The sequence below is a fragment of the Phyllostomus hastatus genome, unplaced genomic scaffold (assembly GCF_019186645.2).
Source record: "Phyllostomus hastatus isolate PE091 unplaced genomic scaffold, TTU_PhHast_1.1 phas_contig_209, whole genome shotgun sequence".
Lineage (NCBI taxonomy): Eukaryota > Metazoa > Chordata > Mammalia > Chiroptera > Phyllostomidae > Phyllostomus > Phyllostomus hastatus.
The window spans coordinates 2,035,605-2,107,693 of NW_025333735.1; the positions used below are offsets into that span (position 1 = coordinate 2,035,605).

Consider the following 72,089-nt stretch of genomic DNA (forward strand, 5'->3'; position numbering starts at 1 on the left):
CAGAAAAGTTCCTTTACCTCATAATCAGTCATTTGTTTTACTCTCACAAACCTGAAGCCTTCCTGTATAGCCTTCCTTATTTTTAACCCCTTTTAACTTTTTTACTACTCACTTTTTACTGGCTAAGTAGTTCCAAGCAATAATCAACAAACCTGATGCTGCTATAAACTTATCAGCATTCATCCAAATGTGAAAATGGGTTGGTATCTGGGGCTTTGTCTGCTATGATTACTTAGCTATTTACCCTGAACGTATATCTTTTGGATGTATTGCTGAGACAATTTTAGAATTCAGAATTTAGGACTACTTTTCTAAATAAACTTCTTTCATATGGACTAATCAATTCTGTTCTCTAGTTCTGGAGATGCTATTGGGACTTAGTTAATTACCGTCACCTTTATTGAGCTGAGCGCTGCGTGTCAGGAGATCACGACTGACACATCCCCCTCACCATTTTAGAGTAACGATTATCACTCTGACAGACTGCCCTTAGATCCCTGTCAGAGTTTTATCTTGTTTGGTTACTTGAATACTGGGGCATGGAAAGATGAGAACTAGTGGAGTGTGGAAATCTTTAAGAACTAGATTTTGTAGGTGCAGCAGGATGCATGAGGCAATGTCCATTTATTGTGACAGCTATCAAGGCAGAGTTCACTTGGCCAGGGCAGTGCTATTTACTCCACAGAGGTTCATAGCAACTGCTCCAACACACTCAGCTGGAAATCCTAGCAAGTTATTGTCTCCTAGGTACCAGGCACTTTGTCCATAAAATGACTAATCCTTTCAACCCTATCATATAGGCTTACAATATTGTTTCTAGAGAGAAGCCAACAAGCTCAAAGGAGTTGACAGACACAAAGCCAGGCAACCAAGTTGGAGAGCTAGTGTTCTGCCTGCCCTCCCACATTTCTGCTTTCCCTATTATGCTCCCTAAGACCAACGGTAAGCCTGCATCAAAATCACAAGATTCCAGTCTGCTTAAGATTGTGCTCTTACTATTTTAGCAAAAGACTGAATAAAAGCCGGCTAATAGTACAAACATTCCCAAAGTATGACAAAATACATAATAGAAGGTAGAACAGTAAACAATGCAATGTCAGAGTAATTTGACACTGGTCCGACTGATCGTGGTTTCAATTTTGCAGGGTCTTTTTATCTTCCTCTTACCTTTTATTTTTAAACTGAAGGTTCTAAAAACATTCCGTTGGAAGCCCTCCAAAAAGAAACAATTTCATGCACTGCTGATAAAGTGTGAATTGGTTAAGTTTTCTAGGGGTCAAAGTGGCAGTAACAAAGGCTTTTTAAAACTGGCCTACTCTCTCCACTAGCAATTCTACTTCCAAGTGTTCATTCTTAAGGAATTATTAAGAACACATAAAAGATTAGTAACGCAATGTTCTTTAAAGCAGTTTATTAGTGAAAAGTTACAAACAACCTAAAAATCAACAGTAGTTTAATAAAGTGTGGCACATATGATGGAATACCATGCAGCCACTAAAAAGATGTAGCAACACATTTGACACAAAAGGACAGTCAGGGTATTATCAAGTGAAAAAGTTACAAAACAGTATGCACAAGTTGATCCCATTTAAAAAAATCTATAAAAGCATGAGTCTGGGAGGCTACAGACCTAAATAACAGTTCTCCCTGGATGGTGGTATTATAGGTGATTTTTACCTTTTAAACTGAATTTTCACATTTTTTCTTTTTCATCAATCCATCTGACTTGTATTATTACAAAAGCACTAACAATTCTTAAAAAGTCTCCTCTGAAGTGGGAATGAGAGCAGAGCTCGGCAACCTGAGTCACAGTGATGTACAAGTTAATCTGATATCACCTTAGTGGCTGTCAGGGTGCTTACATGTCAAACTGTCACTATCCTGACTGGAATCATGGGTGGTAGTAGTGCTTACCATTCTTCAGACTGAGAAATCCATTTCTAGTAACTCCCCACAGCAACCAAGTACTGGTATTCCAAGCAATATTTCCCTTACTTAGCTAAGAAAGGGAATGGTACCTCTACCTTCATACCCACTTATAATATAGCCTAGCAAAGTTTCCTCTAAACTTAGGACAGCACTGTTTTTGGTGCAGGTGCAGAAGGCACTAATTTCTCAAGTGATGTCAGATAACAGGTCTGGAGGTGAGAGGTAAGTTTTCTTTGTTCTCTGCAGTGGAACAATCTCACCTGTGCCTTGTAAAAACAAATTGCTAGGTCCTACCCCCTGGGTTTGATTTGGTAGATCTTGGATAAAGGTCAGCAATTCTGTTTTTTTCTTTTGTTCAACATTTATTGAGTATGTAACTATATGCTAGGTCTTGTGCTAAAACTGTGACCAAAAGAATTATGGTCTCTTTCAGGGAGCCTACATTCTTAAGTGATAGATATGTACTAAACAAATAAATTATAAAACTAACTATAATTATAATTTTGACTAGTGCTAGAACACAGTCAAGACAGTTTTTATCTTAGAATTTTAAAAACGTACCCTGGCCGGTATGGCTAAGTGGGTTGGACCGTCGTCTCACACACCAAAAGGTCGGAGGTTCGATCCCCAGCTGGGGAGCTTGCGAGAGGCAACACGTTGATGTTTCTCTCTGGCCCTCCCTCCCTCTCTTTACAAAAAAGCAATGAAAAAATCATCCTTGGGTGAGGATTAAAAAAAATGTTGCACGAAGAACTAAGACTAGTTCTACAGCCCCTTGAAGACAAAAATATCAGTAAAATAAAGGCAGAAAAAGTACTTGGAAATAAGAATTACCAAGTTCCTAGGTGATGCTGACATTGCCTGTCTTGGGGTCTCACACTGAGAACCACTGTCCTACTAAGTAAACTTTCTAATCAGGACAATGTGGGGGAAATCATAGGTGTGCTCTCGAAAATACCTCCTCCCCTTTTGAGTCGCATGAGGTAAGAGCTACTACTCATCCGGAGAAGGGATTGAGACAAAGCTGGCTGTAGATCAAATTGCAAAGCCACCCATCTATTATGGCTCCTCACCCAGGCAACATGATTAAAAATTTCAGGCATTTGGGAGGCACAGTAGAGATTTTTGAGGAACCCTGTCAACAAAGCATGGAGTGAAGCTGAGCCTAAGTAAACAAAGTTGTTGTTTCTCATCCCGCACTCCATCGCCATCCCCAGTTTATCTCAGAAATGTCCTCTCATCACCAGCTCCTACATTCACATTCTGTTCGTTTGTTCTGGTGATAACTAACAGCAGACTATGAGGATGGATTCTAACCTACTGGATTCAGGTTTCTTATTTCTCATGTTACTCAGAATGAGGCACATTCTCATTTTTGAGACCTAATCTCCTACAATATGAATTCTAATTAGCACCATAAAAAAACTACTTAACACCATGGCCTTTTAGGTTAGACTACTTTGAGAACAAATGTAGAGACAATCCAATTACTTATTTTTTCGGTTTGTAAAAGAGCCTTCAATTAGTTCCAAGTTTATCTTATTCACATGTATAACTTTCAAATGCATATACTATACCCAAGCTCAGAGGCACAAAGTTTATTTAAATATTTCTAAATTGCACCATGAATAGGCTTCCCAAGCTTTTTTTTCATGCCTAAGAACAGTTTTGGGCCTTTACCTGAGTAAAAATTAAACCTATGACTTTATATAATAAGCCAAAACCAAAATAAAACCAACCAGCCCTCACAAACAATCACACACAATCCCATTAAAATAAAGAAAGCAATAAACAGAAGAACAAGTTCACATGTGGTAGATTTGTGATAGACAAAGGCACAAGAAGCCTCTGAGCCTTAATATTATTGAAGGCTAGTGTACATTACTGGGTTACTATAATCAATATTCACTTCCTGGGAAGCAGAAGTTTCTGGTAAAAACTTAACACTGACTGTGGTGAGGTTAAACTAGATCTGAGTCTGGTTTACAGGAGGGTGGAGGATGGAAGACATCAGACCACGTGTATATAAGAGGTATCTCTGGCACAGTCATAAACGAGGCCTAGTCTTGGAAGGCCAGGAAGCTACAAGGGCAAATAAAGGGAACACAGCATTTAGAGAATGTTTCTACAATGTGCCAAAACTCCCTAAAAATTGCCCAGCACACAAGATAATAATAACCTTAAGGTGGCATAATTATCTGCATTTTACTAAAAAGGAAACTAGTTTATATATGATTTGAACCAAAGTTTAATGAGCACAGTATGTAAGATGGGGTCTGAACCCAGGACCATTCCATTCCAGTGTCCATACTCCTTCCCCTCCATTACTCTACCTCCATTGAAACTGAGAGCTCCTGTTTAAGTTGACCTGAATTTTTTTGAATGATCTTTTTAAAGCCTACATTTGGACTTATACAGCGTAATAGATAACTAGGCTGTCTGTAGAACTTCCTTTCTGGGGGAAAAAAGCTTTGCTCACTTGGTTCAGTAGTTAATTAACCACCTTGAGCAGCTTTTGGGGTTAAGAATATGGCCATTCATGGTATGAATCAAAGTGTCTTGTACAACTATAAAATCGCAGAGAAATTTGTCTCATAGCACCGAAATAAAAGGGTAACAACTACTGTTGAAGTTTGGACTGTGAACTAAATTATCAACATGTTTACCAAGCTCTTATTAGGACCTGTTAAACACCATTTTCAAATATCCTTTGTGTTAAATATTTATCATTTTGCTACACTAACATTCCCTGAAGACATGAGCTACATCTTTGTACTTCACATGCAGTCTGAGAGAGTGAACTACTTTTAGCAGTCAGAATATGCTACACTCTTTTGGCTCTAGGCCTGGCACATCTTTTTCCCTCTGAAACACTTCCTCTCCAAATCATCTCCCACTCATCAAACCCAAATTAGGTGACTCCCTACAGTCCCAATCACAGTATTTCCTCTGTGATATCATCAACAGTGATTCTGCATCTTCTTCAGGGTAGTATCCCCAGTTGGTCAATATCGTACCTGGACCTCAACAAATATTTATGAATGAATGAATGACTGCAGAAGTGCTATCATGGAAATGATCTGTTGATTCATAGCAATGGTCCAAATAGCAGTTTTCTGATTCAAAGTGTGTCACTAATCATTTTACTAGTGTGTGTTTCATAATCAGGGATCCTGATCAAGATAACCTAAGTTCATTGATAAATTTTCAAAATTTTATTAATAGGCTCAGAGTAACCAAAAGTGGATTGTTTGTATACAATTTACTCTATGATGAATGGAGTTTCACTATTCTGTATTTTTATAAAGATCTGTTGTTCAGTAAGAACAATTCCTCTTTACTGCAGTATGTTCTTAATGAGTCCAGTTCTGGTCACGCATTAAATTGCGCCAACCGAACAACCTTAAAACATTGTTCAGTGAACTGTGTCCCAGATGTTTTAGAATCTTTACTGCAAATATACCACAGAAGTATGGTAATGCTTTTCAAAGAGTAGTTGTTCTTAAATCTAAAAGAAATCATTCAGTAGTGTTTAATAAAATAAACAAAAGCTCCCCCAAATAACCTATCAAAACAAGGTATATTGTTCTGTTGGAAAAATGATTTCCAACAGAAATCATTCAATTTCTGTTGGAAAACAAGGTAAACATGGCATAATTGCATTTCTGTTCATTGACACATTCAGAAACATATTCTTCATAAAAGAAGTTTATATCTTAGATGTCTTTTCAAACCAACAGTTAAAAACAAATTTTAATTTTATTCTTTGGCTATCCCTAATAAATGAGTCACTGATAGCAATTCACAATAAATTTATTTTACACAGAAGAAAAAGCTTGCCATTAATGAAAAATTCAGTAGAAAACAGTTCTGCTTTAAGTTGGGGCTCAAAAGTAGAAGCTGCTTATTAGTGAAACCTCAGTAGAAAGAGAACTTCGTAAGAAAACATTCTTGGCATGAAAGCTCTAACATAAATTCTGTAATGAAATAGTTACCATGCAAGTTTATTGGCAGAAAGCCGGTTTCTGATGGCTGGTATTTTTTCAGTCTCTTAAGACATTAACATGGAAGATACTAAACCTGTTTTATTTAGAGTTAATTGTATATAAATAGGGTGTCACGATGGATAACCTTTCCACAGTCCACCTACTTAATTGAGCAGCTCTAAGTAGGTAATTGGCACCCTGCCCTTCTGATTTCCCCTTTCCCCCATCAGCCAGTCTGAATCCATCCCGGCGACACTGAACACAGTGATCACCTACAAAATAAAAATGTTTCCAGTTACTATATTAAAAATAAACACATAGAAAACTCATCAGATTTGTATTTAATTCAAATATTCACTATCAAAGAAGTTTCAACATTTTGTCAATTTTGCTTAAAGGATTATTTTAGAGGCAGTTTTAGAAATTTCCAGTTATTTATCAGTTAAAAGCTTAAAATATTTGTGTTATTCTATTTTATTAAATAGTAGTTAAAGTCCCATCAAATGTTATTATAAACATCTGAAGTCTATGAAATCATTCATGATAAACTACTTCCAATAAATAGTAAGGAATTTGCATTTTGTTATAATACTAGAAGGTATGTCAATCTATGACACAATTTTCTTCTTATACCCACATTACTCACCTCATCTGCCAGAAGTGATAATTCACTGCTGTTTGCAGCATCATAATCATACAGCACCCTGGCCTTCCTGCTGCCACTGCCCTCCTTAAGATCAATAAGGTTAGAAGGAGAGGTCATTACTAGGCCACTTGTTGAAGTCAAGGCAGAAGACCCAATCACATTTGATGAAGCAGATGGTACAGGTGCCACAGAAGTCTGATTGTTGTTACAATGATAATTGGATGGAAAACTGTTGAAAAGGAAATGGCTAATTACTTATTTTCCAAGTGACCAAAGCTCCTGAATACCACCACTTGATGGCAGTATTTACTTTCTACCAACTTCCCCTGTGGATAAAGATTTCTGGATGTTAATATTTTAATGACAAAGTGTGCTGTCAGCTTACCCTTCTTGCAGTAATTCGTGACTCCTCCAAGCCTCACACACATGAACTCTGTCAACAAATCCTGCTGGCTCTACTTATTTTAAAATACACAAGCAGGGTTTGACCACTTCCATCAAAGTGACCACTATCACAGACCTGAGCCACAATCACCTCCTGAGTGACTAAATCATTCCACAGGTTCCAAACAGGCCTGCCAGCTTTTACCCTGCCCTCTAACATCTATCCTCAACGTGGCAGCAAGAATGATCCTGTAGGAGGCTAAAATCAAATCATGTCACTTCTGAGCTCAAAACTCTCCAAAGGATCCTCATCTCTGAGTAAAAGCCAAAGTCCAAACAGTGGCTTCCAAAGCCCTATGTGTTTCAGCTCCGTATTCCTGATTCATTTCTAACTGAGCCCTCCTTACTACTGCTTGGGCATACCAGCTATATTCCTGCTTCAGGGTCTGTGTACTTGCTGTACCCCTTTCCTGGAGCATCTTCTCTCAGATGTCTGTACACTTGGTTTTCTTACAGCTTCTTTGTATCTTCTCCAGCTCCTGCAAACCTCTACCTCTAACCAAGGTACCCTCTGTTGTATTTTTCTCTATAGCATTTATCACCTCCTAGTATTACTATTCACATATACACTGATTTTCTATTCCCCTCTACCCACAGATAAAATGTAGGTTCCACAAAGGCAGGGATTTGGTCTGTTTGGTTTACATTATATCCTTTATGCTTAGAATAATGCATTTTAAAAAATTAAAATGCATTAATTTTAATTTTTCTCAGCAAATGTTTCTCAGATGGAAAAAGAGTTCTAATGATAAAAAAAATTAAATTCTAATTCAGGTGTCACTCTAAAGAACACATTTCCCAGCATCCCTTCCTGAGTGAACTCAGTCCTCAGTGGTGATTAAATATACACATTTCTGAAGATGAAGAGCCTTCTCTCCCCACAAGAGGGGTTTTTAAAGTCTCTAACCAAATTTATTAGTATCTTTAGCCTTTGTTTAGCCCGTAAGGTCTACCTATGTCAATTTTGGGGAATTAATGGTAGAAACAAACAACAACCAACCAACCAACCAAAAAACCTGAAGGCCAATTTAACCTTCTAAAAACTTTTACTGAAACATTTAAAAAAACCATAGACTTCCTGGTGTAACTTGATATGTTAAAAACTCCCAATTATTTAAAGATAATATACATTTACTATTCTTTTGAGTCGTGTTTGTTTTCTCCTCTATATAATAATACCTACCTCCCTGGTATGAGAATGATAACATTATTCCATATGAGGTATCTAAGAAAAGCCCTTAGTGATTGCTGTTATTCACTTACTACTAACCCTGTTAATAGAGTCATTGGCATGACAACCTGGTTCTACTCTTCAGAAATAAGTGTGGATCTGGATGATTTTCCAGTTCTGCATTTGAATGTTTGTATATACTGTCTTAAAAAGCATAACCTGCAACAAATTAAAGACCTAAAATTTCACCCACCCTCTGTCATTGGCCATTACCAGGAATATTCTCCGAGGGCAAAAAGACAAGCTAGACATTATTTCCTAGAATAATAGCACTAGTTTCACTTTGTAATGTTTGTGCTTATCCTAAAGTGCAGCAGTAACTAGATTTTGTTTGAATGGCTGAGTTCCAAGCATTTGTGTGGCTTTAAGCACAGAAAGCGAGTGCAAATGGTAACAATAGCAACACCTCTGCCACACCCCCAGGCTATTAGGACAAAGTGAAAAGGAAGTGCTAAAGTGCCTTGGGCTTAAAATAATTGTAATGATGTGGGGAAGAAAGTGGTATCTGCTTTCAGATATTAATACCACTAATAAAACTTCAGATACAACACAAGTGTAAATCTTTCTCTAAATCCTATCAGAATAACTATTGGTATTACGCTGCAACTCATATTTAAGATCTAAAATGGATTTTGTAAATGTGCCTGATTTTGTTCTACGTCTAGTTTTGAAAGATTAATATGCAGAAAGGAACACCAAAGTTATAAGGGCATTTTTTTCCTAATTCCTTGAAATATGTTCTCTTGATATTCCTTCTTCAAATGTTATATATCATTCCCATGCTTTCATAGTTGCTCACTATATAAATCTTAAACTCATTACATTACCTAGTTTAAAGGGCATTCATGACATGGCCCTGCTTTCACTCATCACATTCTTAACTGGGATATTATGCTTCAACCAGAATAAACTCCTGTTTGTTCCCTGAACTTGCCACACTTTCCTCTGCCCCTTTTATACACGTACAGTTTTGAGTATATGGAAGTTTATTCTTGTATTATTAATTATTGTGTTATTTTTCCATATGAACAATTGTAAACCTACTTTTGCCCCACCTTGTATTCTTCCTTTGCCTGGAACATATGAAGGGGGACCCAAATAACCCTGGAATTATGTTCTGGAGGGCTGGTCCCTTGAGGTACAGGCTTACCCTGCTGGGTGAGTGTTGTAGGAACCCATCTGTTATCAGTGTACCACCTGGTGTTGTTCTGAGAAGCTGTCTGAAGACTCAATGTGTTTGCATATTTCATGATGGGTGATTTATGAGTGCACTGGCTCATACCATGATCAATATTTAGCAGTTTTTGACCACAAATGGTGTGACGCCCATACCCCATCCTCCATTTACCCAATCTCATCCTAAGTGACTTTTTTTTGTTTCCCTGGATGAAAAAGTCCTCGAAATGTTTTGCTGATGTGGAATAGGTGAAACAAAAAACCGTAGAAGTACTAAAAAGGCATCAAAATTGATGAGATCAAAACCTGTTTGGAGTTGTGGAAAAAAATGTCTTCATAGGAACATTGCATCAAATGGAGAGTCCATTGAAGGTGACTAAAGTTTAAACATGTAAGAGTAAATGTACAATTTTTAATACATAAATCCCAGGGTTTTGGGGTCCCCTCCTTGTACATCCCTGTCCCTGTCTTCATCTAGGTTATTCTTTTTTTTTTTAAGATTTTATTTATTTTTTAGAGAGGGAAGGGAGGGAGAAAAAGAGAGAGAGAGAGAGAAACATCAATGTGCGGTTGCTGGGGGCCGTGGCCTGCAACCCAGGCATGTGCCCTGACTGGGAATCGAACCTGCAATACCTTGGTTCGCAGCCCGTGCTAAATCCAGAGCCACGCCAGCCAGGGCCATCTAGGTTATTCTTATTAAAATAATTTCATCTGTAAAACTTTGCTCGAACCACCTGAGTCACAGTTAGATGTCCCTCACAGTACCCTGTACTTTTACCTTGCCAGTTATCACATGGTCTGCCCACCTATGTCCTGTGTTATGAGAGCAGAGACTATACTTGTCTTATACATCATTGTATTTCCAGTGTCAGCTTATAATATAAGGAGCTGCATAAGGGTAATAAGCAATAAGAAATTTTAACATTTCCCTGGCTGGCTTAGCTCAGTGGATTGAGCGCGGGCTGCGAACCAAAGTGTCGCAGGTTCGATTCCCAGCCAGGATACATGCCTGGGTGGGAATGCAGGCCATAACCCCCAGCAACTGCACATTGATGTTTCTCTCTCTCTCTCTCTCTATCTCCCTCTCTTCCCTCTCTAAAAATAAATAAATAAAATCTTAAAAAAAAAAAGAAATTTTAACATTTCTTTTTGCCAAGTTTTGATGATATAGAATAGTTCAATGATATTTGAACTTTAAATATGGAGTAAATATTTGACAAGTATTTAATAAATATTTGAATGAATGAATGAGCTGTATGCTTTACATTTTATCATCTTGTGCTAATGTGTATTATGATGCTCAAAGTAGTAACATCAATGGATTTGAAGTCTTACATTGTATTCCAATCCCCCTTTTCAAAAAACAATGAACAAGTGAGTAGTGAATAAGTACAAATTTATCTCTAGGGGCAGCTATGTGTTGATTTACTTTATCTTTCTCCACCAATGCAAAGATATTCAAGAGAAAAGTGAACTTCAAATACTTTTAAAGCTTTCTTTCTGTAACACTAAAAAGGTATTCACTTAAATTAACTTTTCATACCTGTTAACATTCTTCTGTGCCAGAAGAGCTCAAAATGTTTTTGTAACCTCAGAAGTCTGATACATACCTTCTTTTTAAAAATCTGATTTTAAGCAAGCTAATAAAAGCCTTTAAGCTTTCTAATCTTCACTTCTATTACTAGTTTATATGCAAAAATCCGAATTTCTTCTATCAGAAATTTCATGTGTGAAAGGAAATTACCACCTTCCCAGTTGTTTCTGGAGGTCTAGCATGTATTGGTAACACTGTGCATAGTAAGTCATCTGGGCTTCTACAAAGTCATTCAGACAGCGGAGGTGATGGGCCTGTAGAGGAAAGACAGTCACTTTTCAGCTTTATAATCTACTTAAAGTGGTAAATCATAAGAGGAAACAGAATACAACACTGCAGTCAAGGAGAATCACTACTATTTAGCAATTTACCACTAGACTTATTAAGATGAACCTTGGTCAACAGTGAAATAACAAACTCTTTAGAAAACAAAAACCAACAACTGGTTGATTATGGTGAGAGAACTAGGTGATGAGGTATAAGCAAAATTTTAAAACATTTCTTTATATATCATAAAAAGTATCAGTTTAAATTTCTCTGATAAATGACTAAAAAGGAAATTCAGGTTTTCTTCCCCAAAATGCCTTAGAATTATCAAAGTCTTTTGCTCCAAATGAATTTCCAATAAATGAACACTCACGTGCGTACTACTGATTCCCTCGAGCAGAAGCCTGGTAATCTCTGCCTGACGATCAAATTCACTTTGAGTTATTCTTAATTCCTGTTCAGACTTAAATCAGAACATAGTTTTAGAACCCCAATTAGAGGATTTAGTCCATTTTACTATACATTTGTGAAGACTGTTTAAAAAATAAAAATCCCCCAAACAAACCCCAAATGATACTCTGGCAATTCCCTGATTGTGCTTTGTATCTAAACTGGTCCCTGGTTTCTAGACCTTAGTTTTTCTGTATTACTCAACCTAGAGAGAACTGATTCCTTACTAGTACTTGACTCAAAAGACTCTATTAATGTCAAAGCTTAAAGACATACACATAAAAGCCTAGAAAAACTACTGTGGGACAATCAATGTATTTCCAAAAGTTCTCAATTAGTACTATAGTTACTTTACTTTGAAGTTAATGATAGCCTTTAATCTCAAAGAACTACTTCAGACTGAAATTACAGAATTTTAACTTTTTGAGTTTAGTTACCAAACATACATTTGTTTCTAGAAATATAGTTTTTAGGTTCCTTCAAAGCATTCTTTTTTCTCCATAAATGTCTTTCTTTTTAGTTTTTTGCCAAACTTTGCATGAAATATGTTTTAAGCAGAAATATTATCTGTAAGATACCCTAGGTGCCAAGTTTTAGGTGACCTTTAATAAGTGGTGTGCCGAAGTAAACTGGCTTTCTAGGAAAGAAAGGCACTAATGTGTTGGTTTTCATGGTAAAATATTCCTACCTAGATAAAGTCCCTAAACTCGAGCTGGAAAGAGGTGTGTGTATAATAGTACAACACTACTAGCTTCAACCATTAATGAAGGTTTAGTGCTGGGACAAAACAGTTCACTAAAAAATCAGCATGACATAAAGACAATAAATACTTGCAAAAACCATCTTCTCAGACCTTTAGCAAGAGTTGGTTGGTATAAGTGAGGAGGTCACTCAAAATAGTTAGCTTTCTTTACTTGGGAATCATCATTGCTAATGTCATTATAATGATATTTTCTACCTCTCCAGAAAAAATAGCTTCCCGCTCCCAACCAAGTAATTACAATACTTAAGTATAAAAACAAGGACTGAACTTTTTCCTTCATACCCCATCTCCCTTTCCTTCACCCTTGGTGACAATAATTAACTTAGTGAACCAGTCAACAGGAAGTAGCAGCAAATTAGATAACCAGTTGCTATAATTACTCATTTCATTGGCAACAGAGCTGGCAGAGGGGACTAAGAATTGACAACTAGATTGGATTTATAAACTTAAATTATTAAGTGTTAAACTTAAATTTACTAGACTGAAGCCAGAATTAATACATGATGCTTTGATAAGTGGGCTGAAGTAAGCTTCATCTGGAAGCTAGTCCGAAGTGGAAAAAAGCCCCAGAAGATGAAAAAAAATCAATGTTTTTCCTAAGGAAATGTTAAGGAAAACCAATCACTTCGGTGTTACATTTGTAGTATTTACTGTTCTGCTTGCTTGAATGCAAAAAAAGTTTTGATTAATAGAAGTAACCATAACAAATCCACAGGAAGTAAATGAGGTGAGTTCTGTGTAGATCTTTGTGCAAGTACAACTTGATTTTAATAGCCTTTAATAGTAAGGGCAGAAAAGCTTACTAAATGACAATATTTCTGTACAAGGTATAAGCAAGGATGCTGGGTAGCAGATTACAAGTGACCCAGAAGCTTGAGTCTGAGGTGGAAATAATGTTTTAAAGCCAAAACACTAAATATAAAATGATCTTAAGGACAAGAGATCAGTCTTCCATGTTTGAACAAAATTTAATTATTTAATTGTGAAGAAAGGCACTATGTTACAAAACCTAGGAAGTCATTCTTCAGTAGCATCTAGACTTTATATTTAGAAAATGAAAATGACAGCAAGGAAAAGAATCTCAATTCTTTTTTAAACAAGTTTCAGTATATGCAAACAGATGAAAGTCCCAAATCATTTCTACTTCAACACATAATTCGTCATAAATAATCTGAGAGGCTGAGGTTAACTGAAATTAGGTTTGGTGTAATCAATTTACCTAGAAAGAAAATGATCCATATTAGGTTAGACAGGTTAAAAAGGGTTAAAAGAAAGACAATAACTTTAAAGGGTTTTTATTCTGTCCTCCAGAAGATCTCATTCCCTATCTTAAATTCTACAATTTAGATGTAGAGTTCTAGGGAAAAGACCTAATGCTTTGAATTACTGCTACAGGGCTAACTGATCTAGAGCATATGATACTGTAACTTGGGTTAAAAAAGCAAGAAGAGTTCTTTTCCAAAGCAAATTGGAAAAAGGGCAAGAATTTGTTGGTCTGTGATATCAGCTAGAAATTTAGGTCATACACTTGCAGTGACAAACTTGGTCAGTGTTACTTACTTTTTTCTATGGGCTTAAGACTTGAAATATTCCAGAAATATACATTTTTAAAATTAAACATTTTAAAAGTATAACAAAAGTGAGATTTATAGGAGAAAACTGCCCAAATCAATTTTGATATATTTTTAAGTTCCTTTCATACTTATATACGCAAGTAATATAAATATTTGTTTTATGAATTTCTTCCCATTACATCAAATATTTCCCAAAATTGTGGAGACTGCAGAATCAAATCAGAATTTTTTTGGTATACCTGCATGCTAACCAAAGTGGAAGAGACCCTGGTTTTCTTGTTAACTTGTTTTCTCATCCCTGTTACTACTCTGCCATCTTTTCATGCTAGATGTTCAGGAAGAAATCAGAGGCCCGGTGAAACTATAAGTAATTGATGAATGGATTCTATGAAGGGGGATGAGAGTGTAAGTCAAGAATTTCACACTGGATCTCCAAGTCACAGAATCAAGAGCTTCATAACCTATGCACGGAACAGACTGTATAGTCAGTGTGAAGAAAATAGAAAATTTAAAGTGTATATAACTATTAAAAATCAGGAGCCACAATTACCACTTGCCCTCAATCCCCAGTACATCTTCATCTGAGGTCAGATTTTGGTAGGCCTGAGCATAAAAAGAAATGAAAAATGCTTCAGAAGACTTCCAATGACATTTGAAAAAAATGTGCACTAAAGTCATTATTTATTATACTATTTCTTAGTTACTTGGGCTACCCAGCCCAAAAAGATTAGAAATGGTAACACAGGCTGGTAGCAGTCGTATGGACAGCTTCTAAAAGCGACAGTTTGAGAGCAGCGTACTTCCAGTCAAGATGGCAGCATAGGAACACGGCTTGCCTCCTTACATAACCACATCAAAATTACAACTAAAATATAGAACCACCATCAATCAGAACCATCAGAAATTGAGTTAGTGAAAGTCTGACAAGTACAGAATTAAAGAAACCACATTCAGCCAGGCAGGTAAGAGGGTTGGAGATGTGGAACAGGCTGGTCCCACATCCACATGTGGTGGATAAAAATTTGGGGGGAATATCTCGGGAGTGAGGAATCCCAGCCCCACATCAGGCCCCCCAGCCCAGGATTCCGGTGCCAGAAAGGGAGGCTCTCATAACTTCTGGCTGCAAAAACCAGTGGAGATTGAGTCAGTGGAAAGAATTTCTGGAGTTCCAAGCAGTTCCCTTTAAAGAACATGGACTTAAACTTACTCCCCCTGAGGTCCAGCACTGGGGTAGCAGCTTGAAAGGCACCAGTGGCATACAGGGAGGAACCTACATGTGTGGCATCAAGGTATGAGCCAGGTGGACAGCTTTCTCCCAGATGGAAAGGTGGGCAGAGGCCATTGTCCCATTCCTCGGCCCTATCCCCTGAGAGCCACAGAGCCAGAAGGCGGGTTCTATCCATCTACCTGGCTAACACTGTTTGCCCAACCCTGTTGATCCCCTGACACTCTGTCCCCCCCAACTTATGGGCCCACCCAAACTGTTAACTGTGACTTTTCCATATGAATAGCTGGTCTTTGTTCATTCTTTACAACTTCCTAAACCTATCAAACAAGCAACAGACAGACTCAGTAAACCCCCCAGCCCCTGTACCTCTTGCTAAGTGGCTCCAGGTTTGGCACTAGCAGCAGCCAGCCTCGATTCACAGCTTGGCTTTGCCTAGGAATCTCCAAGCACAGCACAAATAGCAGCCATCTCAGGCTGCTTTATAGCTCAGGCAAGGTGGCCCTGGGCAAAACACAGGTAAGGGGCTGACCCTGGCCTGCACCAGCTAGGAAATCCCAGAGCCTGCACACGCATTGGAGAACCTAGTAGCTATGGACCACATTGGAGCACCACCCTGCCCTTGCACAGCTGATCCTCTACGGAGGACGAGGTTGGTGGTCAGCAGTCACAGCCAGTCTTTGTAGCTGACTGGCCTGAGTAAAAAAAGCACTACCATGCCCTTGCACAGCTGAGCCTTGATTGGGCTCAGCTATAAGGCTCAACTGTAAGAGCAAGGTGTACTCAGCCCACAAGAAGGGCACACCTCAAGTACTCAGCTTGGGTGATAGAGGAAGCTGTAACACTAGTACTGTAGGACACCTACTACATTAGGTCACACTACTGAAATATGGAGTAAAAGCAGCGCTACCTAATACACAGAAACAAACACAGGGAGGCTGCTGCCAAAATGAGGAGACAAAGAAACATGGCCCAAATGAAAGAACAGGTCAAAACTCCAGAGAAAGAACTACACAAAGTAGAGATAAGCAATCTACACAAAGTAGAGATAAGCAATCTATCAGATGCAGAGTTCAAAACACTGGTTATAAGGATATTTGAGGAACTTAGTGAGGACCTCAACAGTGTAAAAAAAATCCAGTCAGAAATGAAGGATACACTAATTGAAATAAAGAACAATTTACAGGGAAACAACAGCAGAGTGGATGAAGCTGAGAACCAAATCAATGACTTGGAACATAAGGAAGCAAAAAACACCAATCAGAACAGCAAGAAGGAAAAAGAATCCAAAAAAAATGAAGATAGTGTAAGTAGCCTCTGGGATGGGACAACTTCAAGCATTCAGACATTTGCATCATAGGGGAGTCAGAAGGAAAAGAGAAAGAGCAAGACACTGAAACTCTATTTGAAAAAATAATGAAAGAAAACTCCCCCAATTTGATGAAGAAAATAGACATGTAAGTCTAGGAAGCCCAGAGTACCAAGCAAGATGGATGCAAAGACGCCCACTCTAAGACACATCAAAATGCCAAGGGCTAAAGATAAAAGAGAATCTTGAAAGCATCAAGAGAAAAGCAGTTAGTTACCTACAGGGGAGTTGCCATAAAACTGTCAGCTGATTTCTCAAAAGAAACTTTGCAGGTTACAAGGTACTAACAAGAATTATTCAAAGTCATGAAAAGCAGGGACCTACAGACAAGAGTGTTCTACCCAGCAAAGCTATCATTTAGAATCAAAGGGCTGATAAAGAGCTTCCTAGACAAGAAAAAACTAACAGAGTTCATCATCACCAAACCATTACTATATGATGTGTTAAAAAGACTCATTCAAGAAAAAGAACAAAACTATGAACAATAAAATGGCAATCTGTCAAGAGGTGAATCGAAAAAACAAACTAGGCAAGCAAGAGGAATAGAGACAGAATCATGGATATGGAGAGCATTTTGATGGTTGCAAGATGGGAGGGAGGAGGTGAGAGGATTAAGAAGTACAAATAGGCAGTTACAGAATAGCCTTGGAGATATTTAGTACAGTATAGGAAATGGAGTAGCTAAAGAACTTATATGCATGACCCATGGACATGAGCAATGGTGTGAGGACTGCCTGAGGGAGTAGGGTGTGCTGTGTGGAGGGGGACAAAGGAGGAAAAACCAAGACTTCTGTATTAGCATAATCTATAAAATATAATTAAAGAAAAAAATTAAAGTCACAATATGACACTGAGGGAGAAGATAACATACTTCAAAACCAAACAACAGATCCAATTTTTACACATAATGGATATTCACAATAAAGACCCTAACTTTAAGTAAAATTAAGTATATGTTATCCTGTATTTAATGAAACAGTAAAATACTTTTTTACAAATTTTTTCAACTAAAATGCCGGAAAAATTAGCTTTGGTGCTAGGAGAACGAGCTTTAGTTACCTAGAAAACTCATTTCTGTGACATATGACATTCAATCCTCTGAAGACAGACAACATGGTGTTAACTATATTATACTAATAGTCATACAAGTAAACCAAGTATTTAAACTGTCTTCTGGCAAGGCACTGTAAAGATTACCACTTAATATAACAGTTATCAATAGTATGTGCGAACAATATCTCTGCAGCATTGTTCTATTGCTCTGTGGACCTGAGTGTTCCATAATCATTTTCAGATTTTGTAAGACAGTAACAAAGACTGTGACTGGCCCCATGGTTACTGACCAATATTTTCTGAATAAATGACAATTAAGTTTTTGTTTCATAATTCTGTAGTTTAATAATTTACTTACTTTTGTCACTTCCTCTGCCCAAATCTAGCCAGCATTAAAAATTAGAGAGAAATACAGTATGAAAGAAAGTTGGAATTTAACATTTTCTACTACTAGTATAGAGAAATGTGAATTTTTAATTCAAATGGTATACTCCTTTTCCAGAACATTAGCAGATTAAATACAGTAGTAACTAATTTAGAACAACTTAATATATTGTGAAAGTATGCCTTCAAACATATAAATATTATGAATTTTTGAATCTTATACTAATTCTTTGAGTTGGAAAGAGTAACAGTTTTCTAAAATGGGGAATATTTAACCTGTATTAGTTGTAGTTTTCTTGTCTATAAAATGAAAAGTTTAAACCATATGATTTGTAACTCTTCACTTAGGCTTAAAATTCTAGAACTTTGAGAAATTAAAATAAAGCAAGGATAAATGGACACTGAACACTGGCATAGCCATTGGGGCAGGGGATGGGGACAATAAACTAGAGATATAATAAATTTAAAATTATCAGAGTTAAATACATCTTACTATAAATTGATGATATCAGTAGTAAAACAAATGCCTACTAAATGAAACAGTCTTGCTAACTGTTTAGGATATTTTTACAAAAGAAAATCTATGATTTATATACTAAATTACCAATGGCTAGAAGAAATAGTCCTACACTTTCAATTTAACCTACAGATAGGAGAATGGAAATAAATGAATGCATTCTCTTGCTATCTAAGGAAAGCCCTCATTTAGCCAGGGCTTCATATATTCTCCCCTGCAACCCCCGCTGCTTTTAGTTCAATGCTAATATTAGGCCTAAAAGCAGTCAGTTATCTGCCAATTTATTATTAAGTACACTGCAGCTTCCAAGCCACTTCTATGGATGTACTGTATTTAGGAGTGTAATACCAAATACTCATAAATCTTTATTGGCTAACTAACATTTATAAAATTTGGGCAATGTTCAGATTTTTCATATTTCTATTTTGTTAAAAAAATAAAAAGATGTAATACTCTAAAATTTCCTCAAATCAAGCCTAATATATACACTGGATACTATATAACACTTCTCACTCTCAGTTCTTGCCCAAGGTTATCACTATTCTGCAACTTCCTTAAGTGAATTGGCACTCTATGGGGAATGGGGATGGCCACCACAGAAATATCTAACCTACTGGGGTTTGTCTTGGCCTGAAATTGAAAGAGAAATTAATTCTATGTTGACTTTGGGGGAAAGTTAAAGGAACATGAAAGGCGATGAAAAACAAAATAAATCTGTATATTTTATACCTTTCTCAGAAGGAAGTAAATTTTGTTAATTTTCTTTGCCAAAGTGAACATATAAAGTGCCAGCTAAATTAACATCTTTTATTGTGTATAAAAGGCATGATAAATTTATGTGAAAACTCAGATTCTAAAATCTGAATTTGGCTTAGCTGAATCTGTCAGTTACACAAATTTCAGAAAACACATGCTTTCTTTTCTTTTAGTTCCAGTATACTTCAGCTGGTATTCCCTATGTTTTGTTAAACTAATAAATGCATGGCTATGAATATTTTAGACCTTTACATGCAGATGATAGCAAGAGAAGGCACTTTATTTAAGACATAGAAAACACAGTAGGCCAACAAACCTTTAGCCATTTTACATGCAGGAAGTTGAGCATGTAAGAGAAATTTACCATAATGTTATCTCCTTCAAGACGAGCTGAGTTTAGTTGCTTAAATACATAGGTAAGAGACAAAGAACACATTATACCAATGAACACAGTGAAACAAGTTATTTCTACACAATAAAGAACACACAAACAGGTATTAAAACAGCTGATAAAATTATTTTCTACTTAAAAAAAACTATGTTGTTCTATGGAATTGCATATAGTGGTGCCTATTCAATGTTGCCAAAAGATTCAAATTACAAAGATTAAAAACATGGTTTTGCTAGCCTGATTTTAAATTAGAATCATTTAGGGATAATGAATCACTTCAAAAATTGCCACCACTATCTATTATTTTTATTAAATTTTCACCTATGAAAGCCCTTATGCCTACCCACAGTTTTCCTATTTAAAGATCATTTCTATTTTATGAATTTATAATACCATCAACCACATTCTCTTTTAATCTGCCTCAGCCAGATCTTGGCACACCCTGAAGAAATATGAAAGGCATGTCAACCCTTATATTTTTAGTAAACTTCAGATCCTAATATGTGTGCCTTAAAATTAAGGTTATATGATGGTACTATAAATTCATTCATTTTACAGATTAAAGATTTAGAGTGCTATGGAAATACTTAAGTGAGCAGAGAGATGAATTAGCTGTATTATGTTACCTGAAGACATATTTTCCATTTGCCTACACAAAAGTAATGGAGGTCTAAACCTCTAAAATGTTGAGTTTTGAAACCAGATTTTTCTCTACCATTAACAAAACTCTAAAATAATTTTTTAATAATTTTATTTATTTATTTTTAGAGAGGTGAAGGGAGGGAGAAAGAGAGGGAGAGAAACATCAATGTGTGGTTGCCTATCATGCACTCCCAACTGGGGACCTTGCCCACAACTCAGACATGTGCCCTGACTGAGAATTGAACGAGCAATGATTTGGTTCACAGGCCAGCACTCAATCCACTCAGCCATACCAGTCAGGGCTAAAATAATTTTTAAAAAAGACAAGGATTAGATTAATAAATATCAGTGCCTCAAAATTTAAATACAGAAGTTATATGTGTCTTTGTTTCTCTGACATAAATTTTATACTATTTTCAAAACTATTTTTGTTCATTGAGAAACATTCAAATAGGTTTTCTGTTTCTTCTCAATTGGTATATTTCAGAAATGCCTTTGATGTTGTTTTACCATTTTTCATTAGTAATTAGTAACCATTAGTTACTAACGCTAATAAAACATGTTAGTAAAGCAGCAATATTGGACACAGGCATAAATATTTTATAGCTATGGCTAAATTATTAAAAAGTTCAATCTATTATGAGATTGTGGACGAATGGCAGCAAAGATTTTGCATTATTTATGAACACTCCTCAACAAAGCACCCTGCACAAAATTAACATTCAGTAAATATAAGATTTTTAAAAAGGTTACAAAAACTAGTAAATGATACTTTTTAAAAAGTACTGAGCCCTGGCTGGTGTGGCTCAGTGGATTGAGCATGGGCCTACAAACCAAAGGGTCGCCAGTTCGAGTCCCAGTCAGGGCACATGCCTGGGTTGCGGGCCAGGTCCCCAATAGGGGGGCGTGTCAGAGGCAACCACATATTGATGTTTCTATCCATCTCTCCCTCCATTCCCCTCTGTCTAAAAATAAATAAAATCTTAAAAAATAAAAGTACTGATATGCACACATCCCAAACTTTAATTGTAAAGGAATAACTAGTCACAAAATAACCCATGGAAATTTGTAAATAAGTGAAATCAAAGAAAGTCTGAGGTTAGAGTAACCACTTCAGCTGCCAACTAGAAACCAGGAAATGTGTCAAAGAAGGAAAAAAAAACCCCAAATCCCCAAACTTCTAGCAGTTTCTATTTTTCTGTACTCTCTCAAAAAAAATCCAAAACAAACAAAAAAACCAAAAGAGAAATACAGAAAAACACTCCACAAAATAAAGACATGCTTCAAGTCTTTATGCAGTAAAGAACTAAAAGGAATTTTCCTTTTCAAAGTATTTCAGACTTGCTACTATAAAGTCTGAAGAAAATAAGTTGGTTATCTAGGGGGAAAGAACACAACTAAAATCAGGAAGTATAAATTTTGTCTAGGCTAATATTTTAAATAGTTGGCTACAGTTAAATTTTGTTTCATGCAATACATACATTCTAGAAAAGCTGTGTATAAATGCAATTGTTGAATAAAATCATCTGTATAATCTTTCAGTTTTAGTTTAAATGTAAATTCTCATAGAAAAAATTTTGTCCTCAACAATACACAGGACAGAAAAACTGACAAGATCTTCTTTGGATATATCAAAAGGTAACATCCCTCAAATTTGTCTATTATTATTTTTAGTTCTTATATATTTTAATAGCAGTGGTAAAATAACTTAGAATAATCAAAGGACCTTGCATATTGTTAAATCTATGAGCTTCCTGTCATATTTACAGGTAAAAAAGTAGACTATCGTTATCCTGCAATAGCACTTGTTCAAGGAAGTTTTGTACTGGTACTCGATAGCAGTATTCTTATTCCACAATCATCACTGGGAACATGTAGGCCATTTGAATAAAGAGATTCAGTTCTAGTTCAAACATTTATTTCCAAATGATCCTTATTTATCTTTTTTTCCATGACATATTTTTAAAATTTTTAAAATTTTAATCATTGTTCAAGTACGACCCTTATTTATCTTAATATTTTTCCTGATTAGAAAATTAGTATCTTAAAAACCAATTTATATTTTACTATACAAATTTATTATTAGCAGTTAGAAATAAATATCCTGAGTCTCTTGCTAACTACAGTGTTCATTTTTAAAGTTCTGATTCTACAAAAAACCTGTTTAAAGAAGTTAAGACTGTTCTTGATGATGATGTCAGGATAACTGTGAGAAGATAGTGAATTTGAAATTTATGTCCTGTCAAAGACAGCTCTTCTCCTGCAATAATTAATTCAGGATCTCCAAAAGGGGAACCGCATAGAAGAAAATATTTTGCTCATATATAAGGTATTGACTGGGGTAATCTCCTAAGACATCACTGTCTAAAACCAAGTTATCCGTTTTAAATTTTATTCAAAACCAAGTCTCAACCTTTTCTTTCCCAAAACAAGAGAGCCATGACAGACTTACCAGCATTGTGCTAATATGCTCCTTAAGGCAATGAGTGATTCTTAATGGTGGAAATGGTAACGAGTTGGGAACAGAGGGCATTGGGGATATCAGGCTCTTAACATATCCCTTAGCTCTAATTAAGAATGAATTTACTAGCCAATAAATTCAGAGTTGTTATAATTGTACTATCTTAAAGGTGTTCCAATTTATATCTGATTAACCTCTTCAAACTTTGGAATAAAGATTTAAACAGTACAAATGTTAGATTAAATAAGAAGCTTATAAATAAAACCTTGAAACAATTATATATACATAATCACTGAATTACTATATTTAATATATACCCACTCAATTTTATCAGAGGTTATTTTTATGAAAAATATACCAGAACTTATTTACCCAAATAAGTTTCCTCCTCTCCAAAATAGCCACTTGTAAGTTTATGATGTCACTGTTTGAATGTTGTTTGAACTACTCTTGGTGTCAACTCCTTTAGTCAGTTTGAGTCACATGTGGAAAGGAAGTCACATACACTTTTTAAGCCACACACCAGCCTTCTCAAATCTGATTCATTCTCATCTTAATTACTATTTGTTTTTCTATTTTAAATATAATAAATCTATCTCCAAAAAAACTATTTGCCATCTGTGGTGAGTCAGGATATTTAAATAACACGACACATCTTGAGGAGTTCATACTTTTTGGATTTTTTAGCAACAGGGGTATCACTGAAATAAGAATATTGCCTTTTGACGATTACTTTGCACTGATTTGGATGTACTGAGTTCAGGTAGTCTGTTTAAAAATACAAAAACAACACTCTGAAGTCATATTCTAGTCTTAATGACATACTGTAGCTTGTGTGGTATGTTAGTAAGATATTCTTCAAGTTTGAAAGTTATTAACCTAAATTTTTCATTTTTAATTAAAAAACACTACTTACTGAAGCTCTAGTTTCTGCAGCTTTTGCCTTTTTTAGTCTGGTTTTTGCAGCATCCAAATCCAGTCTCTTATTTTGTAATAGTTTCCTTTCTTTCTGTAAGTTTAGAAAAGAAAAAGATAAAGGCTAATGATGTTGAAATCCACTAAAAGCATACACCTTTAAAGTATTATATTCCATTAAAGATAGGAATCATCTGATAAACTAAGATTTATAATTACAAAACTGGCCTAAATTGACCATTTTGAATATCTGACTCCGTTTTCCTACTGTTTTCAATTTTAAACTGATAGAAACATATAGATATCTGGAAAAGGTGGCAGGTGACAGTAGAAACAAAGGAGTATTAATTTTAATATTTTGGAATTTTGCCCCATAGGGAACATCTAGCAACATCTTATTGGTTATCACAACTGACAGAAGGATATTACTAGCATTCACTGGGGGGAAGCCAGGTATGCTGCTGAACATCCCACAGTACAGTACAGTTACCATAACAAAGAATTATTTGGCCCCAAATATCATAAGTGCCCAGGTTGAAAAACTTCAAACTGCTACAGTTTATCTAGAAATTGCCTATGCTGAAGGAAGTGTGGGACTAGGGTAAAGATGCTTGATACCCTGTATGATCACATGTGCTTATATGATCACAAAAGCAACTCTATTACTCCTAAGTGGAATTTTAAATGTATAGATAAATAATGAATAAATATTTGTATGGTATCTTAGAATTCCTCATGAGAATGTCAAGCTTCTATAAAAAAGATAAAATTATAAGAATGCACTGTTTGTTTTATTAATTCTTAGATTTCATACATCAAATGTCATCCTACTGACAATCTATTATCTTTTAAATCATATTTCAATTTGGTGATTTTTCCTTTGTCTCGGGCCAAATACTTTTACCTCGAGACAAATTCATCATAAACATGTTTCTGCAATATTTTATAATAAGAAATCTGCAAAGTTTGACCTAATATTTAAAAGTCTTGCACTAATCTAAAAAAACAAACAAACAAACCAAAACAAGCCCCACCTAAATCTCCATTCTCCATCACTTAAAAAACAAATTAAACTGAAAAATAATAGACAGAAAGTCTAAAAGCCAGAAATATAGCTTCTAATAATTAGGTTTCTGGCTCCCAGTTTAAATGAATAGTTACATGGTTATACTACAAAGATATTTTGTGCCATATTTTTATAATCATTGCAGAAACCTCACCCTGCAGATTTTAGTGCTGGCAATAAACAAGAATGGATATAAGGGTATTTCAATAACACTGGAGGGACACAAAAAAGGAGTCCATATCATCAACAGTCCTTTGTTCTTTTAGTTTTGTGTCCTGTTTAATATATAACTAGCTAGCTTATTTAAATTTTGTAATCTATGGCATCTATACAGTCATGAGGATGGCAAATTATTCATTAAAAACTGTAAGTATATATCTAAATTTTTTACTAAAAATGGAAACACTTTTCAACTCACAGCGATTGTTTTGTAATCTCCTTCTATAAAGTTTCTTAAAGGAGTGAGAAAATTTAAAGCTGATGTTTGAATCAGCTCTCTGTCTGCAGTTCCAATTCGTTTTTGTGTTTCTCCACATTTAATAAGAGCATTACCTACAAAGGAAAAAAAGTTTTTTTACTATTGTCTGGTAATGTCAGAAAACAGAATCATGTTAAGATAAATCAGCAATTTGATCTGCTTTATAGTTGTCACTTGTTTACTTAAGTAAAAATCAAATACAATTAACTGTACTTAAGGCAGTTTTATTTTAAAAGTGAATTTAAAATGACAAATATTGACCTAAAAATGACAAATCTAAACTCCTTATCATAGTTAACTATACTAATTCTACTCATGGGACAAAAGAGGATGGATATACTAAAAAGTATGTACGGTCACAACTCAGATAGTATAGATACGTTTATAGAAGTATAATGCTTAAAATTTTATAAGTAGATCAAGTCAAAATTTGACCTATTTCAATATTTATGCACTAATCTCAAGTATCTATAAATAACAGTATATGTTTGTATTTTCGGTTAAAGAAAAATCATGTTCTGAAAGACGACTACTGTGGAAAACAGAGTGAAAGAAAAGGGAACCACAAAACCAAGATTCTACTTCCAGTTCTCTCTCTAATACACTTTAATTTTATGGACCTTAATTCCTTCATGTTAGGATGAGATTAGATCTGACTGGTAAGAAAGGTAGTAATACAAAAAGGTAATAATATAAAGTAGTAGTTAAGAGCTCAATTTCTGGATACAGATCTACATTTGAATTAGTAGTTGTATGATCATGGGTGGATTATGTAACCTCTCTAAAACTCAGTTTCCTTATTGTTAAAATGCAGATAACAGAATTTACCTTATAAGTAGAATACAAAGTGATGATTTACTGAATACTTATATTGTATAGTGCTTAGCTCAATGCTTAGAATACTCAATTGTCAGCCAATTATCAATTAATAATACAGATTCACAAAGCCCAATTCCAATAATCAGGATACATTCAAGAGAATTATTAGAAATGCACACAGATTAAGTGAACTGAAAAAGGAAAAAAATTTAGAAGCGTTTCAAATGATCATGCTCCACTAAGCCTTCAATTTGGTGAAGGAAAAGGGCTGGGTTTCCTTCTTATACCTTTATGACTCCAGCATCTATCTGTGGCACAAGCAGGCAATAAAAATTCTCTTTAATGTATAAAGTTTTTCTAAATTTCATAGCTATACTTTAGAAACAAAACTATAGAAATTGTAATTATTTTTCAACTTCTGAAAAAAATTGTATTTTGAAGAACACAATGTAAAAATTTTAAAGTTGTACATCTAGATTAAAGTCAATAGATTAAGTGGCATTCAATACACAGTATTGAGGTTACTTCTATTTGACAAAAGGAAACTAGTAAAGTTTAAGTTCATTTAGTTCTAGAATGTATGAGTTATTTCATAAATCAGGACTTTATGTAGAAAATCATTTATTTATCATTTCATATTCATTTAAGGACCAATTTCTTGCAGAAGTCTTAATAAAGAGAATTATTAGACATGAACAATAGGGAAAAAGCTATAGAAATCTAAAATAGTCTTATGTTGAGAAAATTCAATTTGCAGGATAGTTGTGTAAAACTTTGAGCTTTAGTTATACATTAAAAAAGTCAGTATAACAACAAAGCTGGAGAAACTGTAAAACATAATTATAAAAAATAAACTGTATGAAGAAAATAGAAATGAAATGTAGTACAAACATCCAGAGATAACCACTGTTAACATTTTTGTATTAATGCCAATATTGTATAAGACAGTTTAGTGAGTTATGCTGGTGGAACACTTACGGTCCAATTAAGCTCTGGATCCTCAGGGCTGCCACCTGCACATACTCATACTCTGTTAGGGTTCCCAACCTAGCCCTTACCAAGATGCTGGTCCTGGTTTGGGTGTATTCTGAACCTCAAACTAATAGAACTACTGATCCATTCAAACTCAGTTCTATGTGCCAGGTACTTTTCTATAGAAATAAATAAGAAAACTTAAGAAAACTTAAAAAAAAATAGTGGAGACATTAAACAAAAATTGCAATATGCCATAAGTACCACAACAGAGGTGTTGCAAGATTCAATGGGAATGCAACTAAGGATTTATTTAACTTTTCAGGCCTAGAAAGACTGTATGAAATCTCAGAACAATATATCCTTAAATACAGTGTCCAGCACAAATAATGCCCTTTTCTTATTACAAATCTTTTATTACAAAATCATAAGCATGTAATTCTTTAACATAACAATATCACACTCAAACACACCCTATGACATTTTAGGTGAAATGTTCAAATTAAAACTATAAATTATTATACCCATATTATTATCCTACCAACCACACTCAAGCAGGCGTTACTTCTGCTGGGCCCTGTATATTACATATTAAATTGAACTGTACGTACTTACTCATAATTCTCACTTCACCCAAAACTCTGACATAAAAAATTTGAAGTTAAAAGTGATCCCACTAATATTAGGTAAATGTTAATGATGTCTTTAAATCATAAAAATCTAAAAGTGGAGATATTTGTTAACAGATCTTTTGCCTCATGCTTACCATAAGCTGTTCCTGGGCCAAACTCAGTCCCAGCATCAATCATATATTGTCCCAAAAGTTCTGGATTGTTTATACGACTTGGAGCTTTTCTATCCAGTTTCTCATAAACAAATTCTTCTATCCTGGCATCTAAAAGAAAGGTTTAAAATTACCAATAATTTCAAAAAAGCAAAACTAACAGAATGCTTTGTTCCACTGCTACCCATTTATCACCCTGTAAAATTAACATGAAATTAGCATGCTTTCAAGTACTTATCTTAATATATAATTTTTTACTTATATGTTAGAGTATTATAGAGCTCTAAGAAACTTAGTATTTTAGAAATATAGCTCTGGCTGGTGTGGCTCAGTGGATTGAGTGCCACCCTGTGAACCAAGAGGTCACTGGTTCAATTCCTGGTCAGGGCACATGCCTGGGTTGCAGGCCAGGGCCTCAGTTGGGGGTGTGTGAGAAGCAACTGATCTGTGTATCTCTTACACATGAATGTTTCTCTCCCTTTCTTTCTCCCTTCCTTTGCTTCTCTCTAAAATAAATAAATAAAAGCTTTAAAAAAATTTTAAAAAAGATAAACATATTTCAGAACAAAAATATTTTAAAATAAAACTATTATATGAGTAATTTATGAGATTTTTAAGTTCCAAAAAAGGGTTAGTATTCACTTAATATCTAGTGAAGTTGCCTTTGCCCCATTCATATGTCTAATAATTATGAAGATATGTTTATAATTTCAAAAGCAGGGATTCCCAACTATGAAAATATGAATATAAGATATCTTGAAGAACCAAGAGTCACATATTTCTGACACCTTTTTTGGGCTTTTGCTTTTCAAAAGCTCTCTCTCCCTCCTACAGTCTAAATATAGGCATGGGGGTTTAAGAATAAAGTAATACAGGCTTGGAATAATCTACAGAGATCAGCAATATGATGTCTTGGCTTAACTTTATTTTATGTAAAGTATATAGATATATAAATACCTCTGAGCATGTATTCACTCAAAATATTTCACCATTAAAAATAAGATTAAAATAAAAGACACAGGTAAAGCAATTATTGAACATTAGTATAAATGGAAACGAAAAAATATGAATAAACATTTTAGTGTACTATTCAAGAAATTCACATTTATATTGCTGTCTAACAACGAGGTATTTCAGAGACAAATGAGAAGTCCATATTTCCAGAAACAATGATTAAAACATACAAGGTCTGTCTAGAAAAAGTCCAGCCATTATTAACATAACAAGAATGGTTTGCGCTACATCAATGTAACCTGGCAGCCAAGGAGAGTGGACTGGAATATGCATGTATGCACAACTTCACTGTACTAGTCATTGGGGGCCACAGATGCCACTGAGTGTGCATGTGTACTGTGTGGCTGTTGCATTCAAAATGACTGAGCAAGTGGAGCAATGAATCCCCATCAAATTTTGCATTAAGCTTCAAAATTCCTCTAATGAAACTACTCGTATGATTCACAAGGCCACAGCTATGGGCACTCGGTGATTGGCAGCTTCATCATGACCATATGCCTGCACATGTATCATGTCTTGTGCAGTTTTTTGGTGAAACATCGTACCACCCAGGTGACTCAGTTCCACTACAGCCCAGATTTGGTACCCTGTGACTTCTGGCTTTTCCCAAAATTAAAATCACCTTTGAAAAGGAAAAGATTTCAGACCTTGGATGAGATTCAGGAAATATGATAGGGCAGCTGACGCAACTGGGAGAACTGTGTGAGGTTCCAAGGTGCCTACTTTGAAGGGGACTGAGATGTCCTTGTCCTATGTACATTTCTTGTACATTGTGCCTTCTTCAATAAATATCTCTATTTTTCATATTACATGGCTGGATACCTTCTGGATAGACCTCGTAAATTAAAATTATAATCCAAAAAGAAGTTAAATATGTCCCTTTTAAGCATCTTATATAATTCCTCCATAGGTATTAAGTATAAGTTTTTACACAGTGCACTGAAATTTCAAAGATGAACTGAACCAATAGAGAAATACTTGAGGAGCTGGCAAAAGTTTTAATTATAAAAACATAACAGGCTGTTGGAATAATACCTGCTTTTGTGGCAGACAATGGTGCAGCATCAGAAGAGTTTTTAAGCAGGAATTTAAAAACCATTAACTTAGTTAAAACCAAAGTGTCAGTTCAAAACTAATCATTTAAAAGGTGTTGCCTAAATTTCAGAATTTCCTTTTCTGACTCAGAGTAATGCTTAGCTTTGCTGCTTTCTATCTATTTGGTCAAAAGTATAAATCTCATGTTGATTTCATTCAGTTAGTAAGACTTTGGTATATTTTAAATAAATGTTTCATTTCAGTAAGTCTTAAATATATGTAGGCAATTCTGCTCCAATTCAACACATATTTCTGAAAAACCCTACATTCTGAAAAATCATATACTAAAAATGACAGGGCTTACACGAAAAGAGTTGGGTTTGAAAACACAAAATCTAAGTAATTTTGTAACCAGAGCACAAACAAAAACAGAATTCTGTTACTACTTCCAACATAAAACACTAATATAACATGGTATTTATAAACCATTGTAACTTCTTTATAATGACATCATTTCCTTTTACCAGTTGTGTATGAATTTATTTGCCAATCTGGAAAGTATATTTTAGAACAGACTATACATGTGAGGAACTCTGGACAGAGCAAAGAATAAGAGGAAAACTGTCTATTATTTTTTTAGGTTCTATGGTATATAATTTAAATAGCCTTAAATGAATAACAAATACCACATGGTATCCAAAGACTAGGCCTCACTCAAAGTGTAAAAGGCTTAGTTAAGAAGTCACTGCAATTTAAATAAAATGGCACAGAATTACTAACAGTTAGTGTAGTGCTTGAGTTTTATGTAATAGCAACAAAACTGTAATTTTAAGTTAGTATCTAAAAGTAAGTGCCATGGTTTATGGCACTTACACCATGGGCACAATAACACTGAGGAAAAGGGGAAGGAAAGCATGCAATATTTACTTTGTCCTTCAGTTTTGATATGTGAAGCGCATAGTGAAAAGACTGGGTGTAGATACACTTGATTCTAGTTCAAGTTCCTGTTTAATTAGCTATACTACATTGGACAAAATGCTAACTTGTGAGTTTCAATTAATAAACAATTATTGTGCACCTTATTTGCAATATTATTTAGTTGGGTGTTCTGGAAAACCTTGGAGTTGTCAGAAAATCAATTGGAATAATTTATGTAAAAACATAAAAATTAACACAAATATGCCCTGGCTAGTGTGGCTCAGTGGGTTGAGTGCTGGCCTGTGAAGCAAAGGGTTGCCAGTTTGATTCCCAGTCAGGACACATGTCTGGGTGCGGGCCAGGTGTCCCTAGTAGAGGTCGTGTGAGAGGCAACCACACAGTGATGTTTCTTTCCCTCTTTCTCCCCCCCTTCCTCTCTCTCTAAAAATAAATACAATCTTAAAAAAGAAAATAATTGGTAACTATTTAACTTTCTATAATTTTCCCCTTAATTATTTAGGGATAATTCTCCCTTAGATGAAAAAGATTAATTAATTTATTTCACAGCCTTTTATAAGTCTTAAAATTTAGAGTCACTCTCTGAAGTTGGGTTGACAGAAGATTCTACAAACTCCTGAAAAATGGTATTTCTCAATTTGTTTGCGGATACACAAAGAAGGGTTTATCACCCCCTTCTTCACCAAGTCATGTAAAAAATAACCATAAACCTCAAAGCCACAAACCAAAAAAGTGTTTTCTAATAGCAATGAAAACTTTTTTCAACATTAAAAAAACTAACAGTATCTTTTAATAGGATTAGTCAATAAGGTAGGTAAAAGATAAAATGTTTCTTACTTGGATTTGGCTGCAATAACACTTCAGTTTGTTTCAGTATCTTTTCTGTCCATATTTTGGTACATTCAGCTTTGCTAAGGAGGTTCTCTAAGTGAGCATCCAATTCTGTCTTCTCTGCCTGGCCAAGCTTTTCTTCTGTGAACTGTTATTGATTATTAAAAAAAAATTAACCTCAAATACATTTTACAAACTTGTATCAATAATTAAAAAGAAACTTAAATCCAAACAATCCCAACCATATAAACAACTGTTTGTAAACCACTGCATATGAATGCTACTTTTTTGCCCCCACAGTAATTTTACCCTTATCTCTACCTTTTTTGTAGCACTTATTATGATCCTATCTTATAGTGAACACATATCCTTAGTTCTGCTAAAATATGTGGTATGAATTCTATTGAAAATCTAGCACACTGTCTGGTATATAAAGTATACAAATATTTCTGACTTATAAAGTTAGGGTAGCATAGTAGTAACCAGTAAGAGCTTTGAGTCACTTGGATCTGAATTCATATCCTGGTGGCAATGCTGTGACCCAAGTAAGCTTTTGAATACTTTTTTCTTAGGTATCCTCTATCATTAAAGACAGACTATATATATCTCATAGTGCTTTGAGAATGAATTAAAAGTATGTATGTAAATCACTTTGTTCAGTGCTTGGTAATTATTATGTTGAATTTAAAAAGGGCTGTTTATGTTTAATGTGGCTTTGTATTATTGGCATTTTAATCACACCTGGTTAGATAGGCTTTTTATGAGATGTTCTGGGCAACTATCATTTAAGTTATTTCTCAGGACATGTTCCAGTACTTAATTTACAGACTAACTTTTAGAATATATCCTTACCATACTATAAAGACAACTTTTAAAGATCATAAAATGTAGTTAAAAGTACTCAGTGTACATTACCTTGCACTACTTTTTGAGGAAAGGCAGCAGTGCCCATAAAGTAACAAACGAAGCAAAAAGATTTCCATGTAGATTTTTATGGAGGCTTCTAGATAATTTTAAGATAATCACATCTTCTAGATAATCACATCTAGAAGTGATGGCTCAAGCTGCTTATTACTTATATATTTTTTCTAGAATATGTGGATTTTCCCCTGCATAACATAGGTAGACCATGACTAGCACTAATTCTATGCTCACTAGTCATGACTCACTTCTGGCTAACAGAACATAACATTCAATTTGTTTTTCTTCCCCTTCTCATTTCTTAAGATATCTTCTGCTGCTCCACTTTTCTGAGTTTTATGTTTCTCCCAGCATACTTGTTTTTGGTCTAAGACTTTCAACTGATTATCACAGCACTTTTAGCTGAAAGGTCCCCTAGAATGCTATTTATAGATTTCTGCTTATAACCCCTACCAAAGGTCTTGCTCAGGGGCTAGAAATAACAGCTTTACTAGTTTTGTAGTCTTAGGTCTTTTTGAGACTGGCCTGTAGCCAGCCCTTATCCAATGGGTGGGACTGAGAAAAGCAGTTCCAAAGTTATTCCATAAGCACACAAACTTGCAGTGTACTGTAACTGAGGATAGGAGAGGAACTGGGCAAAAGATCAAACCCCAATCCCAAGGACATCTGGATAACTATGCAATCTCATTCTTAAAAAAGAACTCTAATCTTCTCTGTAGATCCCTGAGATTCTAAGCAATACACTGCTTACAGAGGTATAAATTATAATTTTCTGTGTTCAAAGTCTACCTCCAATGGTTAAACACATTATCTTCCTGATAAAGCAACCAATAGGCAGAAAAAAAGGGCAAAATACGCAGGACATTGTCTATAAAGGATGATCTTACCAGTAGAGCAAAATTCTTCACTTAGTACCTTAATGAGCAAGTACATCTATTTTTCATTACGTTCATTTCTTCAACAAGTAATATCTTTATTAAGCACCCACATATGTACTAAGCACTATTCTAAGCACATGGGTTTCAGCAGCCAAAAAAACAGACAAGGTTTCTGCTCTTAGGAAGCTTACATTTTAATGGGGAAGACAGAAAATAAACAGGTAAATAAATACTTTGATAATAAGGATACAGAGGTAAAAAGAAGGTAGAAAGAGGACCAACATAGGTGTTTCCTGAGCGAGTTACTGAATGATTAATTGCTTGAATTAATGAATTCAAGTGTAGTTCAGGAAGGAAGAATTCTTTCTGCAGAGAGAGGGAAGAGCAAGCGAATCAGAAGGCCTCAAAGGCAGAGTGATATGCACACTGGGCCTGGAAGAGGGTGCCAGAGTTTGAGCATTACCATATGTGAGTGGTAAGAAAAACAGCCTCTCTGAGCAGGTAACAACTAACCTGAGATGGAATAAGATATGAGCTATTGAAAGATCCAAGGGAAGAGTACTCTCTGATGATTTGTCTTCCAGCTGCATTTCTAGAGTATCATTAGCACCACCTTTATACATACAAAATATTTTCTTGGTAAGAGTTCTTAATTTATATTACATAACCAAGAACAGATTAATACAACAATCAGTAGATCCATAATTTAAAAATCAGTATTTATGAGGTCAGTCTTTATGCAAGGCACTCTGCTAAGAACTAGAAGACATGGTCTCTGTTATAGAAGAGCTAAATGGGAAATATTATCCAAACAGTATAAATCTGCAGACTTATTTTTTCAGTTCATAAAATCATGTTAAAACTTTAATAGATGTTTCTAGAAACACAGTGGAATTAAACAAAGGGGCTAGAAATTACTAAAAAAAATTAAAAATTACTAAAGGGGCTGAAATTACTAAAATTACATTATTAATAATGTTTATTAATAATGACATAGGAAATAGTCATTAAGTGTATCTGATATTGGTTAGGTTTCAGAGCAAGTTTCTAAGTTTATTCCCAATAATAGTCCAAGAACTGACCATTAGAAAGTTGATTATGTGGAAAGCAAAACATTTAAAAAAAATTTTATCCTTACCCGAAGACATTTTTTTCATTGCCTTTTTACAAAGAGAGGAAAGGAAACAGAGAGAGAGAGAGAAACACACATACATTGATGTGGAGAGAAATACTGATTGGTTGTCTTGTATGCTCCCTGACCAGGGACCAGGGATAGAACCTGCAAACTGCGTATGTCCCTGACAGGGAATTGAACCCTCAACCTCTAAGTCTAGGGGATGACACTCCAACCAATTGAGCCATATCGGGCTAGGGCTGGAAAATAAAACCTTTCAATCTTCAGGTCAAAGACCTGTTTGCTTAATTATTTAATATTTCTTTGTGATTATCATGACACTACCTTACAGGTTTGTTTCATTAAATACACATTTTTTTAGTGTGAAAGTGTAATAGAGCAAAAGTGAGTATTTGCAACAAGTCACTTATGTGTATGAGCCTGAGCAAGAAACAAAGAAAATATGTAAATTGATTTACAAAGTAAGATTTTATAAACATAGTGAGTAGGTTTTTTACTATTTTAATTCACAAAGGAGAAAAACAAAAACAAAAACAACATAAGGAATGCTTAAGCAATGAGTGAAACAGAACTTGATTACAAAAACTGTCTGCAAAATAGCCATTCTGTAGAGAAGTCCACATGAGCAATGTATTTAACTACCAGTAAAAATTCTATCTGATGTTTATTTGCATTTTTTAACTAACTACATCTGTTTCATATTTCAGTACATTATATATGGTCATTTTATCCTCTAATTTGTTTTACAGTTCTTTTTCTCAGTAAGATCATTTACAAGACCTTTTTTATACATCTGTATTATTACCAGTGTCAGAGCTTATTACGGTATTAGAATATGCCATACTCTAAGCAGTGCATTTATATCAAACACTCAAAAAATCATTATTTAGGTAAGAATCATAATTTCAGTGATAAAGAAGCTAAGGATTGAAACTGTTTAACATTTTGCCCAAGTTGTCAGTTTTGAGATTTGATCTCACATCTGTTTGAATCACAGTCTTATATGATACTACCTGTAAATACTTGCTGTCAAAAAAATTATTACTTTCTCTCACCATTATCCAAGCATATTCTATGCTTCCTTGCCCCTTTGTAGGAAGCAGTCTATGTCTGCTTTCTACATGATTATCAATAATCATCAAATTATGGGTAACCTTAATCCTATGAAGAATAAACAAAGAAAAAAGGGTGGAGGGAGACATAAGCACATTGCTAATGTTATATATTTAAATTGAAATTATAAATTTTTATTACTTAAATGTGTTTTGTAAAAGGCTTAATAATTCCCATGATTTTATCACTGTGGGGCTTAAGAATTTTTCCCACTGTTAATCAGAAGGTAGGACATATTAAGATAACAAAATAGTACAATATTTAATAGATACATCTTTCTCTAAAACATTTCTAAGAATGCATCTACTGCATAAAATGATGAGCTATATCAAATGTATCAAAGAGGTTTAGATTGTTAATATAAATACTTATGGAGAATATAGTATGTATTTTCTTCTACTGTACATGAGAGGTATAATCAACATACGACATGGTTCTAAAGACAAACATAAAATTATAATAATGGCACCCTTTTCAGAAGATGAAAAATCTATTTCTTCCTTAAAAAAAAAAACAAACAAAAACAAAGACCCTGTTCTTCCTTTTTGGATAAAATCCAAACATTTTGAATTTTATCCTTAAAAATTTTAGTTTCCAACATCTTTCAGTCCAAAATCGTTACTGACTTTGTAGTCTTTTGATGTTAGTAGTTGTTAATTAGAAACTATAGTTGATTTTAAGCATGTATTTTAATGAATGTGTCATTCAATTAGAAATTTTTAATTGTAAAGAAACTTTTAATTTTAAATGTACCATTTAATTAGAAACTTTTTTGTAATATTTCATTAATACAGTAAAATGACATGAGAACAGAAAGTTTAATCCTTTAGCTATACATAATGAGTAAATATATGGACTTTGAATGTGGCATTTATTATTTGACTTTGAGAGACATGATGAAGTTATTTACAGTTTAAATTCTATAAAGAAAATGGAATTTCAGAAGGTCTTGAGAGAAAGTATTTGGGCAAGTTGAAATTACATCCAAATAGCACCTGACAGGAGCTAGTTAAGGGTGGCATCGTATTCATCTTTACATCTACAGCTTAGATGCACAATTAATACTTGCTAAATTAAGTGGGAGATCAAAGACTAAATTTTATAGACTACCCCCGCCTCAGAAAATAGCTGGCAGTCATTAAGTTCATAGTGTAACTTTAGTAGTCAGTTCAAGGGAAAGGTTAGAAAATTAAATTAAACCTCCTCCCTAAGTAATTTAGTTTGAGAGTTTTTTTTTAAGTATACACTCTTATTTTAAAGACAGTGAGCAAAGTTTTGCTTCAATATCAATTCTGAATTTACAATGTTCCCACTTGAAATATTAAACCAAGCAAGAGAAGAGTAATTCACAAAATGGATATTTACTATAAAGAGTAAAGTACTTAATTATGACAAATTGGGACTAGATTATTATGTTTTTGAGGGCAGCATCTAGGTCTCATTTATCTTTGAATTCATCAGTGCCAAGCACCTGAGGATGTACTTAATAAGTCGAATTTAACAGTTGCATATTTTACACTGGCATTAATCAACTTCAAGGTTAGCAGATATAACTTATGGTTACTACCTTGCTTGGCAAAAATGATATAAAAATTAGAAAGAACCATGTTGGATGTTGTAAGAAGGGAATAAGAAAGATGCATAGTCAGTTCTTTAGACATACAATCTTATCAAAGATGTGAAAGCCATCTTTGGACAGAGTAACAGACTTTTAGATCTCCAAGGAACCTCACATAACAGTTCATTAGGAGAAAAATGCCACATATGGAATTGATAAATGAGTCAGGATTTCACACCAAGCGTGTGGGGTCTGAGGTGGACTTGAAGTTATATTTTAAGAGCAAGAATGACAATACAGAATGGCAGCAGAGGGCATTCAAGACGAGTTTACCTTATGAACAAAAGACTAGAGTTAGAAAAGTACAAGATATTTTTGAAATTAAGTAATAGCCTATAGGATTATATATGAGTGAGAGAAAAGACAAGGCAAGAAGGGAGTATTTAATGCTCAACTAAGGACTGAAAAGACAGATTCCATGAACTAGTAAGTGGCTTTCAAGACACTAATAAAGTAACAATTGATAAAAGATAAATAACCTGATATTCTTGTATTCTACTGTTTTGAGAGAGTTAAGAACAACAAAACCACCCAAATGTACTGTTAAGGAATGAACATGTATATTCATTTATACATTTTACCATAACATACTTTTTTAAAGTATCAAGCCACATAAATTTTACAGGGATTTGGATAGACTGATGAAATCCATTTATATGCTTTAATAGTTTGATTTTACTTTTTAAAAACCATGTTCAAGTTTTGATTTAAAAAGTTTTAAAGTAAAATGAAAAAACAAAAAACAAAAACCAAGTATGGCAGCTGGTCAACCAGAAATGGCTTATTCCTTAAGGTATAAATGTGAATGCTGAATTCCATTCCTACTGTTCTTATTACTTATAATGGGTAATTGGCAGAGATACCTTTTACTCTATTCTTAGCATGAAACTTGGCACTTTGGCACCATACTGATGTCAACTCAATTTAGAGTAGGAATTCAGTTACCGACTAAAAACTGGGGTGGGGGGGGGAGTGTTTTGTTGAAAATTACTACACAGTATTCCAAATTTCACATGTTACAAGTTTGGAACCATCTTTTTTTTCTTACATATTTTATTTTTAAAAATTATTGTAGAAAATGTCAAACATATACAAAATAATAATAGTTTACTGAAATCTCATGAACCCATAATCCAGCTTCAAACTATCAACATTCTGTCAATGTTGTTTTAACTACCTCCCTTTTTTCTTCTGAAATTATTTTAAGGCAATTTTCAGACATGATATAGTTTATACATATATACTTCAGAATGTATCTCTAACAGGTAGAAACTTAAAGACACATTAAATGAGCCTGCTCCTCCTGAAATAAATGGCTCAAGACAAAACACTGGAATCATCCTTGACTTATTCATTTTTCTCTCATAACTCAAAGCCAATCTAACAAGCAATGCTGGATCAATTCTGCACTTCGCCTGTTATTGCTCTTATTAAGTCATATTACCTTGTACTTTTGCCTGTCCTATGTCCACAGCTCCTTAACTGGACTCCCTAGTATCTTATGCAACCTCAGTTTTTGCACTTGCTCCCTACGACTAAAACATTTTTCCTTCAAAAAAACTGTAAACTGTCACTCCCTTGAGCCCCTTCGAATCCGATCCTATTAGAGAGGCTTGCTCTGCCCATCACTCCTATACAACATGGCAACAACCACCGCTTCTGCCATTAACCTACCTGTGCTGGCCTTTTTCTCCATCACTACCTGATGTATTTACTAGTTTGTCCTCTTCTACTAGATTGTAAGCTCCAGGAGATGTTTTCTGGATTTTATTCATTGCTTTATCATCAGTGTTCAAAATAAGTAACAGGCAGTCATGGAGTACACACTTTAAAGTATTTAAGACAGAAAATTATTTGATAGCTAACAGATTAGATCAGAATTTTAAAACTCATAAAGAATTTGAAATAGTAATTAAAATTCATTTGGAAAACAGTATATCTTTTGAGAGTTTTGATAAATTTTTTAATTGAGTCTACTGACAATTTAAATCAAATTCTAGTATGTGTCATATTTAAGCAGTGTGGATTATGTACCTAAAAATATATCTAATTGTATTTAAATGACTGGCATTATATAGTGCCAAGTCTGCATTTAGCATCTAGAATCACAGGGAATCAGCATTGAAACAATAACCAAAGTCTCTGTCTCTCTTCAGTCAACATTAAGTGTCACAAATCAAAATTCACTTCAGATCCTCACTCACTCATTCTTCTTGCACCTTGTCTTTGAACTATTAGAAATTGGCTAATTTAAATTTAAAATTATTTTAACTACAAGGTTCAATGACTTTATAATATACCTTGTATTTTAGTGGAGGAGAGGGAGAAGAGGATTAAGGCAGCTAGCTTATTATTCACCATGCAGATTTTGGAACTTGGAAATAAAGACCTAGAAGGAATTTCCCATCTCCTAAGCATTATTTACCTAAGTGTTACTGAAATGCTCAGGTTGTACTAGATGATCTTTAAGCCCTCTCTAGACTGTAACAGTCATTTATTCTATATATCCTAAACCTGCAATGCTTATCCAGGAAGAGAGAAGCAGCTTGTAATAAGTAGCAGGTCAGACAGCACTTGCTGTTTACTAGCCATGCAAGTTAAGCAAGTTACTCACCTCTCTGAAGCCGCTTCCTCATATATAAAGGAGGTTAATAACATCTATCTGGCAGTATTACAGAAAGGACTGGAGATAAATCTGTCAAATTTCTAGCAAAATGTTTTGACATATTTTCTTCATTAATATAGGTAGCTATTACCTTGTTCTAGTTCCACCACTTTTTTGCCAAGAATACTGTAATGTAAGATAGACTATGCCAATAAAATCAAAGTAGTAAAGCAATACAACTGCTTTAAATTTCAGTATCAATTTCGTATGCATATTAGAAAAAGTTTTGTTTTCTTTACAAAAGAATCATGTTGTTGTTACTGTGCCTATGTCATTAACTTAAACACCAGATTGTTTATAGTTCATGTGGTGAAATTTACATCTGTTCATAGATTTAACCGAGTTGGCAATAATGTGGGTGATGATTGTAGAAAACCGTCCAAGTTCCCTAGTTCTGACACTTCCTTGATTGCGGAGCCCCACGACAGTTAACTTTTTCCCTTAAAAGTGTATCTGAAACATCCCACAGTGACTATAGACACTAGGTGAATCTCCCCCCTCCCTCTCCTTGCCCTACAGCCGGTACTTCCCATTTTGAGAATGTGTGGGAACCCCCGACCTCCAGGTTGCCCGTGGCCTTAGCAAACTCTGGATGCCAACTGGCGATCTCCATTTCTCCCGCGGACGGCCAAGCCCAAGGACCGTCCTTTCCGGGAGACAGAGAGGCTGGAAGGAACTGTGCAGGCAGCTCTTTGGGTTGAGGGGCAGGAAAAGAAAACTTCCTTCGAAGACTGCGGGAGGGTGAGAGAGGAAAGGGTGGGGGTGGTGCCAGAATTGTGTGTCGCTCAGTTACCCAGCGGAACTCTCAGGCCTCCGCCCGCCCCGGGAGGGAGGTCACCCGAGCACCGGCGTCGTGGGGTCAGAAAGGCGGGCGGGGCTCTGTGCCTCGCTCCAGACCCAAATCAGGTGTCCTCCAGGGTCGGGAGGAAGCTCCGGACCCCGTCTCCCCCCCGCCACACTTCCCGGGTGACAGTGGTCGGGTAGGAGGAGTACAAAAAACGGCGGCCGGGCCCAGAGGGTCTCCAGGTCGCGCCCATCACCCGGGCCTTCGGCCACAGCAGGCCTGCCCTGCCGTCGGCGAGGCCGGGAGCCGAGGACGCCGCCGCCTCGGGCTGCGCGCTCCTGCATTCCCTCCTTGGCCCTCTGGGGCGCCGTCACCCCGTCCTCCACCGCAGTACCTGCACGGCACGACTGAGGAAAGTGCCCGCGTCGGCCGCCAACTTCTTCACGTTGAAGTCCATAATGTTCATCCTGGGCGGCAGCCGGGCGGAGCTGCCGGCTGACCTAGCGGGGAGGCGGAGGCGCCAGGGCCGGGTTGAGGCGCCGGGCGGGACTGGCGGGGGCAGACGTGGTAGGTGGAGGGAGGCGGCGCCAGCTCCGCTGCCGCAGCTGTTGTTTCCGTCAATGGGGAGAGAGGGTGGGGCGAGGGAAGAGAACCAGCGCCTCTCAGCGGGCCAAGCGACCGAGCGGCCACCGTCGAAACGTAAGGCCTGTCTCGGCTAGTGTGCGACCGCTAACGTGGGCGTTGGCCTCCGAGGGCGAGCAGAAAACACAGGGAATGACGTTCTGGCCTTCTGGGTCGGTGTCCTGCCGGGAGGAAGCCAGAGCCGCCGCGGGGCGGAGCCTTGAAGGAGGTTATCGCGGGAACAGCGACCCCTTCAGGATCGTGGAGGCAAAGCCGTGGGGCTCTCAGCGAGCTCGGTCGGATCCGCCCGAAGGAAGGTCGCGTTTGCTGCGAGGAGCGCGCGGCGACCCTGCACGTTTGTAGTTAAGTCCGTGAGAATTAAGAGCAGAGACAACTCAACCCCCCCTTTTTGTTTGGATTAAAAAAATACAGACATTGGAGCATAGAACTGCAATACTTGTGAAATTATAATGAACAGCTCCCTGTCATCTTGTAGAAACCACGCCCGCTGATCTCTGACACCTGGAAGGTACTCGGCAGCGAATGTTGTTGAGCAGGATTTCATTTCAAGTCCCTACCTAGCCGGTTTTCATTCATTTAGTATTACTGAGTATCTACTGTGTACCAGAACTGAATCAGGTGCTGCGGATATCATGCTGAAAAACACTGTCCTTGCCTTCAAGAAGCTCTTGATTCTTTACTTGAAAACCTTAAGAGACTTCACCTGCAGTGGAAGCTCTGTAACTATTTGCGGCTGCAAGGACTTTGTGACTCCTTTAAGGTAGCACGCACACTCCGGAATACAGGCTACCTATTGTGTGCAAAATATGATGCCCGGGACACAAAGTGCTATAGTGGAGGACACACACACACACACTCTAAAATGGTGAGCGCGAGAGAATTAACCCTTAAAGTTTCGGCATGGCGAATTTTAATAAGTGAGGTTATGATGTGAAATGTTTTTTAAAAAGCCGTAATTCCGAGTAATTGCTTCCGAGGAAGCAGTCTTCATAATTACAGCTTGTGTTTGAACTAAATTAAAATACGTGCAAATGAGGAGAGAGTCGTATTTCAAGAAAACACTTGTTTGTTTACTTTTTGTGTGTGTGGGCTGTGCCCTTTTGTTACATTAGGGCTGGGAAAATGTGGGACCCACAGGCAATGAAATGAGCTCACATTCATGCTTCAGTGTTTTACTGAAACAGCTGTAACAGAAGCAGTCTTGTCGTTAAAGGCTGAAAGATGAGGTCCTAAAGGCATCGTATGGAACAGCAGATAACATAAAGATATGTTTGTGTTCATTCATTCTTTGTGGTAGTGACAGAAACAACCACTTCTTTCTAAGACAACTCCAATAGAATAATCTCCTAGACCAAAAATACACATGCATTTTTCATCTCAGCCTCTTTTTTTCAGAAATATGTAAAAAGAAATATATACTTAGGAATGTTGTTTTTCATTTATTGTCCATACTTAGATTTTAAGCGCTTACTGTCTTTGCAGATGTCTATCTTTACAATAAGTATGTTTGCCATAGTCTGTCCATTTCTGCAAAAAGATCACAGCACCACATCCTCTATTAGAGAAAAAAAAAACCTCTGGATTCTCTTCTTCAAAGGTAGAGAGCTACCTGACTTGAAAAAAAACTTATTCCTATTGAACCCTATACAGTGATAATACTGTTTCTCTTGCTTCATGGACAAATTCATAAGATTAGTGTACTAATTTTCTTTTCTTTTTTTATATTTATTTTTTTATTGTTGTTCAAGTACAGTTGTCTCCATTCCCGCCCCGCCCAATGCCCTTCCCCACCCATTCCCATCTCCCACCCTCCATCCTAACACCCTTTGGCTTAGTCCATGTTTCCTTTATACACATTCCTTAACTTCGAGGGCCCTCCCTCCTCCTCCCTCCCCTCTAGTTACTGTCAGTTTGTTCTTTATTTCAATGTCTCTATTTATATTTTGCTTGCTTATTTGTTTTGTTGATTACATTCCACTTATAGGTGAGACCATATAGTATTTGTCTTTCACTGACTGGCTTATTTCACTTAGCATAATGCTCTCTACATCCATCCACACTGTTTTGAAAGGGTAGGAGTTCCTGCTGTCTTTCTGCTGCACAGTTTTCCATCGTGTAAATGTACCATAGTTTTTTGATCCACTCATTTACTGATGGGCACTTATGTTGCTTCCAACACTTGGTTATTGTCAATTGTGCTGCTATGAACATTGGGGTGCCTAGGTTCTTTTGAATTGGTGTCTCAGGATTCTTGGGGTATAGTCCCAGCAGTGGAATTGCTGGGTCAAAAGGCAGTTTCATTTTTAGTTTTTTGAGGAAATTCCATACTGTTTTCCACAGCAGCTGTAACAGTCTGCATTCCCACTAACAGTGTATTAGGGTTCACTTTTCTTCATAACCTTGCCAGCACTTGTTGTTTGTTGATTTGTTTATGATATGATTTTATATTTTTATCCATTTCCTGCCTAATTTCATGCCGTTGATTTCTACTTCTGTAACTATACCTGTTTTGAGGTTGTCAGTTATCTTCTTGATAAACCAAATGAACTTTTCTCAGACTTCTGTATTGAATCTACTCACCCCCTTCCTATCAACACACCCCTGGTTTTCCTGCTACCTCTTGGGCTTTCTCATTCTACACTTCTGTCACTTCTGGTGGCTTTACTGTAGGGATTTCACAAAGCTCAGTGTTTAGCACTCTTTTTGGTTCTATTCCCTGTGATTAGTTTTTTACTTGTGACTTCATTTATACTACTTCTTTCATTCACTTATTTAGTAAATTTTTTTTGAACATCTATTCTGTACCACATGGCATTATTCTTGTGGCTAGGAATGTTGTAAGCAAAAAGACAATTTTTGCTGTCATGAGAAATTATAACTAATATGGTAAGACAGAGATTGAATAAGTACTTACAAGTTCAACAAAATGCCAAGGAGGGATCCAGTGTATACTTAAATGTTCACTTCCAGCCTGTACCTAGTAACCTGAATTCTAATTTGTAGGCTTGATCTTTCTGTAAGCGTTCCAAATCACCTTTTAATGTTTTCTTTTTCTCTCCCCTATACTGCCTTCTTATTATAATAGTGCAAGTTGTTAGGAAAGCAATCTTTTTAAGCTCATACAAAGTGCTGAGTATCTGTAATTCTCTTAAAAGTTTGTAGCTTAAAAAAAATAAACAGGACTTCTGGCCAAGATGCAGGCATAGGTGGACGCACCGTGCCTCCTCACACAACCAAGATAGGGACAAAAACAATTTAGAAACAGAATAACATCCAGAACTGACAGAAAATTGATCTGAATGGAAGTCAGACAACCAAGAAGTTGAAATAGACCCGTTCATCCAGACTGGTAGGAGGGGCGGAGCTGGGCAGCCAGGTGCGGGTTGTGGCGCTGAGAGCAGAGAGAGTTGGGACCGGGTGTGTAAGGCATCCGGGGATGCCTGAGGCATGAAGGGTACGTAAGACCACAGTGGGTGGACCCTGAGTGTGCAAGCAACAGACCCAGACCCAGTGAGGTGGCAATTGTAAAGTGAGGCAGTGTGCGCAACCCAGGATCCCAGCGCTGGGAAATAGAGCCTCAGGACACTGACTGAGGACACCTGTGGGAGCTGAGGCACACAGAGAGACACCCAGCCTCACAGGAGAGGTCCTTGGAGGGTCCCATGGCATGCACCAGCCCACCCACACGGGAATTGGCACCAGAGGGGCCCAGTTTGCTCGAGGGAAGCGGCAGAAGGGACTGAGGCCCCACGGAAAATAGAGCAAGCGCCATTGTTCCCTCTCGACTCTGCCCCCACATACAACGTCACAACCCAGTGACTGGGGTGCCCAGCCCTGGTGAACACCTAAGGCTCTGCCCCTTACCATAACAGGCAAGACCAGACCCCCCCCCAAAAAAGAGAGAGAGAGGGCTCAAACAGAAGAACAAATCAAAGCCCCAGAACACATCCTTTTAAGGGACCGAGAGATAGCCAACCTATCAGATGCACAGTTCAAAACACTGGTGATCAGGATGCTCACAAAATTGGTTGATTTTGGTCAAAAATTAGATGAAAAAATGAAGGCTACAATAAGTGAAATGAAGAAAAATACATGGGGAACCAATAGTGATGGAAAGAAAGCGGGGTCTCACATCAGTGGAGTGGACCAGAAGGAAAAAAGAAACAACCACACAGAAAAGAATGAACAAATAAGAATTAAAAAAAATGAAGAGAGGCTTACAAATCTCCAGGACATCTTGAAACATTCCAACATCCGAATTATAGGGGTACCAGAAGGGGAAGAGGAAGAGCAACAAGTGGAAAAGTTATTTGAATAAATAATAAAGGAGAACTTCCCTATTCTGGCAAAGGAAATAGACTTCCAGGAAGTCCAGGAAGCTCAAAGAGTCCCAAACAAGTTGGACCCAAGGAGGAACACACCAAGGCACATCATAATTACATTAGCCAAGGTAAAAATGAAGGAGAGAATCCTAGAAGCAGCAAGAGATAAGGAGACAGTCACCTGCAAAGGAGTTCCCATCAGACTATCAGCTGATTTCTCAAAAGAGATCTTGCAGGCAAAAAGGGGCTGGAAAGAAGTATTCCAAGTCATGAAAGGCAAGGACCTACATCCAAGATTGCTCTATCCAGCTAAGCTTTCATTTGGAATGGAAGGGCAGATCAAGTGCTTCTCTGATAAGGTCAAGTTAAAGGAGTTCATCATCATCAAGCCCTTATTATATGAAATGTTAAAGGGATTTATCTAAGAAAAAGAAGATAAAAAAATATGGACAGTAAAAAAAGACATCAAACTCACAGTTATTATCAACCACATCTAAAACAAAACCAAAAGAAACTAAGCAAACAGCTAGAACAGGAACAGAACCACAGAAGTGGAGACCACATGGAGGGTTAGCAACAGGGGAGTGGGAGGAGGAGGGAAGGGGAAAAGGTATGGAGAATAAGTAGCATAGACGGTAGATAGAAAATAGGGGGAGGGCAAGAATAATATGGGAAATGTAGAAGCTAAAGAACTGATGACACATGGACATGAACTAAAGGGGGGAATGTGGGTGGGAGAGGGTGTACAGGTTGGAGGGGAGTGAAGGGGGAAATGGGACAACTGTAATAGCATAATCAATAAAATATATTTTAAAAAAGAAGCATAATTGGTAGGTACAAAATAGACAGGGGTAGGTTAAGAATACTATAGGAAATGGAGAAGCCGAAGAATTTATATGTACAAACCATGGACATGAACTAAGGGGGAGGGAGATTCTGGTAGGAGGGGAGTGCAGGGTGGAGGGTGATAAAGGGGAGGGAAAAGATGGGATAACTGTAATAGCATAATTAATAAAATATACTTAAAAATAATCACATAGTTTTCTAGGATTCAGGGTGTGGTGAGGAGTCAGCAATAAACAGAAAGCAGGAAACTTTGGGAAGCAGTGGAATTGATCTATATTTCAATTTTGGTAGTGGTTACATGACTGCATGTGTTTGTCAATACTGAAAAATGTGAATTTTTTTGTATGTAAATTATACTTCAATAAATCTGACCTTTAGAAGTTAAAAAAATAAATAAATTTTTACTAAAATGGCATTTTAGGTAGCATGATGTGTATTTTAATTTTTAGTAGTGGCCAATAAGGAGTTCATTACCTCATATTTAGACCAATGACATCTAAAGTGAGGGTGTTGTATGCTTCATGGGCTATGCAAAATGATACACTGACATTCAGAAAGAAATATTAGAAGTTTGGTTTCTAATTATTTTAATCTACTAAGTGTAAATTTCTTTCATCAATCAAAAGAATATGTGGATTTGTAACAGGGTGAGACAGGCCAAATTGCTGGGTCTCAAAAGGGTCTCAATCCAGAAGAGACCCTGATCCACCAGAGCTAACACATCCCCTACAGAAGGGCAGGGAGAAACCCTGAGGTGGTAGATTGAAACAGCCACAGGAGGAGGCTAACACAGACAATTATAAACAAACTAGCCATGCCAGCATGAATTGCCTAGCAAGGCAACCAACAGCACAGTGCAGCCCAGCAGGAGAGGAAACTACAGGAGGAGGCTGCTGCCCAAGGCAACAGTAAATAGCATGAGTGGCCCTGGCAGATGAACAGCTCATGACCCAGCTGGAGGGAGCTGCATGAGACCATGGTGATGCTGAAACCCACAAGTGCATGCTAGAGAGAGTGAGTTTGAGTATGGAGACCTGTTTGTGTAGAAATCTCCAGCTCCAAAAGGACAGATAAGGAATGATGAGGAACTTCTGGGAATGATTTTAGATTTCAGTTTTTCTGGGAACATGGGAATTTCTGTGTTTTGTGCAAGAGGTTGGCTTGGAACAGGAATGCTTCCAGCCCCCTCAAATTTGGTACCCTGTTAATAAAAACCTCTTTCCTTCCCCACAAATCTTTGTGTTATGCATACACATGACAGTAAGCAGCTGGACACCTTGCTGCCCAGTTACAGATCAACACTGGTGCCTTCACATTGCATTTAGACAGGCATGTCAAAGACAGTAAGTGAGGTATGCTAAGGGAAGAGTGGGAATTCCACAGCCTGGAAGAGTTGAAAGTACTTTCCCTTATTTGCTTCAGCATATGATCCTATAATGCAGTATGGCTGATTAAGTTTGAAGATTATATTATCTGTCTAGTTTTAACTAAATAAATATTAACAAAAATGGAAAAAATAGTTTAGAAAGGATTTTTTTGATTTTTTAAAAATTATATTTTATTGATTATGCTATTACAGTTGTCCTGATTTTTTCCCTTTGCTGCTCTCCACCCAGCACCCCTATTCCCTTAGGCAACTACCCCCACCATTATTCACATCCATGAATCATGTGTATAAGTTCTTTGGCTACTCCATTTCCTGTGCTGTACTTTACACACCCAGGGCTATTCTGTAACTACCTGCTTGTACTTCTCAATCCCTTCTCCTCTTCACTCATTCTTCCACTGGCCCCTCTAATCTGGCAACCATCAAAACGCTCTCCATACTCATGATTCTATCTGTTGTTTTTGTTTACTTTGTTTTTTAGATTAAATTGTTGATAGATATGTATTTTTGCTATTTTATTGTTCATAGTTTTGATCTTCTTTTTCTTGAATAAGTCCCTTTATTATTTCATATAATAATGGCTTGGTGATGATAAACTCCTTTAGTTTTTTCTTGTCTGGAAAGCTTTTTTAGTTTTTTTCTCTTTATCTGCCCTTTGATGGTAAATGATTGCTTTGCTGGGAAGAGCAATCTTGGTTATAGGTCCCTGCTTTTTATGACTTTGAGTATTTCTTGCCAATCTCCTCTAACTTGCAAAGTTTCTTTTGAGAAATCAGCTGACAGTCTTATGGGAACTCCCCTGTAGGTAACTAACTGTTTTTCTCTTGTTGCTTTTAAGATTCTCTCCTTATCTTTAACCTTTGGCATTTTGATTATGATGTGTCTTGGAGTGGGCCTCTTTGCATCCATCATAATTGGGACTCTCTTTGCTTCCTGGACTTGCATACCTATTTCCTTCACCAAATTAGAGAAATTTTCTTTCACTAATTTTCCAAATAGATTTCCAAATTTTTTTCTTTCTCTTCTCCTTCTGGCACCCCTATGATATAAATTTGGACCTCTTGAAGTTGTCCCAGAGGCTATATTATCCTCATTTTTTAAATTCTTTTTTCTTTTCATTCTGCTTGGTTGTTTTTTGCTTCCCTATGTGCCAAATCATTGATTCAGTTCTCAGCTCCATCCACTCTACTGTTGTTTCCCTGTAAATTGTTCTTTTTCTTTTAAATATTTTTTTATTGTTGTTCAATTACAGTTGTCCCCATACCCCCCCATTACTCTTCCCTGCCCTACCTTTCCCTTACCTCCCACATTCAATGTTCCCCCTGTTGTCTTGTAAATTGTTCTTTATTTCAGTTAGTGTATCCTTTATTTCTGAATGGACACTTTCCATGCTGCTGAGCACCCTTATAACCAGTATTCCTTGATGTCTTGCAGCCTTTCCAGGCCGAGCAGGTTCACTCGAGATTTGGGCAGGTGGAATAAAACTGGCAGAGCCATGGGAACACCTTTACTGCCTTTATTGACTGGCATGCCTTTATTCATGGGTGGGCAATGCATACACACTGCAAACCACATATCATGTTGTGGGAAGTCCCAAATCCTTTATATACTAAATGTACACAAAGCCATCAGGGTACCAAGATATGTAACAAAGCATGATTCTGCACATGCAGGCCCATTCTCAAGGCTATGGGAATACTGCTTATTGGGCCTAGTGAGGGAGCCTGCCTGACTCAATTTCCCCTGCAATCCACCCCTTCAGGGTTCCTCACCATACAGTCTAAGCGAGGGTGTCTTCTGCAAGGGTCACTTGGTGAGGAGGGCAGAGCCCTGCACTCATATACTACAACAGCTGTATAGACTACAGCAACAAGCAACCAAAACACAAGTCCTGCCACCCAAGACAGCAAGGACTCACTGCCATTCAGTGGTTAGGGATGCCCACCATTCATGCAGGGGATCACCTGTCAGGTGTTCAGTAGCATGGGTCTCAGAAGCAAATGCCCATAGAGCTTGACTAACGTTGGATGGACATTAGAAATGTACACAGAGCATTCAGCCCCTACTAGGGCACAAATCCCACCTTGTGATGCAGTAAGCATATTTAAGGCCATAAGATCTTGTAAGGCTACTGTTCTTAAGTGATACACTTCCTCATTTAAGAGGCTTGAGGAATCATATGTTGCATTTAATGCACAAGCAGTGTGCAAAGCCAAAACAGTTATCTCAGTCTCAGTGACTATAGAAGCAGCTTGAGGAGAAAAAATAGCTAGTGGGTAATACCACCAGGGAGTGTGCTTTACCCGGTGGCTCACATTAAACACTTCCAAATTGACTGGCTTGGTTGTCAGAGTTTTCTGAACTCAAGCAGGCAAATAGGGCCATCCCCAGGTACAATGGCCAGTCCAATTTCTGAGCAGGTACACCCACCCATGTGAGCCATAAACCCAGAGGGCCCCAGTGGGAACTGCAGCCCATGCCTCATTACGTGCTTCCCAGGAATCCTTCAGAGTCTGAGTGTGACACAGACCTGTTGGAGTCCAGCCCACCTGAGCTTGTACTTTGAAGTTCTCAATGTGAAAGGATGCTGGTCCAGCCAGCTCCACAGCCTCAGCTGTGAGCCACCCCAAGCCACCACATATGGAGTAGCTGACTAACAGCTTGGGCCAGTCATACTGCTGTGTTGTTTCAGTGTAGATGTCATTCGGGGTCGCATTCCATAAGGGATGTGCACTGTTCCACTGGTACTGTAACCAAGTCCAATTTGAGACAGAAATTGGAGAAATGCACTATGGGAGGCCAGCAGATGTGCTCAGAGGGATTTTAGTACAGACCCAGCATGTTGATTGGTTGCCACCGAGGCACAGGTATGAACCCAGTCCACTAAGGTGTTATTTCTTACTCTAGGGGTGAAAAGACAGAGCAGTTAGTGGCACTAACAATGGCAAACCATAACCCTCAGACAATATACAAGCAATTTTCTAGTCAGCAGATAAGACAGTGGCTGGCAGACCCACTACCTAGGCGCAAATACCATGCCTTTCACACCTCAACTGGGGGTTTAGCATCTACTTGCAGGTACAATGGAGAACTCATAATGTGCCAAAAGGATATCACAAAGATGCCACGGAGAAATATTTTGTGGTCTGCTAGCCCTGGGTATGTCATCTTTAAGATTGGGCACGTGTTCCAATCACCCAGGGCAATATTTGCAAGTTTCTCTCCACACCTTGTCCCCAAGGGGCAACAAGAGCCACCCAATGCATGTGGGGAGCTTTTATTTCCCAAGGCCACATCTAAGTGGCTGTTTGCTCTCATTCCAGGTCCTCAGGTACAGGCAAGAGAACATTTCTTTGTTTTCCCATGTGTGGTTTCAGCAAAGCATCCTTAGTCTGTACCTGCTGCTGAATTGGAGCAGCAGTCTGATGGAGCAACATTTCCACTGGAGCTGGGCCTTCCCCTCCGACCCCTCTCATTTAGTGTCTGGAGGACAGTCTACAAGTGTTTTGTTCAGCACCCCCAGCATAGTGTTGACAGCTGTGGCTCGCAGGCTCTGCTTTAAGAGACCATTGTACTGTTCAATGATTCTGGCAGCTTGTGGGTGATAGGCCGCATGGAACTTCTAGTCAATCCGAAGGTCTCGGGCCCACTGCTGCACCAAGGCCCCAGTAAAATGCATCCCCTGATCACTTCCAATGATCAAGAGTTGCCCACAGGCAGCACATAAATGCTCCAGCGCAGTGACTACTGCTTTCTGATCCAGGTGCCATACGGGATGAGCAGCTAAAAGTCCAGAAGCCGTGTCCACACATGTGATGGTATACTTATACCCCTCTGAACTAGGCAGGGGTCCAATTGCAACCTCACATCAGGTCAGTGGTGCCTGTCCCCTCACCACCTGCCCAGTAGTTCCAACAGGCCTCTGGGGATGCTCTTGCAAGCAGAAAACACAGGTCTCACGAGCTTCCTGTACCTCTGCTAAGGTGACGGGTAATCCCCAAGTTCTTATAGTAGACCACATGGTCTTCTCTCCAGCATGAAAGAGAGGATGGTGTAGCCACTGGGCAATTTCTGTTTCTGACAGGCCGGCAGGCACTGTTTCCAGCTATCACACCTTGGCTAGAGTGTCAGCCTCATCATTCCCAGGAGAAGCAAGGGGTGCATGCCCAGTCATATGATATGCAGTGATTTGTTTCCAGTGGCCTAATTCCCAGATGTCTTGCAAAAAGCCTGCTCCCATAATGCCCTATACATAACCATCTATTTATTTGCATGCCATGTTATTGTATAATGTCAGCCCCTATCTGTGCAGATAGTCAGGGGTGGTGTTTCATTGGCAGGCATGAGCCACACATCTTGCAGTTTTGCCCACTGGCTGCTCTGACCTACTCCAGGGTCAAACCAGATCATGTCTATTTCTAGTCAAATTGCCACAGCAGCCCACACAGCAGGCTGACCCCTGCTGGACCTATCAGTGTACCAGACATCTGAGGGAATAGTTGCCCACCCTTCGTGGGAGGGGCTAGCTTCCAATTCTTCTATAGGGGCAGGAGCAGATTTTTCATCTACATAGGTGACAGGGCCCAACACTTCCTGCAACTCAGTCCCATAGGGGCCTAGTTGACAGAGTACTCCTTTGTTGCAGATAAGCCCCCCACTTAGCCAATGTGGATGTTTGAGCTGTCCCACTTCGAGCCTTGGCCATCCAGTCCTGGACCCACCCTGCAATGGGGTAAGGGGTCCTTACTGTCATGGGGGCAGTTCCTGTTATAGCCTCCATGGCCAACAGGGCAGCATATACCACAGGCAGTTGTTTTTCAATCCTTTTCAATCAGGGAGTACAATACCTCTGCTGCCTTCCATAGTTGGGGCCAGAAACCCAAGTGTTAGTGTAACTGTTCTGGTCACTGCCACAGACCCCACCCAAAGCCTTCTTATGTCACTTATACATCCAGCTCACAGGGCTAGCTTACTGGGTCCAGAGCACGTGAGGCCTGAGCACGTTTAATGGTGTGCTTTGCTCCTTGGAATGCTTGTTCTGAGATTGGGGTCCAGTCCCATTTTGCTCCCTCTTTTGCCAAAGCATATAAGGGGCGAACTACTTGTGCGAGGTAGGGCATGAATACTCCAGTATCCCAGCAGGTCCAAAAATATCTGGAGCTATTTCACAGTGTTGGGGGTAGGATATACCTGAACTTTATATATTGCCTCATCAGGGATGTACTCTTGTCTTATCTGACCAGACAACCCCCAAGAATCTGACAGGCGATCCAGGCCCTTGCAGCTTGGCTTTGCTGACTGCCCTGCCACCCGACTTCAGGTGTGGCAGCACTTGTGCACCGCCTTCTTTAACTCTGTAAGAGAATCGCTGGTTCACAAAATGTCGTCCATGTAATGGAAGAGGTACACTTCTGTGAGCTGTGGCCACTTAGCCAAGTCCTCGGCCACAAGCCCGTAACAGATGGCCGGGCTGTGCAAGTACCCCTGAGGGAGCACTGTAAATGTCCATTGTTGACCATCCCATGTGAAGGCAAACTTGGCTCTCCAGAGCAATATCAATACAGAAAAAGGCATTTTCTAGGTCAGCTATAAAGCAGTAAGTTCCAGCTCATTAGTCAACCAGTCCATCAGGTCTACCACAGAAGGGACCACAGCATGTATTGGAAAAATGACTTTATTGAACTTCCAGTAATATACCATCATTCTCCATGTGCCATCAGGCTTTCTCAGTGGCCACACAGGGGAGTTAAAGGGACTGTGAGTGGCCCTAAATATCCCCACCTTTCCAACTCTCTTATAGTTGCCATGATTTCTTCATATCCCCCAGGCAACTGATATTGTTTCACTGCCTTTGCCTGTTGTGGGGGTGACAACTGTATGGGATTATGTCAGCATGTGCCTGCAGGAGGGCTTTTAACACTCACATCCTTAGGGGAAACTCTCCTGCAGTGGTGTGTAGTCAGTCTTTGGGGCACATCAATACCCGGGATATACTCAGGAATAGGGAAAACACAAACAGTATACTCACGGGGGTGACAAACACATGATACCCAGAGAGAGCTGCACAACCTTCACCTTTACACTATGTCCCCCATAATTATCAATGGAGGCCTCAGGCTCTGGAAACTTCTTAGGGTTACTATATAGGAGGGTACACTCTGCTCCTGTGTCCACTAGAGCCAGGACCTGCTGGACATTTGTAGGGGACCAATTGTAACAGGGTACAGCCAAAAGGGGGCCCCAAATAGGGATTTGGAATAGGGTCCAGAACTCAATGTGTCCAGGAAATATTAGGATGTCCTCACCCCTTCCCCCACAGGGTTGAGTTGGGGGAAGGGACATATGGAACAGGAACATGCAAAGCTGTTTGGTACAGCAACAGCTTTTCAGCTAACCTCTGGCATGGTCATTTAACATATCTATAACCTTTAACTGGTTTCATAGATATGCTAAACAGCTGTGGCCATGCTTTGAGCCAGGGAGAAGGGAGGGACTTCCACTCAAGATGTAACTGGGGGCAGTTCCCCCTGATTACAGCCCTGTGTGAGAGCTTGGAGATGATTGGCTCCACATCATGGGGCCATGCCTCCCCAGACCCACTATGGCAGCCCAGTAAAGCTGGAAGGATAGGGGAGAGCTGGCAAGTATAGCCAATTGTGGGAGGAGTTGGAAATGGGAGTACAGAGGCAGATTGGCGCAAGGATTTAAACCCTCGAAGCTTTGCTGGGGAGAATCACCATGTGGCTTTAGGAGAGAACCGCCACTCGGCTTTGGAAGAATGGTGACATCCCCTCCTCGCAGCCATTGTGGAGAGATCCACATGGTTTCGCCAGAGTGGTGAACCCCCACTCCCCACAGTTTTGCTGGGGAGAACCATGTGGTTTTGCCAGGGTGGGGACCCCCGCAGCTTTGGTAGAAGAGGACCACACGACTTTGGGGTGCTCCCTTTGGCCATGTGGCCTGGGAAGCAAGAGAGACTTTGCTTGGAAGAAGGGTGAAAGAACTCTTGTCAGTAGGCCATGAGAAGGTGCCACATGGGTTCGGATTAATTAGAGATCCTGCCTGGATGGTGACACAGCTGATAGTGCTGGGAGCCTGAATCTACTTCTTTTCCTGAGATACAGTACCCCAAATTAGGGCAGAGAGAGAAGGAAACACTGTGTATGTCTGTGAATATCCTAAAGGACTTTGATATCTTAATGAAGACATTAGGTCACTACTTTAAGTCTGTATAGCTTTAAATAAACATTTCCTTTCCTTTTCACAAATCTCTGGCATTGAGAGACATCTTTCCTCTGGCGGCGGACAATGTGAACCTAGTGGGGGTCCTGTTGGTAATTGTATATCATGCCCCCCTTAGCCCTGGTGTGTTCTGTAACACAATGGGTAGCCAATTCTACATGCAGCCTGCAGTGCCTGCCCATGCCTGTAGATGGGTCCCCCAGCCTTTCCCCTATTTGAATGTCCAAAAGGATATCTCCTCCCTCTTCTCAGGAGGTTGACATAGCCAGGTGGTCAGCCGGACTGGACGGGCCTCTTGGGTTGTACCCCTGGGCTTCCTCCCCACCACCTTCTTCTGGGGGCTCAGGAGGTGTTGGTCAGCTTGTGGCTGTTTCCAGAGCTCCAATAAATAAGCATTTGGCTTCCTATCAGTTTTAGTTTGATCCACTCCAACCCCTAAAAGGTCTGACCACATCTATGTCCTCGTCACCTGCATGGGGGTGCTGTTTGACTGCAAGAAAGAGGAAGCAGGGGACACCATTCACACTCCTTTTTGCTGCCAGCAAGTGGCCGCCTCCCCCAGACTCACCACCATTGTGGTGATGTCATTAACACAACCGCCGAAATACAAAGCCAAGATCTCCATGAGGGATCCAAAAGAGGCAGAAGGGGCATGTTGCAACGCAGATCCTGCATCCCTGCCATAAAGCATTCATCATCAGGGCCCTGGGTATTGGGATTAAACATAGCCTGCACATGCCCACCTTCTGCAGGATTTGCACTAAGTCCGCAAAGGACTGCCATTTGCTCACAGCGCCTGGCACATCTCCCACATCTAGCCCAGACTGTACGGATAACTGCCCTGACCCACTCCAACAGAGAATGTGATCCCTGCCCCCATCTGTGCCACTGGCTATTGTAGAGCCATTGGTGCAGAGAGGGGTGAGTAGTGATGGAAACTAACTTTTCCATCTCATTGTCAGTGCACATGATGATATCCACCCCTAAGTTCCAAAGGCATAAGAGCCACACAGCTAAGGGCTCCCTGGGTCACTAGCAAAACTGATTTGTGAGATCAGCCAGTTCAGCCTGTGTATAGGGTGGATAGGTCATGTGTTCAACCATCTGGGTGGGGCCAGTTGTGTCTCCCCCAGGCACCAGAGTCTGCTGTGACTTCATTTCCTATAACACCACTGGGTGGGCCATGAGGTAACTTGGTTCCTCGATGCTGTCCTCCTCTGACTGGTCTGATATGATGGGGGAGGGGGATTGTTGCTGCTCTGCTGTTTAGAGGTCTTCCTCCAGGCACAGACCTGGGCCTCCAAGGCTTCCTCTCTTCTTTGAAGTTCACATAACTTTGCTGCATCACAAAGAATAGTCTCTATCTCAGCTTGCAGAGCTGAAAGAAACACCCATCCCACAGTCCCCATGGCTGCCTGGGCACTTGGCTTTTATAGGGTCTCCTCTACCACCTGCAGGGCCTCCTCTACTGTGTCAGGTGCACCATTAACATCAGGCCAATTCCAGGGTGGGGCCCATGCTGCCAAGAGACTTGTCACTAGATACCACATTTCCGTGACCAGCCACCCTTCCAGGACCCACTCCCGGGGGGCAATGGCTCCTCCATATCATACTGTGATGAATCCTGCCAACAGCACCAATTGTGTTGCAGCCTTTCAAGGCCTGACAGGTTCACTTGGGATTCAGGCAGACGGAAGAAAACTCGCAAAGCTGTGGGAATACTTGGCATGCCTTTATTCATGGGTGGAGCAATGCACGAATGCTGCAAGCTATTTGTCACGCTGTGGGATGTCCCAACTCCCTTATATACTAAATGCACACAAAGCAGACAGAGTGCCAAGGCATTATATAACAAAGCATGATTCTGTGTATGTGGGCCCATTCATGAACCTATGGGACTACTACTTATCAGGCCCATTCTCCAGGTTATGCAGATACTGTTTATTGGCCTGGTGGGGGAGACTGACTGACTCCATTTCCCCTCCACTTGAGCATCCTTATAACCAGTGGTTTGAATTCTGCCTCTATTAGATTGCTTATCTCCATCTCATTTAGCTTTTTTCCTGGAGTTTTGATCTGTTCTTTAATTTGGGCTATGTTTCTTTGTCTTTTCATTTTGGCAGCCTCCCCATGTTTGTTTCTACATATTAGGTAGGGCTGCTTTGCCTCCATGTCTTTGTAGTGTGGACTGGACTAATGTAGTAGGTGTTCTGCAGGGTCCAATCGCACAGACTCCCCTATTACCCAAGCTGAGTACTTTAGGTACACCCTTTATGTGGCCTGAGTATAACCTCCTCTTATAGCTGAGCATTGGTTTCTGTTGGAAAATCAATGGGAGGAATTTACCCAGGCCAGTCAGCTGCAACTATTGGCTGTGACCACTGACCACCAAGCTCCATCCTCCATGGAGGATCAGCTGTGCAGGGGCAGCAAGGTGGTGCCCAGACATGGTCTGTAGCTGTCCATTGGGTATGCTGGCCTTGGGGTTTCCTGGATAGTGCAGGCCATGGTTAGCCCCCACCTCTGTGTTGCCTGGGGCACCCTGCCTGAGCTGTAAAGCAATCTGAGACGGTTGCTGCTTGTGCTGGGCTTAGAGAGTCCCAGGTGAAGTCAAGCTGTGACTCCAATCTGGCCACAACTAGGGCTCAGCGAAGCCAGCTGTTTCTTATTTGATCAGATTTAGGAGCCAAGACCAGCCATTCTTATGGAAAAGAGGCTTGGTTGGTTCTGTAAGTTGGATGAAACAGAACTTTTGTAGATCTCCAAATTAGGTCATGCAGTGTTAGCCAGGTTGATGGAGTCTCAGATATGGCACCAGCCTACCAACTTTGTGGTGCGTGGGTGGTGAGTTTAGCAAAGGGACAATGGTCTCTACTCTCCTTGATGCCAAATGCTTCAGTTGCTCCCTGTGTACCACTGGTCCTTTCAAGCTCCCACCCCAATGCTAGAGCTCCAACAGAGTGAGTCTGAGTAGGTGAGACTGTGTGTGGGTTCTTTAAGAGGAACTGTTTGAGGCTCCAAAATTTTCTTCCACCAACCCAATCCCCTCTGTTTTTTGCAGCCAGAAGGCGTGGGGATTTATCTTCTCGGCACTGAAACCCTGGGCTGGGGAGCCTGGTGTGGGTCTTGGATTCTTTGCTCCTGAGATCTCTCTCCTGAATTTTTATCCACCACACATGGGTGTGGGACTAGCCCATTCCACATCTGCACCCCTTCTACCAGTCTGGATGGATGTGGTTTCTTTAATTCCTTAGTTATCAGACTTCCATTCAACTCGATTTCTGATGATTCTGAGTGATGGTTATTCTCTGTTTTAGTTGTAGTTTTGATGAGGTTGTGCGAAGAAGTGAGCCATGTCTGTCTGTGCCGCCATCTTGACAGGAAGTCAGCCTAGGGAGTTTTCACCAAATAAACCATCATTAAAGACAATAATACAAGTATAAGAAGACAAGAAATGCCAGAGCTGATACTGCTACTAGTTAGATTTATCAGGTAGACTTGAAATTTGGATTTAAAGATGATTAAAACTTGGTTCCAGATTTAAAGGAACTTAGATTGTAATGTGGGAAAGAGTTTGTAAAGTAAAACTCAGCATGAGAACTGTAACTATGAAAGCTTCTATAAAATTGGATGAGAGTAAGAATGTGGAGGAGTATGGTATTAACTATCTAGATGGAGAGGTGATAGTTAAGACTTTTTGAGCTGGCTTCTGATTGAATCCATCTGTCAAAATGAAGTTTGAGGGTGGGAAGACATGATCAGACGTTAATTTAGAAAGGTCACTCTTTGGTCAGGGTGGTGGACTGGAGAGGGTCAAAGACAGGTAGGAAAACTGATAGGAGGCTGTTGCCATAACTCACTCTGTACTTTGCTATTTAAAATTGGAATTCTCATTTTGACCAAATTTCCTCTCATTGGATCTCTCTTTCCTCTTGGCTCATTTAGTTTGTTTTCATCATCATTAAGGCCTGTAATCTCATGCCTCATTTTAACTCTCCCCTTTTAAAAAACTCTCAAATCAGCACTCTCAATGGCCTCCATCCTTCTAACTCATCAATCTACATTCCCAAATGAGTATTTTCTGTTTCTGCTCCCGAACTTCCACCGTTGTTAGGGAAAATTGTACAACCTTGTAGATGGATGCCACTACCTACTAATGCATGATTGCCTACTTACACTGAACCTTTATAACTCCCTAGAAATGCTTTTACTTCTTCTAATCAACTCCTTTTCATACTCTTTGCAGAGCCTTCTATAAAACTTTGTCACTTTCCTTAACATGCCTACATTATTCTTAGCCATTAGCACTTTTTCTTTGTAGAGGAATGATAAATCATCAAGCTATGAGGTAGGAGCTCCTTCAACCATACTCCCTTATTTCCACCTCTTGTCTTTCTCGACACTGTTCTCCACATTATTGCTGAATCTTTCAAAGGAAGAGGTATCCCAGGTGTTCTCTTCTGAATCAAGATACTGTTCTTTTAATTTTGGTTGCACATTGTCAGCACCTGGAGAGTTTAAGCAACCACTGATGCTTAGACTCCACCCTCAGAGTGTGGACTGAGCATTAGAAGTTCCCCCACCTGGGGGAACATCTAATTGAATCCATCTGTCAAAATGAAGTGTTAATGTTAACACATTAACATCACCTGATGCTAAATGTGTGGCCAAGGTTGAGAATGAACCCATCATCCTCTGAGAATTTGCTCCACCAATCTCTAATCTTTGCTTACAGATAGACTCCATTTCTCTACTGGATTACCGGTAGTCCCTCAAGGGCAGTGGTCATTTATTTTTCATTTTTATAAATGTAATGGTCTACATTCCTAGCAACTTTAGAGAATTCTGAAATATATTTTTTAAATGAATAAGATACATCTTTCAAATCAAGATGTATGCTGTTCATTTGTAACCCCTCCTCCCCAACCTAAGTGTCCAATTACAGATTCAATATTAGCAGCGCTGAGCCTATTGTGGTTTGTTTTACTGAAAGTTGCTTTTCTCTTTTAGTTTACTATAATGGAACATTGAATTATATATACCAAGCCACCTAAGCTAGAAATCTGAGTCCCCTTTGATGATTTCCTCTTATTTCCCTAGTCTGATTGATCAAGTCCTGGGAGTTTTTTTTTTTCTCTGAACTCTTTCTTATCTTCTTTTTTTCTTTTAAACTGAGGTATAATTGACATATGCCATTATATTAGTTTCAAGTGTACAATATAATGAGTCACTATTTGTATACATTGTCAAGTTAACACCATGATAGTAAGCCTAGTTAACATCTGTCACCTTACATAGTTACAAAAATTATTTTTTCTTGTGTTGAGAACTTTTAAGATTTACTCTCTTAGAAACTTTCAAATACACAATATAGTATTATTTACTGTAGTCACAATGCTATACATTATAGTCTCGTGGCTTTTTAAAATAAATGGACATTTGTTCATACGACTCCCTTCACCCATTCCTTGGATCCTACATCCCACTTGCACCTCTAGCAACCGCCAATCAGTTCTTTGTGTCTATATGGTTTGTTTTTTTGCTTTTTGTTTTGTTTTTGGATTACACATATAAATGAGATCATACAGTGTTTGTCTTTCTCTGCTGACTTATTTCACTTAGGATAGTGCTTTCAAGGTCCATGTTGGCTATTTATCTGTCTTCTGGGGGGAAATGTCTATTAAGATTTCTGCTCACTTTTAGAAGTTGGATTTTTATTTTTGCTGTTGAGTTGTATGAATTATGTATACAAGGAGGGACCCAAAAAGGAAACCAAAATTATCTTCTGGAGGGTAGGCCCCTTGTAGTACAGGCTTCCCCTTCTAGGTGAGTGTTCTAGGAACCCATCTGTATCAGTGTACCAACCAGCTGGTGGTGTTGTGACAGGCTGAGTTTGTGTTCAATGAATTTTTTTTTGAAGACTCAACACATTTGCCCATTTCATGATGGGTGATTTATAAGCACAACTACCTACACTGCGCTGAGTGATCAGCAGTTTTTGACCAAAAATGGCGGGACCTCTGTACCTTACGCTTCCTGTTTACCCAGTCTCATCCCAAGTGACCTTTTTTTGTTTCCCTGGATGAAAAAATTCCTCAGAGGGAAATGTTTTGCTGAGGTGGCAGAGGTGAAACAAAAAACAGCAGAAGCACTATAAGACATCAAAACTGACAAGTTTAAAAACTGTTTTGAGATGTGGAAAAAACATCTCAATAGGTGTATTGCATCAAATGAAGAATAACTTGAAAGTGACTGAAGTTTAAACATGTAAGAATAAATACACAATTTTTAATAAATTTCAGTCTTTTTGGGTCCCCCCTTATATATATATATATCTTTTATCAGATTTATAACTTGCAAATATGTTCTCACATTAATTACGTTAACTTTTCACTTTGTTGATGGTTTCCTCTGCAGTGCAGAAACTTTTTAGTTTGATATAGTTCCACTTGTTTATTTCTGCTTTTGTTGATCTTGTTTTTGGTGTCAGATTAAAAAAAAATCATTGCCAAGATTTATGTAAAGCATTTACCACCTATGTGGTAAAACTTTATGGGAGTTTTATGGTTTGAGGTCTTTTATTCAAGCCCTTAATTCATTTTGAGTTAATGTTGTTAATGGTATAAAATAGTGGTCTAGATTCATTCCTTAGCATGTGGCTGTCCAATGATCCCAACACCATTTATTGGAGAAACTGTCCTTTTCCCATTGTATATTCTTGGCTCCTTTGTCATAAGTCAGTTGACCATATATCCATGGATTTTTTTCTGGACTCTCAATTCTGTTCCATCAGTTTACGTATTTTTTTAAATTCCTAAACCACACTACATTACTATAGCTTTTTAATATAGTTTAAAATCAGAACATGTGATGCCTCTGGCTTTGTTCTTCCTTTTTTAGATTGTTTTGGTTATTTGGTGTCTTGTGTGGCTTCATACAAATTTTAGAGTTGTTTGTTCTATTTCTATGAAAAAGGCCATTGGAATTTTGAAAGGGATTTACATCGAATCTGTGTATTGCTTTAGATAGTATGGACATTTTAACAATACTAATTCTTTTAATCCATGAGCACAGAATGTCTTTATATTTATTTGTGTCTAGTTTAGTTTCTTTCATTAGTGTTTTACAGTTTTCATTATACAGTATTTCTCCTCCTTGGTTAAATTTGTTCCTAGGTATTCATTTTCGTGTAATTTTAAATGGGATTGTTTTTCTTGATTCCTCTTTCTAATAGTTTGTTATGAGTATAGAAATGCAATCGATTTCCTATATTAATTTTATATCCTGAAGCTTTACTTAATTTTGAAATTAGCTCTAACTTTCTTTTTGGTGGTCTCTTTAAAGCATTTTATATATGTTATATTATCTAAAAAGTGACAGTTTTATTTTTCCTTTCTAATTGGGATTTTTAAAATGTATTTTTCTTGCTTAATTTATGTGGCTAGGATTTTCAATATCATATTAAATAAAAGTGGCAAGAGCGAACATCCTTGCTTTATTCCTGACCTTAGAGGAAAATCTTACAGATTTTCACCATTGAGTATGATGTCCTTTTCAGGCTTGTTGTATATGGCTTTTATTATATTGAGGTACATTTCCTCGATACTCACTTTGTGAGAGTTATTATCATAAATGGGTATTGAGTTTTGTCAAATGCTTTTCCTGCATATATTGAGAAGGTCATATGATTTTTATATTTTATTTTATTAACATGATATATCCTATGGATTGATTTGTGGATGTTGAAACATTCTTCATCTCTGCAATAAATTTCACTTGCTCATGGTCTATTATCCTTTTAATGTGCTGTTGAATTGAGTTTGCTAATATTCTGTTGAGGATCTTTGTATCTATGTTCATTAGGGATATAGGTCTGTAGTTTTCTTTTCTTATTGCATCCTTCCCTGATTTTGATATTAGGATAATGCTGGCCATATAAAATAAATTTGAAAGTATTTCCTCTTCTTCCTTTTTTTTTGTGGAGGATTTTGAGAAGGATTGGTATTAATTCTTTTTCAAATGTTTGGTAGAATTCACCAATGAAGCAATCTGGTCCTGGAGTTTTGTTTTTTGGGAGGTTTTTTTTTAAATTTAATTCACTGGAGTGACATTGGTTAATAAAACCATACAGGTGTCAAGTGTACAAGTCAACAAAACATCATTTTCACACTGCATTGTATGTTCATGGCCCAAATCAAAGTCTCCTTCCATCTTAATTTATCCCCCCTTAGAATAATAATCTCCAGGTCCATCCATGCTATCACAAAGGGTAAGATTTCCTTCTTTTTATGGCTGAGTAGCATTCTGTTGTGTAAATGTACCACAGCTTTTAATCCACTCATCGACTGATGGGTACTTGGGCTGTTTCCAGATTTTGGCTATTGTGAATAATGTTGCAATGAACACAGGAGTGCATATATTCTTTAGAATTAATATTTTGGGTTTCTTCAGATATATCCCCAGATGTGGGACAGCTGGGTAAAAAGGCAGATCCACTTTTAATTTTTTGAAGAAACTCCATACTGCTTTCCACAGTGGCTGCACTGATCTACATTCCCACCAACAGCACATGAGGGTTCCCTTTTCTCACATCCTCACCAGCACTTGTTTTTGATTTATTGATGATAGATTTTGATTTATTTCTGATAGGCATGAGGTGATAATATTTCATTGTGGTTTTAATTTGCATCTCTCTGATGATTAGTGATGTTGAGCATTTTTTCATATGTCTATTGTCCACCAGTATGTCCTCTATGGAGAAGTATCAATTCAAGTCCTTTGCCCATTTAAAAAAATCTTTTTAAATTAAAAAAAAGATTTTATTTATTTTCTTTTATAGAGAGGGGAAGGGAGGGAGAAAGAGAGGGAGAGAAACATCAATGTGTGGTTGCCTATCATGTGCCCCCTACTGGGGACCTGACCTGCAACCCAGGCATGTGCCCTGACTGGGAATTGAACTGGCAACCCTTTGTTTCACAGGCTGGCACTCAATCCACTGAGCCATACCAGCCAGCCTTTGCCCATTTTTAATTGGGTTGTTTGTCTTCTTGGTGTTGAGTTGTGTAAATTCTTTATATATTTTGGAAACTAACCCCTTATTAGATGTATTGTTGGCAAATATATTTACCCTTTCAGTGGGTTCCCTTTTCATTTGAATGATGGTTTGTTTTGCTGTGCAAAAGCTTTTTAGTTTGTTACAGTCCCATTTGTTTATTTTTTTCCTTAGTTTGCCTTGTTGGGAAATTTTTGATTACTGATTCAGACTCCTCACTAGTGACCTATGTGTTCAGATTTTCTACTTCTTTATGATTCAGCCTTGGTAGTTTGTATGATTCTAGGAATTTATCATTTCTTCCAGGTTGTCTAGTTTGTTGTCATATAATTATTCCATAGAAGTCTGTTTTGATCCTTTGTATCTCTGTGGTATCAGGTTTAATATTCTTTTTACATTTCTGATTTTATTTTTTGCATCCTTTCTTTTTTCTTGCTGAGTCTAGCTACTGGTTTGCCATTTTTGTTTATCTTTTCAAAGACCCAGAACTTAGTTTCATTACTCTTTTCTTTTTGGTCTCTTTTTACTTATTTTTTCTTTGATCTTTGTTATTTCTTTTCTGCTACTAAGTTGGGCTTTGTGTGTTTTTTCCTAGTTCGTAGAGGAGTAAACTTAAATGTTTATTTCAAACTTTTTTGTTTCTTGAGGTAGGCATTTATTGCTATGAACTTTCTTCTTAAAACAACTTTTGCTCCATCTCATAAATTTGGTGTGTTAATAGTTCCATTTTATTTGTCTCAAGGTGTTTAAAAATTTCTCCTTTGATTTCTTCTTTGATCCATTGGTTGTTCAGTAGCATGTTTAATCTCCAAATATTTGTGAATTTTCCAGTTTTCTTCTTGTACTTGATATCTAGTGTTATACCATTGTGGTTGGAAAAATGCTTCATATAATTTCAGCCCTCTTAAATTTATAAAGAGTTATTTTGCAGTCTAATATACTATCTGTACTTAAGAATATTCCAGTTACATTTGAGAAGAAAGTACATTCTGTTCCTTTTATATGGAATGTTCCGTATATGTCGCCCTGGCCGAGTGGCTCAGTTGACTGCAGCATTGTCCCACACACCAAAAGGTGGTAGGTTTAATTCCTGGTCAGGGCACGCACCTAGGTTGTGGGTTTGATCCCTGGTCAGGCTGTGTATAGGAGGCAACCAAGCTGTTTCACTCTCACATTGATGTTTCTTTCTCTTAAATGGGTAAATATATCATTGGGTAAGGATTTAAAAAATAATAAGAAGAAAGAATGTTCTGTATATATACATTAAGCTCATCTTGTTTAATGTGTCATTTGGAGCTTATGCTTCCTTACTGATTGTCTGTCTGGATGATCTATCCATTTATTTAAGTAGGGTATTAAAGTCCCCTACTATTACTTTATTGCTGTCTATTTATCCATTTATGCATATTAATATTTGCTTTATATATTCAGGTACCACTATATTGGATGCATAAATATTTACAAATATTATATCTTGTTGAAATGATCCCTTTATAATTATGTAACACACTTCTTTGTCTCTCATTATAGTGTTTGTTTTAAAGTCTATTTAGTCTGATATAAGTATAGCTATCCCAACTTTTTTTTTTGTTTCCATTTGTATACTTGGAACATCACTTTTCATCCCTTGATTTTTAGTCTTTGTGTGTCTCTACATATGACCTGAGTCTCTTGCAGGCAGCAAATAGAAGGGTCTTGTTTTTTAAAATCCATTCAACCACTCTGTCTTTTTATTGGAGAATTTAGTGCATTTACATTTAAAGTTATTATTATTAGATATGTGTTTATTGACATTTTAGTAATTGTTGTCTGACTGTTTTGTAGTTTCTCTGTGTTTCTCCTCTTGCTCTCTGTCATTTGATGATTTCCTTTAGTTGAATACTTGGATTCCTTTCACTTTCTCTTTTGTGTATGTGCTGTAGGATTTTGCTTTATGGTTATTATGAGGTTTACATCCAGTAATGAATGTTTATAATAGTCTATTTAAAGTTTATAACAACTTAAGTTTGATTGCATTCTAAAGCTTTACATCAACCCTCACCCCATTTTATGTTTTTGATGTCACATTTTACAACTATTTATCTTGTGTATCCTTTAGCTGTTAATTGTTGTAGTCATAGTTATTTTTACTACCTTTTTTTAAACTTTATATTAGCTATATAAGAGATTAGTTCACTACCTTTATTATACATTTACTTTTTCAATCAGATTTATTCTTTCATATGTTTTCTTGTTACTAATAGTATGCTTTCTTTCTACCTTAAAGAAGTCTTTTTAACATTTTGTGTAAGGCTGGTTTAGTGTTGATGAACTCCTTTAATTCTTTGTGTGGAAAGCAATTTTTCTCTTTTTCAATTCTGAATGGCAGTTTTGACAGGTATAGTATGCTTGGTTGGAAGCTTATATTTCCCAGCATTTTGAATATATCATGCCAATCCCCTCTGGCCTGCAAAGTTTCTGCTTAAAAATTTGTTGAGTAGCTCATTGGGGTTTTCTTATTAAAAGTTCTATTTCTCTTGCTGTTTTAAGATTCTCTCCTTGTCTTTAATTTTAGATATTTTGATTATAATGTCTCTTGGTGTAGGACTTTATTTTGGAACTCTCACTGGGTTCTTTATTTTGGAACTCTGGGCTACCTGGACTTGGATGTCTGTTTCCTTCTCCAAGTTAGGGAAGTTTTTAGCCATCATTTTTCAAATAATTTTTCTGAGATTTTACCTTGTTCTTGTGTTTGGCACATATTCCTTTGTTCCTTCATTTGCAATGACCCTGTGTTGGTTGGTATGCTTTTGATGAAACAATCACCTCTCCCACTGTTGAAGAGTTGTCCTGGTATAGCAGAAGCATCTTGCTGTTCAGCCCTCCCTAACTCTTTCTTGTCTCTCAAACTTTTGTGATTGTCCTAGCAATGTATTTTACTTTTAATAGCTCCTAGTAGTTGAGGTCAAGACCTGTTAGTGTCACAAAGGGAATGACCTCAATAAGCATCTAAATTGAAGCTAATTGGAAACCAGACACTCAAGTAGCATTTAAAAAATTATATATATATAACTTACATAAATAAGTCCTGCTGGCCACCAGAGCCGGGTAATCTGGAGGTGTCCCCTGGGTGGTAGTCACAGAAATAGGGGCTCCAGACAAGTATATAAGCTTTTTTCTCTGAGTTACTGGTGAGCTGTAGTGAGGCAGAGGGAAAATGCAAAGATATTGTCCATTGGCCTGTTCCCTGAGAATAGCTCCCATGATCCCCATGTGTGCCAATCCTGAAGCCTTCCCCTCAGACTGAAGCTTCAGGACAAGCAAAGAGTCCTTTTTCATAAAAATATTGGGGATATATTTTAATCTATTGTCTTTGCAGTGCCCTAGGGGTAGAAGCCTGTTAAGAACCTTCTTTCAGATTGTTATAGTCCCATGGGACTCAGAATACAAGACCCCTTGACCACCCGGTGGTGGTCAAGTGTGTCCCCTGGGTGGCAGTGCAAACACTAGGGCACCAGACACAAAAATCAGAGCACCAGATGTGCATAAGCATTCCCCTCCAAGAAATACAGGGACTCTAGACATGGCAGAGGGAGAGCATGAAGACAATGTTTGCTCTCTGTGGTCTATGGAAAGGGTTACAGTCAGCCCTCAGATTTGTGTTTCATTATAAGCCTGCCGTTGAGGCTGCACCTGTGATGATTAGTTAAGAGGGCTCTTTCACAGAGAGATTGAGCTTCTGAGCCTCTTTTTTCTTGTTATGCTCTGTAGGTGACAGCTGTTTAAGAATTCTTTTTTCATTGGTTATATAGTCCTGTGGAACCCATGAGCATAAGCCCCACTGGCCACCAGAGCCAGGCCATGTAGAGGTGTCTTTTGGCACTAATAGCAAAAATTGGGGCACCAGATAAGGGTATGAGCCATTTACTCTGAGAAGCTGGAGTGAGGCAGAGGAGAGCACAAAGACCGCTGTTCCCTGAGAGCACTTCCTTGGGCCTTTACATATACGTCAAACCAGAAGCCAGATGACCCTTTAGTCCAAGCTCCTGGACCAGCAAAGAAGTCTATTCACAGAAAGGACAGGAGTGTGTTTTAGTCTGTTGTCTGTGCAATGTGCAGGGTGGTGGCTTGCCAGGAACTTTCTCTGTGATTGTTATAGTCCCATGGGACCCAGGAATGCGAGCCCTCTGTGGTTATCACAGCTAGGCAATCAAGGCAGCATTTCCTGGGTGATAGCTACACAAATCAGGGTACGAGAGACATTTAAAAACTCCCTTCTGGATAATACTGTGCTCTGCAGTTCAGCAGAGGGACAGCACAAAGATGGTGCTTGCTGGCTGTAGCAAGGCAAAAGGAGAGTGTAAAGATGGCACTAGCTGGAAAAAGAAAAAAATGTGTATATTGGCTACAGTGAGGCCAAGGGAGAGCCCTTGGATGGCATCCGCTGGCTAGAATGAGGCAGAGGGGGAGCATTAGATGGGATCCACAGGGGAAAAAAAAAAAAAAGAAAAGATGGTACCTTCAGGCTAAAGCCAGGCAGAAAGAGAACATGAAGATGGTGCCTTACCAGTCTCCGCCCCTGGAGAGTTCCGCCAGTCTCTTAGATGTGTGTGTTAAATTGGATGCTTACCCTTCAGCCCAGTGCTTTAATATAAGCAGGTGAGCCTCTTTCACTTAAAGTCAGAGCACTTTTTGCTGCCTCTGATCTGGGCCCTGGGGTGGGTGAGTCCAAGGCAGTGAGCACTTTAAGAGCCATTTCTCAGATCACTGTGGTCTTGTAGGTATTGTGGATGCAAGCTCTGTCAGTTTTCAAAGCTAGATGTTTTGAGGGCTCACCTCTCAAGTACAGTTCTTAAAAGCTGAGGTGCCTGATGTGGAGTTCAACTCTGCTTCTCAGTGTTTGCTTTCCCTCTGGATTGTGGGTTGTTGCACTAGGGGTTTATGGTAAGATAGTGGTCCAGCTTCTCCCGCCCCATTCAATGTGGTTTTCTTCTTAATTGATGGGTAGCTGTTGTTCAGCCAGCGATGTTTTTTTTTTTTTTTCAAGAGGAAATTGCTCCTTATGTAGCTGTAGACTTGCTATGTCCATAGGGGGATGTGAGTTAGGGATTTTCCTAAGTTGCTGTCTTGAGCTGGAACCCACCCTTTTCCTTTTAAAAAGTTTTTTATGCTGATACAATTTCAAACTAACAAATTCTGCAAGGATAGTACAAAATTTCTGTATATGTTTTTTTGCTCAGAAACCTCACTCAAGCTTTGCAGACTATTCTACTGTCTTTATAGCAAAAGCATCCAAGCCAAGATCATTTTTAGTGATTTTTAAAAAATGTTTTTGTCAGGAAACCTAAAGTTACTACTGATCAGTGACCAATTTCTGGGCTTGAAAGTTCCAAAGTCATTCAGATATTGTAAAGCTGAAACCACAATCAGCAGGAGCACAAATCATGATTACATATTCTCTTGGAGACTCTTTTCTCTTTTCAATCCCATGCCAGGACAGAAAAGCCTCCTGATCACCCTGCTGTGCTAGGGGATGGACTTTATCTAGTTCACCCTTTCACTGAGGCTGCAGAACTTCTCAGTTTTTATCACAGGGGACTGGTATTATGTTATATATTATATTATATTATATTATATTATATTTATATTTATTATATTAATTTTTATGTGAGGTGAGGGCATGAGGAGGGACTCATCATTTTTAATCTCTGCTTGTACCGAGGACCCAAAGTCTTATTTCTGGCTACTGTATGGATTTAAACATTCAGGCCCCTTCTTCATCCCAGCCCCTCCTCACCCAAGACAGGGTCATATTATTTTCTTTCAGCTCTGAGGTGCAGTTCTTTATTTCGGCCACCTATGTATTTCCTTGTGTTTTTTGTAAGCTCAAGATGCATTAAAATACATATTTTGCACCCAGCATAACTAGGTGTTTGTAGTGGAAGAGTTTTCATGATATCTAGTCTGATTGTAATAGTTAGGGATTGATTGTGTCCACCTCAAGTAACAGAAACCTGAGTACAATGAACTACCCAAGATGGAATTTATTTTCTCACTTACTAACAAGTTCAGAGGTAAGCAGATTTATGTGTCCCTAGCTTAGCATGTAGCTTTCATTCTCATATCTTAAGCTGTTTCCTGTACTTCTAGGCATCACATGTATTTTTACAGCAGAAAAAGCTGAAAGGTAAAGGCAAAAGATTATTTTCTACTTGAGTCCCCCTTCCCTCCTTCCCTCCCTCCCTCCCTCCCTCCCTCCCTCCCTCCCTCCCTTCCTTCCTTCCTTCCTTCCTTCCTTCCTTTTTATAAGCCCCACTGAGCAACTTTTATTTATATCTCATTGGCCAGACCTGCGTCATTTTGTTCCTTGTAGACACAACAGAGTTTGGTAAATGCACTTTGCCCTGCTAAAAAACACTCATATTTTTCAACAAGGCACTTTGTCATCCTGAACAAAACAAGTGTACTGTTAACAAGGAAGAAAGGGAGAATAGTTAGAAAACAAGTAATTATTAGTATTTGCCATGCGGGAACTGAAAGTTTCTGTGTTCTTTCTACTACGCTGCAACTTCCTTTCAGTTTTTAGGCTGATAAACGGGGCTGAAAACATAACTTGCAGGGCTCAGTGCAAAATGAGTGTATGGAACGCCTTGTTGAAGAAGCAGGAGAAAAGTGCCATGGGAAGGTACTGAAATAAAAAAAGCTTTTTCTTTACTTTTGTGCTCTTTCAGCTTCTCTAGTATTTTTTATTTGCTACTTAATATCCTTTTAAGCAAAAAATTTTAAAATTTAAGTTATCAGCCTGAATTTTACCATATATCTTCATATTTTGCAATGCTGGTTTTAAAATGCAAATATAAGAACACTGAACATGTAGGCATAATCATTGAAATTACATAATTTACATTTCATAGTGTGCACTGTATTTTGTTCTTACTAAAAGAGTGAAAATACTGCACAAGTCTAACTTGAGTTTTAAAATTTCATTTTTTGATATATGTACATTCTACCAATTTTCTCTACCTTTGGCTTACTAATGAGTAATGAAGACTAAAAGGAAGAGGAACTATGGCTTGTCCTTTCCTTCTGTCATCACTTTTAGTAAAGTGTTTGGCAGCTTCCATACCACTTACCTCGTGATCTTATTGGTGCGCTGGAATTGCTATGCATGGGGTATTGCGAACACTATGTGAGTGGGTTGCCAAGGCGTAGCAGTCAGCACACATATCTGAAAGTGCTAATATGGAAAGATCTCCAACATATATTAATAAAAATGTACCATGCAGAATAACGTGTGAGTCCTTTTGTATAAATAGAAAAGGAATGTGTTTGCTATGTATATATAAGTACATTGAATATGAATAACTTTGCACAGAAAAAGAATTTTTAGAAACTATAGCATTCTTTGATGAAAAAGTTCAGTGTAGTGAGGCAAGGGAAGGGTTGGAGGTTTTCATTTTGTATCTTTTTTTATTGCTTGGATTTTCAATTTGTATTCAAACATCATGGACATGAACAAAGCAGAAAGCAACCAGCAACCCACATACCACCACCCAGAAATAGCCAGTGTTAACATTTGGTGGGGATCTCTTCTGTGTAAATGCAGATGAAGAATGAGTAAGAAAGAGATACAGACATAAAGAGAAAAATCAAAGAAAGAGAAAGTTACAAAAGGTACTAAATTAAATTTACTTGAATTTAACAAAAACAAAATACTGGAGTGAAAGATGAATAGCTAAACCTCATATTATTTCTTCTCCACAAGAGGTACTGAGCGTGAAAGATCCCTCTTGGAGT

At 38.0% G+C, this 72,089-nt stretch overlaps 1 protein-coding gene across 2 annotated transcripts; it reads right to left on the reverse strand.

Moving 5' to 3' along the window:
- Window positions 1–5,724: 5,724 nt before the first annotated feature.
- Window positions 5,725–41,679, reverse strand: SH3GLB1 (SH3 domain containing GRB2 like, endophilin B1). 2 transcript variants are annotated; one of them, XM_045835336.1, is made up of 9 exons: window positions 41,217–41,679; window positions 31,715–31,856; window positions 27,875–28,003; window positions 25,258–25,391; window positions 23,775–23,867; window positions 11,647–11,736; window positions 11,157–11,260; window positions 6,562–6,790; window positions 5,725–6,187 (listed from the first exon to the last, which is right to left on the reverse strand). In XM_045835336.1, exons 1-9 carry the CDS (start codon window positions 41,286–41,288, stop codon window positions 6,080–6,082), a joined length of 1,101 nt encoding a protein of 366 aa, XP_045691292.1. In that variant the 5' UTR covers window positions 41,289–41,679; the 3' UTR covers window positions 5,725–6,079. The 2 variants fall into 2 exon arrangements, with proteins under 2 accessions (XP_045691292.1, XP_045691293.1); XM_045835337.1 differs by having other exon boundaries at window positions 11,160–11,260; window positions 41,217–41,660.
- Between the last annotated feature and the right edge of the window lie 30,410 nt (window positions 41,680–72,089).

Bases quoted from the DNA above. Each gene is read 5' to 3' on its own strand.
- SH3GLB1 (XM_045835336.1), bottom strand. From the start codon at position 41,288: ATGAACATTATGGACTTCAACGTGAAGAAGTTGGCGGCCGACGCGGGC. The intron at 31,857-41,216 runs GTACTGCGGTGG...AATCAATAACAG, and splicing joins TCCTCAGTCGTGCCGTGCAG to TTCACAGAAGAAAAGCTTGG. The intron at 6,188-6,561 runs GTGAGTAATGTG...TTTATTTTGTAG, and splicing joins TATCACTTCTGGCAGATGAG to GTGATCACTGTGTTCAGTGT.